Source organism: Salmo trutta, chromosome 11 (assembly GCF_901001165.1).
Source record: "Salmo trutta chromosome 11, fSalTru1.1, whole genome shotgun sequence".
Taxonomy (NCBI): domain Eukaryota; kingdom Metazoa; phylum Chordata; class Actinopteri; order Salmoniformes; family Salmonidae; genus Salmo; species Salmo trutta.
The window spans coordinates 7,482,207-7,543,154 of NC_042967.1; the positions used below are offsets into that span (position 1 = coordinate 7,482,207).

General features: G+C 43.0%; 4 protein-coding genes, 2 long non-coding RNA genes and 1 pseudogene across 9 annotated transcripts in view; 5 read left to right on the top strand and 2 right to left on the bottom strand.

Annotated features, from left to right (window-relative positions):
* The window catches only part of LOC115201898 (ichor-like), a 7,457-nt gene extending 4,203 nt beyond the window's left edge, over window positions 1-3,254 (top strand). The window contains exon 4 of the mRNA XM_029765780.1: window positions 1-3,254. This exon is cut by the window's left edge and continues 954 nt beyond it. The gene's annotated coding sequence lies outside the window, so the exon portion shown is untranslated.
* Window positions 3,255-18,990: 15,736 nt separating this feature from the next.
* On the top strand, window positions 18,991-24,673 carry LOC115201860 (zinc finger protein 329-like). Its single transcript, XM_029765734.1, has 3 exons — window positions 18,991-19,561; window positions 19,958-20,088; window positions 23,058-24,673. The coding sequence occupies exons 1-3, from the start codon at window positions 19,303-19,305 to the stop codon at window positions 24,243-24,245; spliced, it is 1,578 nt and encodes a 525-aa protein (XP_029621594.1). The 5' UTR covers window positions 18,991-19,302; the 3' UTR covers window positions 24,246-24,673.
* Window positions 24,674-31,637: 6,964 nt separating this feature from the next.
* LOC115201918 (zinc finger protein 8-like) lies at window positions 31,638-35,269 on the top strand. 2 transcript variants are annotated; one of them, XM_029765807.1, is made up of 3 exons: window positions 31,638-32,384; window positions 32,619-32,740; window positions 35,230-35,269. In XM_029765807.1, exons 1-3 carry the CDS (start codon window positions 32,291-32,293, stop codon window positions 35,242-35,244), a joined length of 231 nt encoding a protein of 76 aa, XP_029621667.1. In that variant the 5' UTR covers window positions 31,638-32,290; the 3' UTR covers window positions 35,245-35,269. The 2 variants fall into 2 exon arrangements, with proteins under 2 accessions (XP_029621667.1, XP_029621666.1); XM_029765806.1 differs by lacking the exon at window positions 35,230-35,269 and having other exon boundaries at window positions 31,644-32,384; window positions 32,619-34,398.
* LOC115201965 (uncharacterized) lies at window positions 32,455-39,115 on the bottom strand. The gene is made up of 2 exons (XR_003879867.1): window positions 39,050-39,115; window positions 32,455-32,768 (listed from the first exon to the last, which is right to left on the bottom strand). It is a non-coding gene; the product is annotated as an uncharacterized LOC115201965 (long non-coding RNA).
* On the top strand, window positions 38,490-41,734 carry LOC115201876 (zinc finger protein 227-like). 3 transcript variants are annotated; one of them, XM_029765756.1, is made up of 3 exons: window positions 38,490-39,423; window positions 39,650-39,762; window positions 40,171-41,734. In XM_029765756.1, exons 1-3 carry the CDS (start codon window positions 39,144-39,146, stop codon window positions 41,215-41,217), a joined length of 1,440 nt encoding a protein of 479 aa, XP_029621616.1. In that variant the 5' UTR covers window positions 38,490-39,143; the 3' UTR covers window positions 41,218-41,734. The 3 variants fall into 3 exon arrangements, 2 of the variants coding, with proteins under 2 accessions (XP_029621616.1, XP_029621617.1); XM_029765757.1 differs by having other exon boundaries at window positions 39,653-39,762; XR_003879842.1 differs by lacking the exon at window positions 40,171-41,734 and adding an exon at window positions 39,864-39,975 and having other exon boundaries at window positions 39,301-39,762.
* A 6,739-nt stretch (window positions 41,735-48,473) lies between these two features.
* On the bottom strand, window positions 48,474-51,217 carry LOC115201957 (uncharacterized). Its single transcript, XR_003879858.1, has 2 exons — window positions 51,106-51,217; window positions 48,474-50,094 (listed from the first exon to the last, which is right to left on the bottom strand). It is a non-coding gene; the product is annotated as an uncharacterized LOC115201957 (long non-coding RNA).
* LOC115201839 (uncharacterized) lies at window positions 50,187-57,578 on the top strand (annotated as a pseudogene).
* The last annotated feature ends 3,370 nt before the right edge of the window (window positions 57,579-60,948 follow it).

Here is a 60,948-nt window from a genome sequence, read left to right on the forward strand (position 1 = left end):
ATTATAGTTATCATTAAGTGTACTGGGGTCAACGTTTTTGGGGGATTACTGGGTCCTTTAGTTGATCATCTGGGGATGCTCACATGATACAGGCTTGTTGTTTGGTGTGCTGGCATAGCCAAAAAAAACGGACATTACTGAAATTAGCAAAAAACAAATTTGTTTTCATGAATTTTTACAATACCCTACATTTTTTGGACTTTGTACCTGTGGAACCTAGTGGAAACCCTTTAAAGCTCGGTCCTTGCTATCTGGAATCCTTGGGATGTTACACACAACACCCCCCCCTTCTGAATTTGGTTTTGCCTTTTGTTCTATTCATAACAAATGAGTTATAACACCTTTAACACATTATTTGGCATAGTCATAGTTCCTTTATGTACTAAAAAGGTGATAAAATCTGTTAATAAATGAGAAATCATTTCCTTTGGATAAAGTTTACAATTTATTTGCTTGTTTATCATTTAGAATTTAACATGACTTTAGTTTCATTGGCTTCCTTCGGGAGGGGGGGGGATTCATGAAAACTTTGTTTTTTGCTCATTTAAGTTTGGGGGTTAAGATGCATTGTAGAAATAGGGGTTTAGCCATAATTATGACTTTGTGGCTGTGGAAACTAGTGACGACCGCTTTAATGACACTGATCATGAATAGGAGGTTTGATGTGTAGTGTGGGCATTGGGATGGGTGGAAGAAGTGGGGCCTAAAAAGGGTAATTGTGTGTTCAGACTCTGCTACTAGCCTGGTCGTGCTGAGAGAAGGTTAGTCAAAAGGCACGCCCAGACCTGATGACAGCTGTTGATGGCACTTTATAGGGTGGGGCAGAACGGGAGTAAGATACGTTTTCTGTGGGTCCCAGCTCATGTTGAGTTAGGGAGTAATGAGGCAGCAGATAAGGTAGCGAAAGCATCTGTGAAGAAGGAGGCGGTGCATATGCTGGTCCCATTAGGGGGGGATGGAATGTACGAGCATCATAGCAGAGGGGTTGACCCAGGAGTGGCAATGTGAGAGGAGCAGGGAAGGAAGTTTCTCTATCCAGAATTCTGAGAGGGAGGTCGGGTATCTGGGGTGTGAAAGGAGGGGTGAGGTTCTGTTGACAAGGCTGAGGTTGGGTCATTGTGGATTGGCTAGTGGGTTATAGTTAGTGGGGAAACACCCAGATGGGAAGTGTGAGGAATGTGGTGAGGTAGAGATTGAAGTATTTCCTGTTATATTGCTGGTGGTAAGCTGAGGATAGGAGGCCATTTTTCTGCGAGCTGACTGTTGTGTAACCGCATTTTCGCCTGTAACAATTTTGAGCTAGCACTTTGACGTCTGATGTAAAAAGGGCTTTATAAATACATTTGATTGATTGAGCTCAAATGATAGGCAGATCGAAATAACAAGGAAGCTGTTGTCCTTTCTCTATTCTACCGGCTTGCACCTACTGGTGTGAGGCTATTAGATATTTAAATGTGTAATTTGCACTCTGACCTGAGAAATGCAGCGATACAGCGTCTAGTCTGCCGGAAATGCACAAGAAGAAGGTTTGATGTGTAATGGAGCAGTATCATATTTCAAAGAACAGCACACATACCTTTTCATTTACCCACACCCTTTGAGCTATGATTCCAACCAATAAGATCCTTTCTCTTCAGTGTAAACAGAAGTGAGGTTGTGACTCATAGGCGCAAGATGGCGCAAGCAGGAGGAGGTGTGGATCATAAAGAGAGAGGACTCTTCTTTGTATCTGTGTCATTATGGCGTCTGACAGCATGGAAAACAGAGCAAAGCAGAGTTAGGAAAGATAACGTCCAGTTCTGTGTATGTCCCCTCGTCTTATAGGAGAACGTTTGTTGAAGAGGAGCGGAAACAAGTTGCCAAATCAGAGTAATCCATTTGAGATATCCAGACTGGTGGAAAGAGTGATGGTAAAGTGAATGCTGTGTGGATTATGAGAAGTGGACTTGTTCTGATTTCTTGTACTTCAGAGGAACAGAAGGAGCGTGTGTTGTGTTACCCGATTCGAGAAGGTTGCCATGTCATGCGTGGCTATTCGGAGCAGGGCACCCCTCAAGGGGGTAATATCTGGCGTCCACAGGAGGCTGCGGTGGGGATAACCGCTCATAAATGGCTGGAACGGAGCAAATGGAATGGCAAACATGGAAACTGAGTTTGATAGCATTCCACTGATGCCGCTCCAGCCATTACCACAAGCCCGTTCTGCCCAATTAAGGTGCCACCAACCTCCTGTGCTAGAGTCTTGTGGGAAATCGATGTTGCAGAAATAAAAGTTATCCATGGAGTGATTGATGCACGTCGGATGAATCGTGTGGTGAATGGAGTTTCTTTTTTTAAACGAGTCCATCCGTACCCAAGTGCAGTTGGGGAATATGAATTACCATGTCAGAGGGTTTATCCAAAGACCCATGCGATGTAATCACTGTAGAGGTTATGGACATGTGGAAAGTGTCTGCAGAAGGGAAAATTCGAGATGTCCATGTTGTGGAAGAGATCATCTCATGTGTTGTAAAAGTGAGGAGCACGTAAAGTGTTGCAATTGTGGTGGGGATCATGAAGCGACATCTTAAGAATGGCCGACGAGGGTGGAAGAGGATGAGGTGGCTGAAGTCATTTCATATGAAACAGCTGTAAAAAGGATTGAGGGATCTAATGGTCCTGAAGAGCCTATGGTGGTGAATAGGCCTTCTCTGCAGGCGGCAGGGGTCGCCAGACATTTTACATGTCAAGAAGGTGGACTTTGAGGCCTTTATAACTATGGTGGTTAACGGCACTGCCAAAGTGGAGAGGAAGTCCAGGATCATTGTGGATGTGGCAGAGCAGTTCCTGGGACTGGAAGACTTCTCAGCGGAGGAGATGCATGGAGTATTGTCACGAGCCATACCACCCTCTCAGGCCCTAGAGCCTGAGAAGGGAGATATGAAGCTGAAGGATGGAAGTAGTGAGCTTTGTTTTTGTTCATGTATTATTTTTTGTTGTGTGGATTAAGTTAGTTTTCCTACATCACATATGGATTTTGTTTTTTCAAACCCGTCCAGTTGGTGGCAGCAACACCTTACTGGGAAAAAAAACCCATAGAAGAAGTAGTAGTAGTAAACGGAAGTGAAGACTCAATGTAGGAAGATGTCGGAAGCGGATGTTTTGTTTGAAACTGATGGCGTTGGATGAAGTGGTGTCCGTGAGAATAACAAGAATTGGGCTTATTTTGTTTGTGTGTGTCCGGAGCAGACGGCGCGTGCTTTGCAACTCAAAAATATATTATCGGATTGGAATGTGCCGCGTGTGGATCTTCAAAGCAGGGCGCCTATCAAGGGGGTTATCTCTGGGGTGGCACTAGAAGTGAAATCAAAAGAGATCACTGAAGAAGTAAATGGAATGGTTGGTGCACGCCGACTGACCTGCACGGTGGATGGATTGAGGAAGCCCACTCCATCCATTCTATTGTTCTTTGAAGAAGAGTCTCCCTTCTCACATATTTGGGTTATGTAAGAGCCTTTGTGCCCAAACACATGCAGTGTGATAAATGCAAAATATTTGGATGTAAGTGTACACTACCGGTCAAAAGTTTTAGAACACCTACTCATTCAAGGGTTTTTCTTTATTTTTACTATTTTCTACATTGTAGAATAATAGTGAAGACATCAACTATGAAATAACACACATGGAATCATGCAGTAACCAAAAAAAAAAGTGTTAAACAAATCAAAATATACACTACCTTTCAAAAGTTTGGGGTCACTTAGAAATGTGCTTGTTTTTGAAAATCATTTTTTTGTCCATTTAAAATAACAAATTGATCAGAAATACAGTGTAGACATTGTTAATGACTATTGTAGCTGGAAATGGCAGATTTTTAATGGAATATCTACGTAGGCGTACAGAGGCCCATTATCAGCAACCATCACTCCTGTGTTCCAATGCACGTTGTGTTAGCTAATCAAAGTTTATAATTTTAAAAGACTAATTGATGATTAGAAAACCCTTTTGCAATTATGTAAGCACAGCTGAAAACTGTTGTCCTGATTTAAAGAAGCAATAAAACTGGCCTTCTTTAGACTAGTTGAGCATCTGGAGCATCAGAATTTGTGGGTTTGATTACAGGCTCAAAATGGCCAGAAACAAATAACTTTCTTCTGAAACTCGTCAGTCTATTCTTGTTCTGAGAAATGAAGGCTATTCCGTGTGAGAAATTGCCAAGAAACTGAAGATCTCGTACAACTCCCTTCACAGAACAGCGCAAACTGGCTCTAACCAGAATAGAAAGAGTGGGAGGCCCCGGTGCACAACTGAGCAAGAGGACAAGTACATTAGTGTCTAGTTTGAGAAACAGACGCCTCACAAGTCCTCAACTGGCAGCTTCATTAAATAGTACCCGCAAAACACGCCTCAACGTCAACAGTGAAGAGGCGACTCTGGGATGCTGGACTTCTAGACATGATTCCATATGTGTTATTTCATAGTTTTAATGTCTTTACTATTATTCTACAATGTAGAAAATAGTAAAAATAAATAACCCTTGAATGAGTAGGTGTTCTAAAACTTTTGACCGGTAGTGTATGTAGACGGGATGAGTTTCAAAAAATGATATGCCAGATGGTTAAATGCTGCAATTGTGGTGGCGAACATGCGCCCAAATTCTTGAATTGCCCCATTAGGGTGAAGGAGACAGAGGTGGCAAAAATAGGGCTGTCAGGGAGAAGGGAGTAACGTTTTAGAAACAATGGTAGTTCGATTAGAGACACTAGTGAATGTTCCTCGCCAACAGAGAGATCCTTACATGTTAAACGGTGACTTGCAATGGTTATAAACTCCACAGGGCAAACAGAAAGAAAAATCAAAGAAAATAGTAATCATTGAGTGCGGCTCAACGTTTTTTGGGGGACTTACAGCAGAGACATTACAAGTAATCCTGTCAATGAATGTTCCTCTCTCACAGGCCCCTGAGCCTGTGTAGGAATGCGATTTGGACTATGATTGAAGGAGTGGGATGGGGTTTTGATTTATTTCACTTTTTGTATGTCGTCGTCACCCTCCGTCCCATTTGGTGGACGCCAGATGCAGTGAGAGGCTAGAGAGGCTCAGAGATATAGAATCAGTCAGGATGTTTCGTATGCAGAGGATCTAAGACAGATTGGTGTGACTACAGTGCGGAATGTTGGAGCGTCCATGGCTGCTCCTGTACTACCGTAAGTGGACCTTATGTTGGGGTTGGTGTTTCTGCTGGTCCTGGCATGGTTTCTAGACCTGTTCAGAAATCTTGCGCTCATGAATGTGCTCTGTCAAAGGACATTTTGATAGTGACAAAAGTTAACCTTACCAATGAAAGCTATGACATTATCAACACGACTCGGGTTTTGGAAAGCAATAATGCTAGGTTGAAGGTTGTGGCTACAGCAAAATAGTTATTGGGGTTAACAGATACTGTTGAAATGGTTGTAGATATGCTGAATAATCCTACGGGTGGATTGTTTCAGAATGATATACAGTTTAATGGGTTGGGGGCTTGGGAGGGTTAGTAGGGCTTTTTCCCCCAGTCATTTTTTCTTAGTAGCGCATAATTAGGGAGACCGTGATTGATGCACACTCCAGCACAGTAGGTGGCGGCATGCACCTTTAAACGTTTGTTTGCGGACGGCAACGATATCATAGAAGACTAAGTAAGATGAACGGAAGTGAACAGTGACCAAGAACTATTTCCACGTTAAGAGTTTTTATTGTTAATATTTAGATGTGTATTACCACCCTGGAACGCAATATGACTTAACTGCACAGCATCACATACTTAACCCATGTAGTTTTTAATTCGCGTTGGAGACAGGACTTGGTACATATGTTATCTAGGTAACGCTAGCTTGCTAGCTGCTAACAATGGCCGGTAACTCTAACGGTATGGTATTTCACACTCAAATAGCCTCCATCATGGAGGTGTTAGCGAATGCAGCCGTGGCAGAGATCTGTAAACTCGTAGACGACGACTATGCAGTGTTTCGTTTGGAAATAACTCAAAGCCAGAAAGAAAACAGGACATTGCGGAGGAAACTACTGGAACTGAAGGTGACACGGGAGCGCGCAGAGAGGACAACGCGAGAGCGCGCCCTCACCAGTCGTCCCAGTGTCAAGATCCTCGACCGATACAGAGGAATGGCAAGAGGTACATTTTCCAGAAGGCTGCATTCATATATACGGCAGTGCCTTTCGCCCCCTTGCCCTATGCAAATGGATTCAGATGTGTTACCCAGAATTTGGTATTGGTCCGTTTTTGGATTGCACGCAATAATTCCCCACTATCTTGTGCAAAGACACTATCATATTCTAAACAGATTCTTGATTTATTGCATTTCCTATTATTTACTCATTGAAAACAATGTGATACATGGAACATAATACATCAATCAATAAATAGTATATCAAGAAGTTATGTGAAGTGTTACTTTACATCCTTGCCAATTGCAGACTGCCAATGGTGTATAATATACCATTGAGCATTGAGAGTAGCTAACGCCAGGGTTTCCCAAACTCAGTCCTTGGGGTGCACGTTTTGTTTTTTGACCTAATACTACACAACTTATTCAAATTATCAAAGCTTGATGATTAGTTGATTATTTGAATCAGCTGTGTAGTGTTAGGGCAAAACCCAAAATGTGCATCCCTTTGGGGTCCTGAGGATGGAGTTTGGGAAACCCAGAGTTAACCTAACCACCTCTTTTCCCCCAATCACTCTCTCAGGTGAAGGACATGTCACTGGAGGCCACAGGAGCTTTGTGAAGCCAGCGGGACAGAATACATGGAGAGATGACCAACCAATCACTGTTGATGAGGGGAGTGGAACCTCAACCCAGCATGTTATTGTGATAGAGGTTAGTGTAATAGTGTTACATAAAAATGTGTTACTTTATAAATTAAATGCCTGTTTATTTCGGAAAGGCTCCTCTCAGCTATTCACTTGCTTACATGTACATCCTAGTTTATCTGCCGTAGGGGAGCTTGTGAGACTTCCTTACAGCATTTATCAAATTCTACTCATGTACCGGTAATAACCACCTCTCTTCTTGTGTCAGTCTGCAGATGCAGAGGCTGCTGGTCCTGAGGTCAAGCAGGAGAGGTCTGAAGGTGAGGAGGACCCATGGCACAACAGAGACATCCAGACTGTAGCACCCCCTGTAGCCACAGAGGACCCCACCACCACCCCAGTACAGCCCAGGACCAGACGCAGCATCACGGAGGTCAGTGGAACCCCGAACTCCATCCTCAAGTCAGAGACAGACACCAAGACTTTAACTGTACACACAGGATCTGACCACAGGTCAGACCCAGAGAGACTGGGGCTGAGGAGACCGGGCTGTCCTCCTGCTCCCGGCTCAGAGTATTTACCGGTATTTCAACAAATCCAGAAGATGGTTCATTCCCATGGAGATGGTAATGCGTTAGACACTGAAGTTGATGATCTGTCTTGTTCTTACACTACAGAGATGGACCCTGGCAACATATCCTTGGATTTAGAGAGACAGACTGATCAGTCAAAATGGGACTGGAATCAGTACAGTAGTAGTGTATACTCTGAAGGGTGCCTAGATAAGAAAGGGGAGGTTATAGTGGTAGATGAAGTGACTGTGAAAGTGGAGAGGGATGTTCCTCCCACATGGAATGCAGATAGTCACCAAGGAGACGGACACTCACAGGGCAGAGACTTCTTAGATTACAGGGAAAGCTTAGAGACAAATCCAAATGTCATGACTCACTCCCCTTTACACTCGCTCAGGGATTGCGACCTAGTGTCCACATCGATGGGGCATTCCGATTCACACCTTTTCGATCAGGTATTGAACTCAAACGACAGGGCTAGAGCCCAGGCTCAGGGAGGGGGAGCCACATCAGGCAATAGTAAAGAGAAACGGTTCCTCTGCATGTTCTGTAACAAAGGCTTCAGCTGCCTCCAGAAGGTGGAGATCCACCAGAGGGTCCACACAGGGGAGAAACCTTACAGCTGTAACCAGTGTGAGAAGAGGTTCTCCCGTCAGGACCACCTGAAAAGGCACCAGAGGGTCCACACAGGGGAGAAACCCTACAGCTGTACCCAGTGTCACATGCGCTTCGCCCAGGCTGGTCATCTGAAGATGCACCTGAAGGTCCACACGGGAGAAAGGCAGTTTGCTTGTACGCACTGCGGGAAGAGGTTCTTAGAGAGGAGCTACCTCAAGATACACCAGCAGAAAAAACATTCCACTCTATAAAATAGAAAGTAACCATTCCACTTGATAGCTTCTGGCGTTTCGATCAAATCCTGCATTTAAGACAAAGATAAATTTTCATCAGAAATTTGGGATAATGAGAGTAACAAATTTCAGTGTTGAATATTCCTGGGTAGGATATTGCATCCAGACGTGTGAGATATATAAGTTTGTTTCATATTGTTTGTGCTGTGTAGGCTATATGGCGGTCACAAATTTTCCCAAGACACTTAATGAGAAAATATATTCCGTTCATCAAGTTCATACTGATTTTTAGTTGAGACACGTGTATGTGTGGTTTTCATATGGTGTATTCAGCTCTTGTTTGTTTAATAAACACAAAATGGGACTTTTCATTCCAAGACTTTCATTGAGACTCTTTAGACCCACACATTAAAAAGCACCTACTGTACAAGTCAAAATACTTTAGTCAGGTTTGTCTGATGACTTTTGTTTTATAATTTCTGACTTGTTTTTACCCACAACATCATATTTATGTTCTCCATGATGGGTTTAACAACAATTTAAGTAATTCTGTAACTACGGTATAGGACTCAAAGGGAGGAGGTCAGAGACCTGGCAGTGATTGTGGACATGATCGTGGACTACAGGAAAAGGAGGGCCGAGCGCGCCCCCATTCTCATCGACGAGGCTGTAGTGGAGCAGGTTGAGAGCTTCAAGTTCCTTGGTGTCCAAATCACCAACAAACTATCATGGTCCAAACATACAAAGACAGTTGTGAAGAGGGCACGACAATGCCTATTCCCCCTCAAGAGACTGAAAGGATTTGTCATGGCTCCTCAGATCCTCAAAAATGTCTACAGCTGCACCATCGAGAGCATCCTAACTGGTTGCATCACCGCCTGGCATGGCAACTGCTTGGCCTCTGACCGCAAGGCTTTATAGAGGGGATTGCGTACGGCCCAGTACATCACTGGGGCCAAGCTTCCTGCCATGTAGGACCCCTAAACCAGGCTGTGTCAGAGGAATGCCCTAAAAATGGTCAGACTCCAGCCACCCTAGTCGTAGACTGTTCTCTCTGCTGCCGCAGAGCAAGCGGTACCGGAGTGCCAAGTCTAGGTCCAAAAGGCTTCTTAACAGCTTCTACCCCCAAGCCATAAGCCTGCTGAACAGCTAATCAAATGGATACCCGGACACACACTTTTTTTTACGCTGCTGCTAATCGCTGTTTATTATTTATGCATAGTCACTTCACCCCTACCTACATATTACCTCAACTAACCTGAACCCCCGCATGTTGACTCGGTACCGGTACCCCCTGTATATAGCCTCGTTATTTTGTTGCTCTTTTATTTTGAAAATATTTAGCTTAACTGTATTGTTGGTTAAGGTCTTGTAAGTAAGCATCAAATATAATTTGATTTGAAACAATGGGGGGATGGTTAAACACTGTTTTACATTATAGTCCTTTGGCAGACACTCTTATCCAGAGCGATTTACAGTAGTGAGTGCATACATTTTCATACCTTTTTTGTACTGGTCCCCCGCGGGAATCAACCCACAACCCTGGCGTTGCATGCGCCATGCTCTACCAACTGAGCCACACGGGACGCCATGTTGAAAGTGTGTTATCTCTGTACACGTGTGTACATACCTGAGGGCGTGTGTAATCTGTATCAGCTATCTCTTCCAGGAGGAGGGTCTAGAGGTGCTGCTGGTGACGGAGGGGTGTGAGGAGGGTCTGGGGAACCCTGAGGGGACCATGGTCATGGAGGACAACCAGACTACACCTCCTCCTGAACCCACAGAGGAACCAGCTGAGCAGCACAGGACCACACACAGTCTCACTGAGGTGAGCCCACTGTAAACTACTGTCTGAATGGTATTAGGTCAGGGCCTGTATCCACAAAGCCTCTCAGAGTAGGAGTGCGGATCTAGGATCAGTTTAGCCTTTTAGGTCATAATGAATGAGACTTTTGTGAGGGTATTTTGAAGTTAAACCTTACTAATGCTTATGTACTGAAATATGTCTTTAAGCCTAGGCTTTGGGCTTGAGATTGTCAAAGAAACTAACTCATATAAAATAGAAAAGTGTGCGTGCATTAATAAGAGGCCTGTTCTAACTGTGTAGCATGACCCCGTGATATCTGGGTGCTCAGCCAAGAGCTGACAGAAACTAACTGGTTCCTCTTAGCTAAACTGGAGACAGGGAAAAGTGGTATCTTCTGCACACAAGTCATAGAGCTATTGTTCTGTTTGGAGCCTGTTTCTGGGTGAGAGATTCATGTTTTGTGTGTGTGACCAGGTCGACCGTACATCATCTGGGCTGACAGTCAAAGGTCGCTTGCTTGCCCAACTTGGGGGAATTGTTGAGCTACTCTTAGATGGAGTATATCTGGAGTGACTTCCTGTCATTCTGGCTGGTATTGTACTCACTCAGTTGCGACAGACTGAGACAACCTTTTCACCCAGTTGTCTCCCCTCACACACATACATAGGGTCACGTGTTCTGCAGATGCTTGCATGGGGTAGCTTGACTATATAAATGCTCCTGTATACTTTGTACAGAAGGCTCTCACTCCATCTCACCTGCGTGGGTGGTGCGACCAGCCTCCTCATTATAATACGTTTTTAATAAAAGTAATACCTTGATTGATTATTGATTTTGCCTCTCCTCATTATTAGTTAAAGGTAGAATTTCCACCACACTATGTAGACTGGTGGGGACCTGATCCTCAATCAGAACTTCTACACTGAGACGCTTTGTGGATACGGGCCCAGGTCTTGATTCATTTTGTCTTAATTGTGGGACCATGTATTTGAGTTATCAAACCATTAGAGTGTCAAGTAATCAAATCAACTAACACGTTTGCATAGTACTCACAGCAATCCCTCATTGCCCAATCAGAAGATGATCCATAGCAGGATGATCATATCAGATTTCTTGATCCAACATCCTCTCACTCTGTATCTCTTACAGTCAGTAGACATGGAGGATGGGAAGCCTGATCTGCTGCTAGTCAAAGAGGAGACAATAGAAGATGAACCAGAGAGCATTGATCTGCTAAGTGGAGTAAAGATGGGGGAGCAAGGTAAGGGAGAAATACATATAGCCTACATACAGTAATATGTCTTCAATGGGAATAGTGATGGATCTGGCTATTATTTTCTCTTCATTCATAAAATGTAATCAATACAACTTATGTTTACATACTAAAACACACAATTTATGAACTTGACCAGGTAATTGACTCAAATTCCATTGGGCCCGTGGGACGACATCACTGAGCAAGCCAGGACCAAAGGCAACATAGTGGAGGTCAGTGGATGGGACGGCGTCCTCAACTGTTAACCGCAACTAGAAACAGACAGTCGAACACAAAACGACAACCGAACTTAGTCACCATGACAACAGGGTGAAGCATAGATGTGGTCTGTGGGGACGGTATACGGCGGGAGAGAACAGATTTGGCTAGAGATGTTTCGTCCTGCTCCTATAGTTGTGATTCAGAGAGACTGACGGCACCTCAGGTTAACCCCCTAACAGGTGCTGCCTTCAGCATGCCTTCTATAGGATCTATCAACTTGAACATGGATCCTGCAACAACACAGACTCTCCTGGCCTTCGTCCTCCTCACACTCTCCTGTTAAACCAGACCTCAGACAATGCCAGTGCCTCAACACTAAATGGCTACACAAGCCCATTGACAAATGACAGTAGTAGAGATGTTTAACAGTAAAGTTGGCAGCGCCAAAGAGAAGCGCTTCCTGTGTTTGTTCTGTGGGAAAGCCTTCAGTTTCCCCAAACAGGCTGAGATCCACCAGAGGGTCCACACAAGGGAGAAATTGTACAGCTGCCCCCAGTGTAAGAAGAGGTTCTCCCACCAGCACCAGATGCACCTGAAGGTCCATAAGGGAGAAAGGCTGTTTGCCTGTATGCAAAGCATGTAATGACATGTAATATAGTACTAATTAGTTTGTAGTTAATTCTGTTGGTTTTGGATGTAATAGGGAACTGGATGAGGTGAAATGAGGAGAGAAAGAGTATGATGAGGCAGAGTAGATTATATGGTGATGGTTGGTGTGATGGTGTCTGTAAAAATGATGAAGTGACAAACTTTGTCCCTTTACAGACTGGTGTTTTATAGTGAGATAATGATAGTGCCTTAATTCATGTTTACTTGACATGAAGTAGTGAAGCTGTGTGTTATGTAATGTTGAACCTTAAATTATTCTCAAATGTATTTTATCAAAGCGAGAGTACCACATTTACAAAAAAGGAAAAGTGTTACCATAGTGAAGTTATTCTACTTGTCACGTATCGTTTTGTGCAATAAATGTGATTTGCAATGCCGTTTTGTTGAAATGAAATACTAAATTGACTGTGCTGACAGACTTGGTTATTTTTGTTTCATTGTAGAGACCGAGTGTTGGCTCCATATTGTTAAGTAGTTGAATCCCAGTGTTAGAGATGGGCTTGACTGTGGTTAACATGTAATAATATGCCATGTTTCTGTGTAAAGCAAAGAGTTTCTTATATAAACCGTTATGCTTTTCTGTACAATCTTTGTTTGCAGTCTGCAGTCCTTGAAGACCTGCTGATATCCGGTGTTACCAGCGGCAGAGACTGGACCTCTGAGGCGGATGGTCACAAACCTTGGACCAGGACAATGCATCAGGAGCCATTCCCGAGTCAGAACCCAACCGTGAGGGACAGAGACTCCACCACAACCATTACACACAGTGCCTTCATAAAGTATTCACACCCCTTGACTTTTTCCACATTTTGTTGTGTTACAGCCTGAATTGAAAATTGATTAAATGTAGATGATTTGTGTCACTGGTCTACACACAAAACCCCATAATGTCCAAGTGGAATTATGTTTTTCGAAATGTTTACAAATTGATTAAAAATGGAAAGCTGAAATGTCTTGAGTCAATAAGTATTCAAACCATTTGTTCAACAAGTCACATACAGGGAGTCCATGCAACTTGTGCAATAATATAGTGTTTAACATGATTTCTGAACACCTCACCTCTACCCTACACATACTGTAAGGTCACTCAGTCGAGCAATGGATTTCAAACACAAAGACCAGGGAGGTTTTCCAATGCCTCCGACACCTGTTGGTAGATGGGTAAAAAAGCATACATTCAATATCCCTTTGATCATGGTGAAGTTTTTTTAATTACTCTGGATGGTGTATCAATATTTTCTTTATTTAACTAGGCAAGTCAGGGACAAATTCTGATTTACAATGACGGCCTAGGAACAGTGGGTTAACTGCCTTGCCCAGAACGACAGATTCTTACCATGTCAGCTCGGGGATTCGAACTAGCAACCTTTCGGTTACTGGCCCAACACTCTAACCACTAGGCTATCTGCCGCCCCAAATACACCCGGTCGCTACAAAGATGCAGGCGTCCTTCCTAACTCAGTTGCCGGAGAAGAAGGAATCCGCTCAGGGATTTCCCCATGAGGCCAAAAACAGTTACAGAGGTTAATGGCTGTGATAGAAAACTGACGATGGATCAGCAACAGCACCATTGTAGTTACTCTACAATACTAACTTAATTTACAGAGTGAAAAGAAGGCTGTACAGAATAAAAAAATCCTAAACATGCATCCTGTTTGCAACAAAGCACTAAAGTAATACTGCAAAGAAAATGGCAAAGCAATTACGTTTTTGTCCTGAATACAAATTATGTTTGGGGCAAATCCAATAAAACACATCAATGAGTACCACTCTCCATATTTTCAAGCATAGTGGTGGCTGCATCATGTTATGGGTATGCTTGTGTATGGGGAGTTTTTCAGGATAAAATAGAAACGGAATGGAGTTAAGCACAGGCACAATGTGTATTATTGTTATGAATCTCCCATGGCTGTTGCAAACATTGCCATCCAATAATTTACTTTGGCTGTATTTATACGGATGTATGTCACCGCGTCACTGTGTTTATTCTACAGTCCTTGACCTCAAGCTGTTTGCAGTAAATGGCCTATAAGTTACCTTCAGGTGATGACTGAGGTGAAATATTAAACTTGAACTAAATTGAACCTGTAGTTGATATTCCAGACTGTCTGGTCTTTACAAACTGGGTCAAAGTGTACAACATGTTGACTTCTGGGTCATGCCATTTGATTTCAATCACTTTTTGACCACACTCCTTTTGATTCAAACTAAACTTTAAATACATATTTGCCCATGGTAGAAGTGGTCAGAAAGTAACATTTCGGACCTGAGTGCCAGAAAATTCAGGAGAGGGAGGTGCTCAAAGTTGACCCATTTGGCATACCTCATCATACCATGAGATCAATGTCTTCATCACTGGGAAAGATAAGTTGTACAGTTGTATTTAATATAATTTAAAAAGCTTGCATACAGGATTGTCAAACTATTTGATAATTTCCTGAAAAAAAAGTTAATAAAAAACATTTGACCTTTAATGTCAATTATCTGAAAACAAATTAAACATTTATTTTTTGCATATGTTGCAGCTTTTGACCATATTTGACATAATCTGAGATGTTTGTGTTGTGCCCGTCATCGGTTGAGACACAGCATGCTCTTGAAAACATGCTGGGTGTCATGTTTTGGCTGATTAATGTACTAAAATGGGAATAACATTGAAATTTCTACTTTCAAATGGTACCACAAAAAATGGTTGGAGGTCCACATATCAGAGAATGTTGACTTGAATGAAATATCAGTTAAATTACACTGTCAATCTTCCATATGAAACCTATTGATATCATAGGAATATAGATAATAGAATATACATTCCCATTTAAGTTGATATTCAACAGTGGGTGGACCGGCAGCCATCTTTGTAAGTAGTAATTGGAAGTTAAAATATCAATTTCAATATCAATGGTGTACCAGCTAAATTGCAGTGGTCTGAAGGGATAGGCCCATTCTATGAATTATATTTATGATTGAAATAACACCCACCCTGTATTCAAGAGTATGCTGGGTCAACTGATGGCGGACACAACACAACAGGATACACCTTCTGTCTGGTTTTAGACATCATAGCACTGAGACTGCACTTGTGAAGGTGGTAAATGACCTTTTAATGACGTCAGACCGAGGCTCTGCATCTGTCCTCGTGCTCCTAGATCTTAGTGCTGCTTTTGATATCGTCGATCACCACATTCTTTTGGAGAGATTGTAAACCCAAATTGGTCTACATGGACAAGTTCTGGCCTGGTTTAGATCTTATCTATCGGAAAGATATCAGTTTGTCTCTGTGAATGGTTTGTCCTCTGACAAATCAATTGTAAATTTCGGTGTTCCTCAGTGGTCCTAAAACGGAACCTTATTGTTTTCACTATATATTTTACCTCTTGGGGATGTCATTCGAAAACATAATGTTAAATTTCACTGCTATGCGGACGACACACAGCTGTACATTTCAATGAAACATGGTGAAGCCCCAAAACTGCCCTCGCTAGAAGCCTGTGTTTCAGACAAAAAGAAGTGGATGGCTGCAAACTTTCTACTTTCAAACTCGGACAAAACAGAGATGCTTGTTCTAGGTCCCAAGAAACAAAGAGATCTTCTGTTGAATCTGACAATTAATCTGGATGGTTGTACAGTCGTCTCAAATATAACTGTGAAGGACCTTGGCGTTACTCTGGACCCTGATCTCTCTTTTGAAGAACATATCAAGACTGTTTCAAGGACAGCTTTTTTCCATCTACGTAACATTGCAAAAATCAGAAACTTTCTGTCCAAAAACGATGCAGAAAAATTAATCCATGCTTTTGTTACTTCTAGGCTGGACTACTGCAATGCTCTACTTTCCGGCTACCCGGATAAAGCACTAAACAAACTTCAGTTAGTGCTAAATACGGCTGCTAGAATCCTGACTAGAACCAAAAAATGTGATCATATTACTCCAGTGCTAGCCTCCCTACACTGGCTTCCTGTTAAGGCAAGGGCTGATTTCAAGGTTTTACTGCTAACCTACAAAGCATTACATGGGCTTGCTCCTACCTATCTTTCCAATTTGGTCCTGCCGTACATACCTACACGTAAGCTACGGTCACAAGATGCAGGCCTCCTAATTGTCCCTAGAATTTCTAAGCAAACGGCTGGAGGTAGGGCTTTCTCCTATAGAGCTCCATTTTTATGGAATGGTCTGCCTACCCATGTGAGAGACGCAGACTCAGTCTCAACCTTTAAGTCTTTACTGAAGACTTATCTCTTCAGTAGGTCCTATGATTAAGTATAGTCTGGCCCAGGAGTGTGAAGGTGAACGGAAAGGCTGGAGCAACGAACCGCCCTTGCTGTCTCTGCCTTGCCGGTTCCCCTCTCTCCACTGGGATTCTCTGCCTCTAACCCTATTACAGGGGCTGAGTCACTGGCTTACTGGTGTTCTTCCATGCCGTCCATGGGAGGGGTGCGTCACTTGAGTGGGTTGAGTCACTGACGTGGTCTTCCTGTCTGGGTTGGCCCCCCCCCCCCCCCTTGGGTTGTGCCGTGGCGAAGATCTTTGTGGGCTATACTCGGCCTTGTAAGTTGGTGGTTGGAGACATCCCTCTAGTGGTGTGGGGGCTGTGCTTTGGCAAAGTGGGTGGGGTTATATCCTGCCTGTTTGGCCCTGTCCGGGGGTATCATCGGATGGGCCCACAGTGTCTTCTGATCCCTCCTGTCTCAGCCTTCAGTATTTATGCTGCAGTAGTTTATGTGTCGGGGGGCTAGGGTCAGTCTGTTACATCTGGAGTATTTCTCTTGTCTTATCCGGTGTCCTGTGTGAATTTAAATATGCTCTCTCTAATTCTCTCTTTCTTTCTTTCTTTCTCTCGGAGGACCTGAGCCCTAGGACCATGCCTCAGGACTACCTGGCATGATGACTCCTTGCTGTCCCCAGTCCACCTGGCCATGCTGCTGCTCCAGTTTCAACTGTTCTACCTGCGGCTATGGAACCCTGACCTGTTCACCGGACGTGCTTGCTGCACCCTCGACAACTACTATGATTATTATTATTTGACCATGCTGGTCATTTATGAACATTTTAACATCTTGACCATGTTCTGTTATAATATCCACCCGGCACAGCCAGAAGAGGACTGGCCACCCCTCATAGCCTGGTTCCTCTCTAGGTTTCTTCCTAGGTTTTTGGCCTTTCTAGGGAGTTTTTCCTAGGGAGTTTTTCCTAGCCACCGTGCTTCTTTCACATGCATTGCTTACTGTTTGGGGTTTTAGGCTGGGTTTCTGTACAGCACTTTGAGATATCAGCTGATGTACGAAGGGCTATATAAATAAATTTGATCTCAGAGGATGTAAATTAGGGTCTAAACTACAACATATGCGAAAATAAATGAAACAAATGAGTTTATGCGTTTTTAGATACAGTACTTTAGATTTTTTTTAATAAAAAAACATTTATTTCAAGAAATTCTAAATAGTTTGACAACCCTGTTTTTAAGCTTTTAAATGATATCAAACTCAACAATAATATTTTCCAGTGATGAAGATATGGATGTCTCATGGTATGGTAGGGTATGCAAAAAGGGGCAGCTCTATTTCGTGAATGTTTTGGCATTCAGGTCCAAGAATGTCACTTTCTGACCACTTCTACCATGGGCAAATATGTATGGGAAGTTTCATTCAAATCAAAAGGGGTGTGGTCAAAAAGTGATTAAAATCAAATGGAACGCCCTTTCTGTTTAGGAGGGTAATTAACCACAAACCCCTCATTAACTTGTCATTTGAAACAATGTGGCCAATCAGCTTAAATCCAATAGTTTTTTTCATATTGAACATACATATTAAACTGTACACAACCAGTGCAATATGTATGTCCAATATGAAGAAAAAAAAACGATTGGATTTAAGCTGATTGGCCACACTTTAAAGCCACAAAATGAGCAGAAACGCTCCTCCGGGTGTAAACTCCGTAGATTTGGAAACAAGAAGTGCTCCTTAGTAGAACAACCTCCCGCCTTTTACTGCGACACAACGTACAGGCAATTCTGCAATAAATGATAGGAGTACACACACAAAAAAACATTGTTGAGTATTTAGACTTGAAAAAACAGAAATCACATAATATCTCATAGAAATACTTTTAATTATTCTTTGTATGATAACTAGTATAAAATATTGATAATGGTTGCACATTTCCCATCATTTTCAACCCAATTATTAATTCCTTACAAAAAAACATTGCAGTTTCGTAACTGCAGTTTTGGACCCAGTAATTGCAGAATAATTCCAGTTTGCTGTGGTTGAACTGCAGTTTTACTGCACTGTAACTGCAGTTACATTGCAAAATTACTTCATTAAAACATTTTGGATGCATTATAGGCCTATAGTGTATTGCATTGGGACCAATACGTGTTGCTGGCAATAGACCTCAGCCCTCCATGAAATAACGTCATATATAAAACTTTAGTGAGTAATCCCAACCCCACTTTTACTTAGGCACCTAGAAGTTGTCTCTATAAACCAATATGTAATTGAAGGCCTATAGTGTATTGCATTGGGACCAACGGTGTAGGTGGAGTTAAAAGTGTTGCTGGGCATACAGTATAGACCTTAGTCCCCCATGAAATAACACCATACAGCTTCTACAGACACTAGTGAGTAATCCCAACCCCACTTTTACTTCTGCACCTAGAATAGTTATCTCTAAAAGCCAATATGTATATAATGTATAGTGTATTGCATTGGGGGGATTTACTTGACCTTGGAACATGTTTAAAACCCCAATGTAATGAAAATATCACTTAAATATTAACAAATATTAATCATGGTTAATGTTTAGACAATTACGTTTCACATATCAACAAGTACAGGTTATTGATACTTTTCCACTATTACATGGGAAACTTATTTTTGAAATATATCGAAAATCCGTGACCCGGAAGTACTTTTTTTGTGTCGTGACAAGGCGCTGGTGTAAACAGTGACCAATAACGATTTCACCGTTAAGAGTTTTACTTTAGACGTTTATTAACACCCTGGAACTCAAAATATGAATAATTTATCAGTATAACATAATAAACATACCCCATGTAGTGAGTAATTCGCGTTTGAGACGGGACTTGCTTGATAGATGTTATCTAGGTAACGCTAGCTACCTAGCTGCGTAGCTAACAATGGCTAACTGTATGGTTTTTCACACTCAAATAGCCTCCATCATGGAGGTACTAGCGAATGCAGCCGTGGCAGAGATATGTAAAGTAGTAGACGACGACTATGCCGTGTTTCGTTTGGAAATAACTCAAAGCCAGAAAGAAAACAGGGCATTGCGGAGGAAACTACAGCTACTGGAACTGAAGGTGTCACGCGAGCGCGTCCTTGTCAGTCGTCCAAGAAGTGTCAAGATCCTCGACCGATACAGAGGAATGGCGAGAGGTACATTTTGCAGAATGCCGAGGCCTGTCGCCCCGTTCCGCTCTGCGCATGTGTGACTTTAGATTTGTTAACCACATACTATATGGTTAACCAGAATTGGGTGTTGGATAGTATGTAATAATTCCCCAGATTACTTAACTAGATATCTTGCGCAAAGACACAGTATCATAACCAAACCAGATTCTTGATTTACTACATTTCCTGTTATTTACTCATTGAAAACAATGTGATGCATGGAACATAACACATCAATCAATAAATAGTATATCAAGAAGTTATGAGAAATGTTACTTTACATCCTTGCCAATTCTAGACAGTATCAATGGTGTACAATATACTGTTGAGCATTGACAGTAGTTAACCTAACCACTGCTTTCCCCCCAATCACTCTCTCAGGTGAAGGACATCTCACTGGAGGCCACAGGAGCTTTGTGAAGCCAACAGGATACAATACATGGAGAGATGACCAACCAATCACTGTTGATGAGGGGAGTGGAACCTCAACCCAGCACGTTATTGTGATAGAGGTCAGTGTAATAGTGTTGCATTAAAAACAATGAGTTACTTTGTAAATCAAATGTGTCCCGTTTATTTCAGAAAGGCTCCCCTCAGCTTTTCACTTGCTTACATGTACATCCTTATTTATCTGCCATTGGGGAGTTTGTGAGACTTCCCTATGACATTGGTACCTAATTCTTACATGCTGACTACACCGGCCACACGGGTTATTCATTTTAAGATTTAAAGATTGACTTCAGGTGTCCTTGGTGTTGAATTTCCACCACAACACATATGAAACATTCATGGACATTTAGCTAGCTAGCTTGCTGTTGCTAGCTAATTTGTCCTGGGATATATATAAAAAAAAAAATTGGGGGCTGGATCTTTGTAGAATATCGACCCATTTTAAGTCACAGAAAACGATGTGTTCTCTACTCTAACAATTAATCCACAGATACAAGGGGAAACCGAGTTGGTTTCTAGTAATCTCTCCTTGTTCAGTCATCTTCTTCTGTGGATTTTATAGTTGAAGTCGGAAGTTTACATACACCTTAGCCAGATACATTTGAACTCAGTTTTTCACAATTCCTGACATTTAATCCTAGTAAAAATCCCCTGTCTTAGGTCAGTTAGGATCACCACTTTATTTTAAGAATGTGAAATGTCAGAATAATAGTAGAGTAATTTATTTCAGCTTTTATTTATTTCATCACATTCCCAGTGGGTCATAAGTTTACATACACTCAATTTGTATTTGGTAGCATTGGCTTTAATTTTTTTTACTTGGGTCAAACATTTCGGGTAGCCTTCCACAAGCTTCCCACAATAAGTTCAGTGAATTTTGGCCCATTCTTCCTGACAGAGCTGGTGTAACTGAATCAGGTTTGTAGGCCTCTGCTCGCACACGCCTTTTCAGTTCTGCCCACACATTTTCTATGGGATTGAGGTCAGGGCTTTATGATGGCCACTCCAATACCTTGAGTTTGTTGTCCTTAAGCCTTTGCCACACCTTTGGAAGTATGCTTGGGGTCATTGTCCATTTGGAAGACCCAATTGCGACCAAGCTTTAACTTCCTGACTGATGTCTTGAGATGTTACTTCAATATATCCACATAATTTTCTTACGTCATGATGCCATCTATTTTGTGAAGTGCACTAGTCCCTCCTGCAGCAAAGCACCCCCACATCATGATGCTGCCACACCTGTGCTTCACGGTTGGGATGGTGTTCTTTGGCTTGCAAGCCTCCCCCTTTTTCCTCCAAACATAACAATGGTCATTATGGCCAAACAGTTCTATTTTTGTTTCAGCAGACTAGAGGACATTTCTCCAAAAAAGTACTATCTTTGTCCCCATGTGCAGTTGCAAACCGTAGTCTGGCTATTTTATGGCGGTTTTGGAGCAGTGGCTTCTTCCTTGCTGAGCGGCATTTCAGGTTATGTCGATATAGGACTCGTTTTACTGTGGATATTGATACTTTTGTACCCGTTTCCTCCAGCATCTTCACAAGGTCCTTTGCTGTTGTTCTGGGATTGATTTGCACTTTTCGCACCAAAGTACATTTATCTCTAGGAGACAGAAAGCGTCTCCTTCCTGAGCGGTATGACGGCTGCGTTGTCCCATGGTGTTTATACTTGCGTACTATTGTTTGTACAGATGAACGTGGTACCTTCAGGCATTTGGAAATTGCTCCCAAGGAGGAACCAGACTTGTGGAGGTCTCCAATTTTATTTTTAGGTCTTGGCTGATTTCTTTTGATTTTCCCATGATATCGAGCAAAGAGGCACTGAGTTTGATGGTAGGCCTTGAAATACATCCACAGGTACACCTCCAATTGACTCAAATGATGTCAATTAGCCTATCAGAAACTTCTAAAGCCATGACATCATTTTCTGGAATTTTCCAAGCTGTTTATAGGCACAGTCAACTGTAGTATGTATGTAAACTTCCGACCCACTGGAATTGTGATACAGTGAATTAATCTGTCTGTAAACAATTGTTGGAAAAATGAGTTGTCATACACAAAATAGATGTCCTAACCGACTTGCCAAAACTATAGTTTGTTAACAAGAAATTTGCGCAGTGGTTGAAAAGCGAGTTTTAATGACTCCAACCTAAGTGTAGGTAAACTTCCGATTTCAACTGTATGTCTATTATGTATGTACTAGGCACATGATCTGAGCCAAATGGGAGTCTAGGTATGTACCACTATCCGATTAGGGGGGTCAATGTAGCCTATGTTGTTTTGTGTCCCCACTTTGGTTCTGAAATCACAATCACCCACTAATTAATTTGTCATGTTTGCAGGTGAAGTGTTGGAGCTCGTAATGTATCAATATTGATTGTTAAAAAATGATCTATGACATCGCCAATGAATAGAAGCACAACTTTGGATTTCACCCCCATCTCAAAAGCAAATGGTTTTGACCGTTTGGAAGTTGTTAGTGAGCTTCTTTTCTCCTCCCGTTTTGGGCATGCAGTGCGCCAGATTGCTGTCCTCGTTTTGAAATGATGAACTTTACCCTGTATATCTAAAAATTACCATATACACTGATTGTTTGAAGCAAACCTACCAAAACGTATTGCTGATGGTGAACATGAACAATCGAAACTCAAATCTATTGTAAGCCCCCGTTCAGCAGCTTAACTAGGCTACTGATTTTTCCTGGGGTTGTTCGGCATGCAAGCTGACTTGTAGACCAATGACTGTCGACACAGGTACATTCTTAGTTTGACACTGAATAGAGGACGCATTAGTTGTGACAAAAGATGAGGTATGGTAAGGTATAAATAAAAGTAACATATTAGTGAATCAGTGCTTCGTAATGTTTGAATGAACTTTCTGACCGAAGCGTGCTACATTTGGATCGGTTTGGGATACGCAGACCAATGCAGTTGTATCTGAAACATTTCAATTGGGACCGATGCGTTTTGGTTAAATAGTTACATCCCTTCCAATTCTACTCATGAATAATAACCGCCTCTCTTCTTGTTAGTCTGCAGATGCAGAGGCTGCAGGTCCTGGAGGATCATCTCTGGTCAAGCAGGAGAGGACTGAAGGAGAGGAGGACCCACAACACAGCAGAGACATCCAGACTGGAGCAGCGGCTGTAGTGGCACACCCTGTAGCCACAGAGGACCTTGCCACCGCCCCCCAGCCTAGGACCCGATGCAGCATCACGGAGGTCAGTGGAACGCCGAACGCCGTCCTCAAGTCAGAGACAGACATCGAGACTTTAACTGTAACACAAAGGCATTTACACACAGGATCTGACCACAGATCAGACGCAGAGAGACTGGGGCCACTGGGATGTCCTCCTGCTTCCGGCTCAGAGTATTTACTTTACGGTAACCGAAGCCTGCGGATGGTTCATTCCCATCCGGACTCAGGTGACGCGTTAGAGACTGGCAGTGATCCGTCTTGTTCTTACACTACAGAGATGGACCCTGGCAACATATCCTTGGGTTTAGAGACACAGACTGATCAGTCTAGAGGGGACTGGAACCAGTACAGTGGTAGTGTATACTCTGAAGGGTGCCTAGATAAGAAAGGGGAGGGTTTGGTCATAGATGAAGTGACTGTGAAAGTGGAAGGTGACGTTCCTCCCACATGGAATGCAGATAGTCACCTAGGAGACGGACACTCACAGGGCAGAGGTTTCTTAGATTACAGGGAAAGCTTAGAGACAAATCCAAATGTCGTGACCCACTCCCCTTTACACTCGCTCAGGGATCCCGACCCAGTGTCCACATCGATGGGGCCTTCCAATTCACACGGCCGCGTCCTTTTTGATCAGGTATTGAACTCAAACGACAGGGCTATATCAAGCAATAGTAAAGAGAAACAGTTCCTCTGCATGTTCTGTAACAAAGGCTTCAGCTGCCCCCAGACAGTGGAGATCCACCAGAAGAGCCACACAAGGGTGAAACCCTTCAGCTGTACCCAGTGTCACATGCGCTTCACACAGGCTGGTGACCTGAAAAGGCACCACAGGGTCCACACAGGGGAGAAACCCTACAGCTGCCCCCAGTGTCATATCCGCTTCACCCAGGCTAGCAGCCTGAAGAGGCACCTGAAGGTCCACACGGGAGAAAGGCCGTTCGCCTGTACACACTGCGGGAAGAGTTTCTCAGAGAGGAGCTACCTCCGGATACACCAGCAGAAAAACCATTCCACTAAATAAAAAACATTCCTATTCATAGCTTATTAAGTTTAGATCAAGCCCTGCATTAAAGACAAAGATGAATTGTCAGTGTTGTCAGCAGAAAATATCCACAGATGAATTTGGAATACCGAGAGTAACAGATTTCAGTGTTGAATATTCCTGGGTAGAATAGTGCATCCAGACATTGTGTGATACATAAGGCATATATAAGCCTAAAAGGTCTGTTATATATTGTGTTTGTACTGTGTAGGTTATATGATGTTCACAAATGCCTATTTCATTACTTCCATTCAACTACTTAATTTTTTCCCCTGACGCTTTTAATTAGAAAATGTAGGCAGTTTATCAACTTCATGCAGATTTTTTGTTGAGACGTGTATGTGTGGTTTTCATATGGTGTATTTAAAACTTGTTTATATTTAGTAAACACAAAATGGGACTTTTCATTCTGACTTTCATTGAGACTCTCTTTAGTTTACATCTCACCTGATTCTGCATACACCTGACAGCGCTTTATAACCAATTTACACCTAAATATACCTACACATACCAATAGTCTATTATATTAACAAACACCCTGTCGTCTATTACACTAACAAACACCCTAACACAGGGCTGCCCAACCCTCTTCCTGGAGATCTACAGTCTTGAGGGTTTTCAGTCCAACCCTAATTTAACACACCTGATTCTACTTATTAGTTGCTCAACAAGACCTTAACTAGCTGAATCAGACATGTTTAATTAGGGTTGGAATGAAAACCTACAGGACAGAAGATCTCCAGGAAGAGGGTTGGGCAGCCCTGCCCTATAGTCCATTACACTAACAAACACCCTATAGTCTATTACGCTAACAAACACCCTATATAGTCGATTACACTAACAAATACACCATGTAGTCTATTACACTAACAAACACCCTATAGTCTATTACGCTAACAAACACCCTATATAGTCGATTACACTAACAAACACCCTGTAGTCTATTACGCTAACAAACACCCTATAGTCTATTACGCTAACAAACACCTTGTAGTGTATTACGCTAACAAACACCCTGTTGTTTATTACGCTAACAAACACCCTGTAGTGTATTACACTAACAAACACCCTATACAGTCTATTACACAAACAAACACCTTATACAGTCTATTACACTAACAAACACCCTATAGTCTATTACACTAACAAACACCCTGTAGTGTATTACGCCTACAAACACCCTGTCATGTATTACGCTAACAAACACCCTATATAGTCTGTTACACTAACAAACACCCTATATAGTCTGTTACACTAACAAACACCCTGTAGTGTATTACGCCTACAAACACCCTGTCATGTATTACGCTAACAAACACCCTATATAGTCTGTTACACTAACAAACATCCTGTCATCTATTACACTAACAAACACCCTATATAGTCTGTTACACTAACAAACATCCTGTCATCTATTACACTAACAAACACCCTATAGTCTGTTACGCTAACAAACACCCTATATAGTCAATTACGCTAACAAACACCCTGTAGTCTATTACGCTAACAAACACCCTGTAGTGTATTACGCAAACAAACACCCTATAGTCTATTACACTAACAAACACCCTGTAGTGTATTACGCTAACAAACACCCTGTAGTGTATTACGCTAACAAACACCCTGTCATCTATTACGCTAACAAACACCCTGTCGTTTATTACGCTAACAAACACCCTGTAGTGTATTACGCTAACAAACACCCTGTAGTTTATTACGCTAACAAACACCCTGTCATCTATTACGCTAACAAACACCCTGTCGTTTATTACGCTAACAAACACCCTGTAGTGTATTACGCTAACAAACACCCTGTAGTGTATTACGCTAACAAACACCCTGTAGTGTATTACGCTAACAAACACCCTGTAGAGTATTACGCTAACAAACACCCTGTAGTGTATTACGCTAACAAACACCCTGTCATCTATTACGCTAACAAACACCCTGTAGTGTATTACGCTAACAAACACCCTGTAGTGTATTACGCTAACAAACACCCTGTAGTGTATTACGCTAACAAACACCCTGTAGTGTATTACGCTAACAAACACCCTGTAGTGTATTACGCTAACAAACACCCTGTAGTGTATTACGCTAACAAACACCCTGTCATCTATTACGCTAACAAACACCCTGTCGTTTATTACGCTAACAAACACCCTGTAGTGTATTACGCTAACAAACACCCTGTAGTGTATTACGCTAACAAACACCCTGTAGTGTATTACGCTAACAAACACCCTATATAGTCAATTACGCTAACAAACACCCTATATAGTCAATTACGCTAACAAACACCCTGTAGTGTATTACGCTAACAAACACCCTGTAGTCTATTACACTAACAAACACCTACTGATGAAGAATTTTGACTTATCATAGCTGACTTATTTTTACCCACATCATCATATTTATGTCCACCATGATGGGTTTAACAACAATGAAGTCATTCTGTAACTACAGTACAGGACTCAAACGTAGTGGGGATGGATAAACACTCCAGGCCATACTTGCAAAAATTAGAAAAGGTTAAGTTTAAGCGACCACCTGATTAGGTTAGTAAGGTTAGCATAGGGCTAAATTTGCAAGCTTATGTAATGGAAACAGCTGACATGTAGCCTTTGCTCACGTGCCACTATGTCAATGATTTTAATTGGCTGATGCTTAAACTTAACCTTGAACTTAAAACTTTTCTAATGTTTGTATGTATGGCCTCCACATGCTGAAAGTGTGTTTATTGTACGTGTGTGCGACTGTGTGTGTGTACGTACCTGATGGAGTGTATGTCAGTGTAATCTGTAACACCTGTCTCTTCCAGGAGGAGGATCCAGAGGTGCTGCTGGTGAAGGATGAGGGGTGTGAGGAGGGTCTGGGGAACCCTGAGGGGACCATGGTCATGGAGGACAACCAGACTACACCTCCTCCTGAATCCACAGAGGAACCAGCTGAGCAGCACAGGTCCACACACAGTCTCACTGAGGTGAGCCCACTGTGAACTACTGTCTGAATGGTATTAGGTCAGGGCCCGTATACACATAGCTTCTCAGAGTAGGAGTACTGATCTAGGATCAGTTTAGCCTTTTAGATCATAATAATAACACTATGTAGACAGGTGGGGACCAGGGCCCGTAGTTATCTAACTGCCCGAAAATTCTCAGTTATGCAAATGTGGTCCTACTTTTACGCATAGGAGTAAGAGCAGGTTATCATCATTCCTATCTCAAGGTGTATTTAAGAGAGCTCAAGAGGTATCCTAACCAGTTAGGAGTTGCCAGAAGATGGCTGCATTGAGACGATGGCAAGCACACACATTTGGGAGGATTTAAAAAAAATTTTTTTACAAACATATGGTAATGACAATTTAATAAAAAGATACCGGTTAGATAGGGATGGTATACTTTGTGACCGACCTTGTCCGTGATGCTATTTCTCCATCTACGGGATGATCATGTGCTCTCTTGGCAGAGATGAAAGCAATCGCCGCTTTACCCTTCTTGGCAACAGGAAAAATGCAACGGTGTAACAGCGATGATTTGGGTTCATCACAGACTACTATCAACAGAGCAAGATCTGTCAAACCCAGATGGCATTTACAGCGCCTCAAATCATGCAAAGGTTTATTGATTTTCCCCACCACTCAACGCCAGATTATTCAAAAACAAGCTTTCATCCAAATCGCTGGTTTTCTGGGAGTTGTTGGTGTCATTAATTGTACCCACATCAAAACCATTGCCCCATACGGTTGAGGACACATTAAATCAATCGAAAGCGTTACCCAAGTGTTTTTGTTTTTATGCAGACAATATGATTCTTGATGTTGTAACCAACTGGCCTGGGTCTACACATGACTCCAGAATGCTCAGTGAGAGGGGCCTCAACATGCTGTTTGAGTGCAATGTTGTTCCCCCTGGATGTCACCAGCTTGGTGACAGGGGGTACTCCCAGATAAGATGGCTGGTAATCCCTTTTCCTATGACCTCTTTCCCACGCTCAGCTCAATTATAACAGGTGAGGCAATAGGCCAAATTTACTGGGCTACAGTGGACTATCTCAGCATAATTGAAATATTAATCCATATGTAAACATTGTTTTATCTGAAGGGTTTACAATATCACAAGGAGCATGGTAGAAAGAGGAATCGGCCAGGGGAAGAGGCGATTTCATGTTCTCCATGGAGAGGTGCGTCACAGCCCAAGAAAGGATGGTCTGCCGCATAAGAATGACTTCTGGCATATTGCACGACATCCGAACTACGGCTGATCCCTCTACCTCCTGATGATGGAAAATCGTGGCCCAGTGCCATAGGTGGACAGCGAACGCTTTTCCGCCAGCACTTTACCAACCTTCCCTTTAGGTAGGCTCGCATAGCAATCTCCACACTTCGTTTTGGCGCTTTGTCAGCCCAGGAGAATGGTCTCGCAGAACCAAATATCTAGCTACATAACATTAAGCTATTGGAATGGGAGAGCATCATACAGATATGCCATAGTGGGCTAACATTTAGATATAGGTGAACAAATACAATAAAAAAAGCTTAAGAAATAATATGGTGTGTAAGAGTTATATTCCTCCTGCAAATGCAAAACTTGTACTTCCGGGGAGCCGTTGGTGGATGTCCTGCAGCAACAGCGAAGTGGAGGTCCCCTCAGACGATGGCGCTAGAGATGCGCTTCAATAAGAATTGTTTTCAGTTTAGCTTACTTGTCCAATAACATTTTATTTGTTAATCAAAATATGTGAATAAAAGTGTTTGAAATGCAACAGTAAGCTTAAATCCTACTTATTGTGCTGCTCAGTGACCCTCAACAGCGCAACGTCTAAGTCCTCTCCAATGCCGGAGATGGACACATTTGAGCCCTGCAGGTAGTTAAACACATTCAGCTATGGCATTGTTTACGTGGAGGGCCACCTCCTGAATGCAGAGAATACCCATTAGACAACAAAATAGTCTACTTTACATTGTGCATATCATAGCAACTGAATTGAGGCCTACCTGTTTTTTCCATTAACCTTCAGAAGTTGGCAATCTCCAACCTACATTTTGATAGGAATGTGTACCAGCGTTGTTCACATTCGTCAGGAGTTCAAATGGAAAAATGAAGTGTCCTGTTTATTGTTTCGGAGATGGCTTTCGATAATGCTTTTGTATTTCTCAACTTGTTCTGCAAGTAAAATACTTTCTCCTCATCCCGCCAGTTTGGTTTTATTTTTAAATTTCATGATCTTATGTCGCATAATGTCATGTGTTTAAAAAGGCTAGAAAACTTCAAATGGATTGGTAGTTCTGTGTAAAGAGGGTAATGTGAGACAGCTGTTAATAATGTTCTAATCAAACTAATTGGATGAGTTAGATGAGCCTCTTTCTCTCGCCACAGTGCCAACATTTCATGCGCCGGTGTGCCTGGGAGTATTATTTAACCTAAATAGGTCTAATAGCCAATGTTACAATTGGCCAACTGTCACATGTGCTCCCTCTCCGGCCTCGAGGTCACCAGGCTGCTCGTTATGGCGCACACCTGTCACCATCGTTGCGCGTCGTCAGACTCACCTGGACTCCATCACTTCCCTGATTACCTTCCCTATGTATGTCACTCCCTTTGGTTCCTTCCCCAGGCGCCATTGTTTCTGTTTCAGTTTTATGGTTGTGCGTTGTTCGTGAATTGATTCAAACCACTGACTCCCTGAACTTGCTTCCCGACTCAATAATGATTATATTTTATGATTACATTTGAATATAACAATAAAACAATATATCTAATAGCCTACAAAACTAACAATGTTGCTAGCCCTGTAATTGGTTTGATATTGTTGCTTAAATGTATCAGTCTTGTTTTTGGAAATGTGGAATCCACTCAGTGTGCCCTTTTTCTACCCCCCCCCAAAAACCGCCATCACACATTCACTTAACGGCTTTTCTCGTGTGGTAAAAACGCGCTGAGATCAACTCATAAGACTAACTCCTACTCACCGCTGAGAGTTGGGGGGGAGACGCTTAATAACTACCCTTTTAGGTCCTATTCTGAGCAGTGCGTAAATTAGGTCACAGTCGTACTTTCAGCGTGTTTCCTATGAGTAATTCTGAGACGCTTGATAACTACGGGCCCTGATCCTCGATTAGCACTTCTACTCTGAATCTGGGCCCCTATCCACAAAGCGTCTCAAAGGGTCTTAAGAATCCTGTTAACCTGTTTTCAGACAAAAAACTCCCAGCTCAGAGTATGTTTTAGGATGATGTTAAGACAAACTCTGAGCCAGGAGTAAAATAAACTCAAAGTTTCTCAGCTGGTAATCATGACAGTTTGAGGTACTGCAAAGGGAAAATAGGGATGACGCTCAAAGACATTGTCGCAAATTATGGGGAATAACCAACGGTGAAAAGCTATCGCCAGCTGTGAACTTTATAGGATACTTCATACAACCACGGTGAATGTGACTGCACATCAAATGTTGCGATGGTAAAGACGTTTATCATTTTCGCCTGACATGATCACTTCGCCTTCTCTTAATTCTTGCCTAATATGTTGGCATGCATAACCTTTTTTTTTTAAACAATTGACATTTTGAATAATCTGATAGGCATATTATACTGAATCACGCAGTATAATGGTTGTTAAAAGCAGAACTTTGATATTACCATTATATCCACACACTCCCATTTAACTCTAAATTGCTTTGGCACAGTAGGCATCAAGTTACTTGCCAATGTTGCATAAAACATTGAAAGGTCTAATCTTTACCCAACACAAGTAAAAGTTAACATAGCCCCTAGATGCTTTCAATTGCTCAATTTATAGGCATTCCCAATTTAGGCATTTTGTAACAATCTGTTATTCCCCTTGAAATAACACGGAAGTAGGTTCATGAAATAATTGAATGAAAAATACACTGAGTGTCCAAAACATTAACAACAGCTTCCTAATATTGAGTTTTGCCTTCAGAACAGCCTCAATTTGTCAGGGCATGGACTCAACAAGGAATCAAGTGTTCCTCAGGGATACTAGCCCATGTTGACTCCAATGCTTCCATCAGTTGTGTCAAGTTGGCTGGATGTCCTTTTGGTGGTGGACCATACTTGATACACAGGAAACTGTGTATCAAACTGTACCCATTCAAAGGCACTTAAATCTTTTGTCTTGCCCATTCACCCTCTGAATGGCACACATACACAATCCATGTCTCAATTGTCTCAAGGCTTAAAAATATATATATTTTTACCCGTCTCCTCCCCTTCATCTACACTGATTGAAGTGGATTTAACAGGTGACATCAATAAGGGATCATAGCTTTCACCTGGTCAGTCTGTAATGGAAAGAGCAAGTGTTCATAATGTTTTGTACACTCAATATATGATTATTTACTAGCCTAGTGGTTGTTACTAATTAGGCATGTCATGTGAATTAAACCTTGTGAAATCATTGTCAAAAGCGCAGACCTACATGGGAATACTGTTGCATGTAGGTCTAGATTATTTATATATTGATCATCTAGCAATATCAACACATTATTTCAACAACTCTAAAGAAATGTCCTGTCTATGGCACCGGAACCACTGACTCGCTGCCCTTTTCTATTAAGACACCTGCTGATAACTCTGGTTAGGAAACAACTGGTTAGGAAAGCTCATGAGGTCTCCTAAATATCTGTCAACTAGGTGGGACTCATGACTAAAGAGGTTTCAAGCATAGCTTTTATTTTTACCCTTAAGAGTAGGAGTAAAATGTCTCTATTCTCAGCACTTACGACCAATTTTCTACTCTGAGATGCTTTGTGGATACGGCCCCTGGTCTTGATTAATTTTGTCTTAAGTGTGGGATCATGCCTTTGAAGTATCAAACCATTAAAGAGTGTCAGATAGTCAAATCAACTAACACGCTTACAAAGTATCACATCAACTAACATGTTTGCATTGTACTCACAGCAATCCCTCATTGCCCAATCAGAAGATGCTCCATAGCAGGATGCTCATACCAGATTTCTTGATCCAACATCCTCTCACTCTGTATCTCTGACAGTCAGTAGACATGGAGGATGGGAAGCCTGATCTGCTGCTGGTCAAAGAGGAGACAATAGAGGATGGACCAGATCTGCTGAGTGGACTAAAGATGGGGGAGCAAGGTAAGAGAGAAATACATATAGCCTACATACAGTAATAGATCTTCAATGGGAATAGTGATGCACCTGGCTATTATTTTATATTTTTCTTTATTCACGAAATTAAATCAATACAACTTATGTTTACACACAAAAACACACATTGTATGAACTTCTCCAGGTAATTGACCAAAAAAACTGCATATGTAGAATTCTCTGCCATGTTTGTAAAGTCTATTTTGTAACCTCTTCTTGCAGGTGGTTTGCTGGAGGCTAACAGAGGAGACTGGGCGGCCATCTTGGATTCCCAGACTGGTGCAGCCAAGGACCCAGGGGACAACATCACTGAGCAGGCCAGGACCAGAGGTGACATAGTGGAGGTCAGTGGATGGGACAGCGTCCTCAACTCTGGAGTGGGGAACAACACTGTTAACCAGAAACAGACTGTCGAACACAAAACAACAACCAAACTTAGTTGCCATGACAACAGACTGGCTGAGACCAGGGCAAGGCATATATTTGGTCTGCAGGGACGGGGAGGTGTCCGTATGCGGCAGGAGAGGACAGACACAGACTCGGCTAGCGATGCTCCGTCCTGCTCCTATAGTTGTGATTCAGAGAGACTGATGGCACCTCAGGTTAACCCCCTAACAGATGCTGCCTTCAGCCTGCCTTCCATAGGATCTATCAACTGGAACATGGACCCTGCGACAACACAGACACTCCCTGGCCTTCATCCTCCTCACACTCTCCTAATGTTAAACCAGACCTCGGACAATGCCAGTGCCTCAACACCAAATGGCTACACAAGTCCATTGACAAATGACAGTAGTATTAACTCTATCTGCAGATCTGGCACCAAAGAGAAGCGCTTCCCGTGTTCATTCTGTGGGAAAGCCTTCACTTTCCCCAAACAGGTGGAGATCCACCAGAGGATGCACACGGGGGAGAAACCATTCGGCTGTCATCTTTGCCGGACCAGTTTCTCCCAATTGTCCAACCTGAAGAGGCACCAGAGGGTCCACACAGGGGAGAAGCCTTACAGCTGCCCTCAGTGTGAGAAGAGGTTCTCCCACCAGCACCATCTGAAGATACACCTGAAGGTCCACACAGGGGAAAGGCCTGTACGCACTGGGGAAAGAGTTTCTCGGAGAGGAGCTACCTCAGGATACACCAGCAGAAAATGCACACGGACAACGTATAGTGTGTGATACAGAATTTGTCACTTAAAAAAAAAGCCAAAAACAAATAAAGTATGTCTTCTCCTTCAGGGTCCCGTCTAATGCCTGGTGACTGGGTTCATACAAGGCCTGGGCCTGAATCTGGGTCTAGCCTTCCTCATTTACCTCATGGTTACCCCACCAATACAGACAGGGTCAGGATGGGCGTTCACCACAAGAGGTACCTAGCTTATAACACAGCACACAATGCCAACAACACCCAAACAATGACTAGAGGTCAAGGAGGGAGCTCAAAGACTAACCACCTGTCTACCTCCTCTAATGTCATTGGGTCACAACATGGGAGGCCGAGCATTAAGACGGACATCGACAAGCCGTATGCCTGCCTCACGTGTGTGAAGCACTTCGCTGAGGTGAACTATGTGAAGCAGCACCAGACCGTTCTCACCAAGGAGAGGGCCTTCAAGTGCAAACTGTTACAAGAGCTTCTCATTCCTGAGTAACATTATCAGACATGAGTGTCCACAATGGGGAGAAATCGTAGCAGTGTGGTTTGAGATGTACACAGGGAATATCTGGAAACTATTATTTAGCTGACATATTATACTAATGTGAAGTGTCTTGGGGTAAGAGGGTAATTGACCACATAATTCATTAAACCTTTGTTAACTTGTCATTTAAAATAGGCTTGTGTACCTGTTTTTAGAGACTAGGCTAGAATAAAGGACAGTTTAATATTGACCTTACTGAGGTGATGTAGATGGAATAAAGTAATTATTATTTTCTACTCAATTCTTGCTAACACTGTTCTTTCTAAAGAAGTCATTAAAATGCAAATCATTTTATAACATTTTTAACATCCGTTTTTCTGGATGTTTTTGTTGTTATTCTGGTCTCTCACTGTTCAAATAAACCTACCATTAAAATTATAGACTGATCATTTATTTGTCAGTGGGCAAACGTACAAAATCAGCAGGGGATCAAATACTTTTTTCCCCCACTGTATGCCAGACATGGTGAATCCGTTTCCATTTAGTGTGTTTCTGCTGGTCAGAAAAGGCGTGTCTCACCTGAATTTATGAATATAATGTGTCTTGCATTGATGTGCCACCTGTCAAAAGGAGTCATTTTTGGAGTCTTGGAAGAAGTCGACATTGCTCTACTGAGGAATGAATCGTGTGGTAAATGGCACGAAGAAGAGTTTCTCTGTCCTTGTTTTTTTTTATGTGGAGTGTCTCCCAACCCGAGTGCAGCTGGGATATGTGTACTATCCTGTGAGAGCCTTTGTATACAGACTTCTTAATAAACTGATGGAGAAGCTATTTATGTCAAAAGGATAAAAAAATAATAATAATAATTTGAGTCACTTCCTGAATTGCAGTAAAATCAACAGGGAAGCCAATCTAGGGGGGAAATGCCATATTACAACCTATGTGTTGTGATAATTGTGTACTCCTCTAAGAAAACCAATGGTCCAAACCTAATTTCTCTATCGTAATCTGTTGAAAAGTTATTGGAGCTTTTACCCTTGTAAAATGGCCAAGATTAGGTTGACTAAATCAATGGAGGCCAGAGGGGAAAAAAAGCTAAAAAGATCTTGAAAATAGTATTGTGTCAGTTAGGCTGGATGCTGTGTGAGAATTGTGACAAACTGACAGGCTCACCTATTGAATTCATCTTTCTTTTAGAATCCAAAGGACTGAATTCATCTTTCTTTTCAAATCCGAAGGACATAAAACAATATAGAGGTAAGATAGATATCGATTGAGACATTATTTTCAGATTTTAGTATACGCTTTTCATAATAAATTCAGCTTGTGTCATGTTAATTCCTCAAAAGTCACCGCAAGAAGCGGCACTGCTGTCAACAGAGCATGCTGCTTATTATCGGACGTTTTATGTTTCCGAAATGTAATTTTTTTTCTTAATTTCTTCTTTATTTAACCAGGTAGACCAGTTGAGAACAAGTTCTCATTTACAACTGCGACCTGGCCAAGATGAAGTAAAGTAGTGCAACAAAAACAACAACAGAGTTACACATGGGATAAACAAACGTACAGTCAATAACACAATAGAAAAATCTGTATACAGTGTGCGCAAATGAAGTAAGGAGGTAAGGCAATAAATAGGCCAATAGTGGCAAAGTAATTACAATTTAGCAATTTACATTGGAGTGATATGTGCAAGTAGAAATACTGGTGTGCAAAAGAGCAGAAAAACAAATATGGGGATGAGGTAGGTAGTTGGTTGGATGGGCTATTTACAGATGGGCTGTGTACAGCTGCAGCGATCGGTAAGCTGCTCTGACAGCTGACGCTTAAAGTTAGTGAGGGAGATACAGTTGAAGTTTACATACACTTAGGTTGGAGTCATTAAAACTTGTTTTTCAACCACTCCACACATTTCTTGTTAACAAACTATAGTTTTGGCAAGTCGGTTAGGACATCTACTTTGTGCCTGACAAGTAATTTTTCCAACAATTGTTTACAGACAGATTATTTCACTTATAATTCACTTATTAACAATTCCAGTGGGTCAGAAGTTTACATACACTAAAATCACGGTGTCTTTAAATTTTCTGGAAAATTCCAGAAAATGATGTCATGGCTTTAGAAGCTTCTGATAGGCTAATTGACATCATTTGAGTCAATTGGAGGTGTACCTGTGGATGTAATTCAAGGCCTACCTTCAAACTCAGTGTCTCTTTGCTTGACATCATGGGAAAATCAAAAGAAATCAGCCAAGACCACAGAAAAAAATTATAGACCTCCACAAGTCTGGTTCATCCTTGGGAGCAATTTCCAAACGCCTTAAGGTACCACGTTCATCTGTACAAACAATAGTACGCAAGTATAAACACCATGGGACCACGCAGCCGTCATACCGCTCAGGAAGGAGACTCGTTCTGTCTCCTAGACATGAACGTACTTTGGTGCGAAAAGTGCAAATCAATCCCAGAACAACAGCAAAGGACCTTGTGAAGATGCTGGAGGAAACAGTTACAAAAGTATCTATATCCACAGTAAAACGAATCCAATAGACATAACCTGAAAGGCCGCTCAGCAAGGAAGAAGCCACTGCTCCAAAACCGCCATAAAAAAGCCAGACTACGGTTTGCAACTGCACATGGGGACAAAGATCGTACTTTTTGGAGAAATGTCCTCTGGTCTGATGAAACAAAAATAGAACTGTTTGGCCATAATGACCATCGTTATGTTAGGAGGAAAAAGGGGGAGGCTTGCAAGCTGAAGAACACCATCCCAACCGTGAAGCACAGGGGTGGCAGCATCATGTTGTGGGGGTGCTTTGCTGCAGGAGGGACTGGTGCACTTCACAAAATAAATGGCATCATGAGGATGGAAAATGATGTGGATATATTGAAGCAACATCTCAAGACATCAGTCAGGAAGTGAAAGCTTGGTCGCAAATGGGTCTTCCAAATGGACAATGACCCCAAGCATACTTCCAAAGTTATGGCAAAATGGCTTAAGGACAACAAAGTCAAGGTATTGGAGTGGCCATCACAAAGCCCTGAACTCAACCCTATATAAAAGTTGTGGGCAGAACTGAAAAAGCGTGTGCGAGCAAGGAGGCCTACAAACCTGACTCAGTTACACCAGCTCTGTCAGGAGGAATGGGCCAAAATTCACCCAACTTATTGTGGGAAGCTTGTGGAAGGCTACCCAAAAACGTTTGACCCAAGTTAAACAATTTTAAAGGCAATGTTACAAAATACTAATTGAGTGTATGTAAACTTCTGACCCACTGGGAATGTGATGAAATAAATAAAAGCTGAAATAAATCACTCTACTGTTATTCTGACATTTCACATTCTTAAAATAAAGTGGTGATCCAAACCGACCTAAGACAGGAAATTTTACTAGGATTACTAGGATTTTACTAGGAATTGTGAAAAACTGAGTATATATTTGTATATAGTTTGTATTTGGCTAAGGTGTATGTAAACTTCTGACTTCAACTGTATAAGTCTCCAACTTCAGTGATTTTTTGCAATTCGTTCCAGTCATTGGCAGCAGAGAACTGGAAGGAAAGGTGTCCAAAGTAGGTGTTTGGCTTTGGGGATGACCAGTGAAATATACCTGCTGGAGCACGTGCTACGGGTGGGTGTTGCTATGGTGACCAGTGAGCTGAGATAAGGCGGAGCTATACCTAGCAAAGATGTATAGATGACCTGGAGCCAGTGGGTTTGGCGACAAATATGTAGCGAGGACCAGCCAACAAGAGCATACAGGTAGCAGTGGTGGGTAGTATATGGGACTTTGGTGACAAAACGGATGGCACTGTGATAGACTGCATCCAATTTGCTGAGTAGAGTGTTGGAGGCTAATTTGTAAATGACATCGCCAAAGTCAAGGATCGGTAGGATAGTCAGTTTTACGAGGGTAAGTTTGGCAGCATGAGTAAAGGAGGCTTTGTTGCGAAATAGGAAGCCGATTCTAGATTTAATTTTGGATTGGAGATGCTTAATGTGTATCTGGAAGGAGAGTTTACAGTCTAGCCAGACACCTAGGTATTTATAGTTGTTCACATATTCTAATTCAGAACCGTCCAGAGTAGTGATGCTAGTCAGGCGGGCGGGTGCAGGCAGTGATCGGTTGAAGAGCATCCATTTCGTTTTACTAGCATTTAAGAGCAGTTGGAGGCCACGGAAGGAGTGTTGTATGGCGTTGATGCTCGTTTGGAGGTTTGTTAAGACAGTGTCCAAAGAAGAGGTGGATCAAAGAATCACTCGCAGCAAGAGCGACATCATTGATATATACAGAGAAAAGAGTCGGCCCGAGAATTGAACCCTGTGGCACCCCCATAGAGACTGCCAGAGGTCCGGACAACAGGCCCTCCGATTTGACACACTGAACTCTGTCTGAGAAGTAGTTAGTGAACCAGACGAGGCAGTCATTAGAGAAACCAAGGCTGTTGAGTCTGCAGATAAGAATACAGTGATTGACAGAGTCGAAAGCCTTGGCCAGGTCGATGAAGACGGCTGCACAGTACTGTCTTTTACTGAGCGAGTTAGAACATGAAGAATCATATTTGTCTTGGTAAAACGTATTTTATAACATAAGGAAGTGAAATTTCATCACCACACCATAAGGAAGTGAAATTATCACCACAGCGCGTTTAGTGGGTGGACACCCTATAATATGCTAACTCCAGGCTGTAGCCAGATGTACAAAAATGTATTATTGTGGATTCTGTCACCAAGGGCCTTCAGACACAACAAGGAAGCTACGGGTAATTTGACCCAAATATTGATTTAGCATTTACTATCCCTTTAAAACCTCCCAGTTTGACCACACCCAGTAGGTGGCAACAATACACCATTTTTGTGTAGTCCGCCGATAAAACCTCAAAGAAGACGACGTAAACAGAAGTAAGCCGTGACCAAAAACTATTTCCACGTTTGCGTTTTTGTTGTCATTTAGACGTTTATTAACACCCTGCAACTCAAAATATGACTCATTTAACTGCATAGCATCACAAACTTACCCCAGGTATTATTTAATTCGCTTTGGAGACAGGACTTGGTTGATAGATGTTATCTAAGTAACGCTAACTAGCTAGTTGCTAAAGTTACCTAACAATGGCTATGGTTTTTCACACTCAAATAGCCTCCATTATGGAGGTGTTAGCGAATGCTGCGGTGGCAGAGATCTGTAAACTCGTAGACGACGACTATGCAGTGTTTCGTTTGGAAATAACTCAAAGCCAGAAAGAAAACAGGGCATTGCGGAGGAAACTACAGCTACAGGAACTGAAGAAGGTGGCACGGGAGCGCGCAGAAAGGACAATGCGAGAGCGCGTCATCGCCAGTCGTTTCAGTAGTGTCAAGATCCTCGACCGATACAGAGGAATTGCAAGAGGTACATTTTGCATGAGGCTGCGTGGCCTGTCTCCCCGTTACCCTCTACACGTGACTTTGTGTTAACCACATATGGTTAACCAGAATTGGGTCTTGGTTCGTTTTTGGATAGTATGCAATAGCCTAATTCCCCTGATTACTTGCAATATAGTGTTGAGCATTGACAGTAGCTAACCTAATCACCTCTTTTCCCCCAATCACTCTCTTGGGTGAATTACATCTCACTGGAGGCCACGTGAGCTTTGTGAAGCCAGCAGGACACAATACATGGAGAGATGACCAACCAATCACTGTTGATGAGGGGAGTGGAACCTCAACCCAGCAAGTTATCATCATAGAGGTTAGTGTAATAGTATTAAATCAAAATTACAGTACATTTCAGAAAGGCTCCCATCAGCTATTCATTTGCTTACATGTACATCCTCATTTATCTGCCATAAGGGAGCGAGCTTGTGTGACTTCTCTACGACATTGTTACCCAATTCTACTCCCGAGTGGCACAGTGATATAAGGCACTGCATCTCAGTGCAAGAAGCGTCACTACAGTCCCTGGTTCGAATCCAGGCTGAATGACATCCGGCCATGATTGGGAGTCTCATAGGGCGGCGCACAATTGGCCCAGCGTCGCCCGGGTTTGGCCGGGGTAGGCCATCATTGTAAATAAGAATTTGTACTTAACTGACTTGCCTACCTAAATAAAGGTTAAATAACATTTTAAAAATACCGTCAACCCCCCTTCTTGTGTCAGTCTGCAGATGTAGAGTCTGCAGGTCCTGTGGTCAAGCTGGAGAGATCTGAAGGAGAGCACATCCAGACTGGAGTGCCCCTTGTAGCCACAGAGGACCCCACCACCGCCCCAGCGGCGCCAAGGACCCGACGCAGCATCATGAAGGTCGGTGGAACGCTGAATGCCGTCCTCAAGTCAGAGACCGACACCAAGAATTTAATGGGTCAGGGGCGACTGGGCTGTCCTCCTGCTCTCCGCTCAGAATATTTACTTGACGGTAACCCGAGCCCGAGGATGGATCTGTCCCATCAGGACTCAGGTGACACGTTACAGATTGGCAATGATCCGTCTTGTTCATACGCTACAGAGATGATACCTAGTGACATGCCTGTCGGCTTAGATACACAGACTAATCCAATGAGAGGGGACTGGAACCAGTACAGTAGTAGTGTCAACTCTGAAGGGTCCCTAGATAAGAAAGGGGAGGTTATAGTCCTTGATGAGGTGACTGTGAAAGTGGAGGGTGACTCTCCTCTGACATGGAATGCAAACGAGACTCACTTTGGAGAAGGACACACACAGGGCAACACCAATGACTTCTCAGACTACAGAAAAAGCTTAGAGACCAATCTAACTGTCGCAACCCACTCCCCTTTACACACGCTCAGGGATCGCGACCCACTGTCCACGCCGATGGCATCTTCCGATTCACAATACCTTTTCGATCAGGTATTGATCTCAAAGGATCAAAGGGCCAAAGCACGGGGAGGGGGAGCCACATCAGGAAATAGTAAAGAGAAACGGTTCCTTTGCATGTTCTGTAACAAAGGCTTCAGCAGCTCCCAGAAGGTGGAGATCCACCAGAGGGTCCACACAGGGGAGAAACCATTCAGCTGTACCCAGTGTCATATGCGCTTCACCCAGGCTGGTGACCTGAAGAGGCACCAGAGAGTCCACACAGGGGTAAAACCTTTCAGCTGTACCCAGTGTCACATGAGCTTCGCCCAGGCTGGCAACCTGAAGAGGCACCAGAGGGTCCACACAGGGGAGAAAACAGCAACCCCCTAGTGTGAGAAGAGGTTCTCCCACCAACACCAACTGAACATGCACTTATAAGTCCACACGGGAGAAAGGCCGTTCGCCTGTACGCGCTACGAGAAGAGGTTCTCAGAGTATACACCAGCAGAAAAAAAAAACATTCCACGCATTGACCTAGAAATTAACCATTCCACTCGATAGCTTCTGACATTTAGATCAAACCCTGCATTAAAGACGAAGATGAATGTTAATTGGTGTCAGCAGAAAAGATCCACAGATGCATTTGGAATAACGAGAGTAGCAAATTTCAGTGTTGAATATTCCTGGGTTGAATATTGAATCCAGACCTGTGATGTATAAGCCTAAAAGGTCTGTTTCATAGTGTTTGTACTGTGTAGGATATATGATGTTCAAGTACAGAATATTTTTCCCAAGACACTTTTAATGAGTAAATGAATGCAGATTTTTAGTTGAGACGTGCATGTGTGGTTTTCATATGGTGTATTTAAAAAAAAGGTTTGTTTAATAAACACAAAATGGGACTTTTCTTTTATTGAGACTCTTTAGTATACATCACATCTGATCTCACCATATTCTTAAAACATCAGGCAGCGCTTTATAACCAATACACATGTATAAAAAATTTTAAAAAAAGGCCATTCCAGCCAACCGGACGCAATTGAATAGCCGTTTTTACATGGTCCTTCGTATCGCCGGATTCTGACTTGGCTACGGTTAAGATGTTCCATTACCCAAAACAGAATTAAATTCTGTGCCCAAAAGAGAATAAAATTCTGCGCCCAGGAGGCAGATGAGTTATCCTGCCCTGCAAAGCCATATGAGGCTGTTGTCACCACCCACAACACACGGACGAAGCAGTCGAGTCCCAGAAGATGAGCTGTGAGGTCTTACACACCTCTCTCATCACACAGTCAACCATTGGTCAGGTTGTGACCACCCTCACCAGCTGGGAGCTGCTGAGTGACTACGAGGACCTGCCCTGTAAAAGAGAAGAGATCAGGAGAGCATACTCTAAGGTACGGCTGTCAAACATATGGCCCACAGCTATACATTTTTTATATAATTTTCTTGGGGTTGGAGGGAAACAAACTCAATATACATAAAAATGACAAATCGAAACTGTAGAAATGATAATGGACTTACATTTACAGGACATTCAAAGAGTATTCAGATCCCTTGACTTTTTCCGCATTTTGTTACGTTACAGCTTTATTCTAAAATGGATTACATTGAGAGAAAACAATCTACACACAATACCCCATAATGACAAAGCAAAAATGTTGCCAATTTATTGAGAATAAAAAAACTGAAATCACATTTACATATATAAAGTATTCAGACCCTTTACTCAGTACTTTGTTGAAGCACCTTTGGCAGCGATTACAGCCTCGAGTCTTCTTGGGTATGATGCTACAAGCTTGGCACACCTGTTTTGGGGAAGTTTCTCCCATTTTTCTCTGCAGATCCTCTCAACCTCTGTCAGGTTGGATGGGAACGTCACTGCACAGCTATTTTCAGGTCTCACCAGAGATGTTTGATCGGGTTCAAGTCCGGGCTCTGGCTGGGCCACTCAAGGACATTTAGAGACTTGTCCCGAAGCCACTCCTGCGTTGTCTTGGCAGCGTGCTTAGGGTTGTTGTCCTTTTGGAAGGTGAACCTTCACCCCAGTCTGAGGTCCTGATTGCTCTGGAGCAGGTTTTCATCAAGGATCGATCTGTACTTCGCTCCGTTCATCTTTCCCTCGATCATGACTGGTCTCCCAGTCCCTGCCGCTGAAGAAAATACCCACAGCCTGATGCTGCCACCACCATGCATCACCATAGGGATGGTGCAAGATTTCCGCTTGGCATTCAGGCCAAAGAGTTCAATCTTGGTTTCATCAGACCAGAGAATCAGAGTCCTTTAGGTGCTTTTTGACAAACTCCCACTGGGCTATCATGTGCCTTTTTACTGAGGAGTGGCTTCCATCTGGCCACTACCATAACATCCTGATTGGTGGAGTGCCGCAAAGATGGTTGTCCTTCTGGAAGCTTCTCCCATCTCCACAGAGGAACTCTGGAGCTCTGTCAGAGTGACCATCAGGTTCTTGGTCACCTCCCTGACCAAGGCCCTTCTCCCCTGATCAGTTTGTCCGGGCGGCCAGCTCTAGGAAGAGTCTTGGTGGTTCCAAACTTATTCCATTTAAGATTGATGGAGGCCACTGTGTTCTTGGGGACCTTCCAATGCTGCAGACATTTTTGGTACCCTTCCCAGATCTGTGCCTTGACACAATCCTGTCTCTGAGCTCTACGGACAATTTCTTCGACCTCATGGCTTGGTTTTTGCTCTGACATGCACTGTTAACTGTAGGACATTATATTGACATTTACATTTTTACATTTTAGTCATTTAGCAGATGCTCTTATCCAGAGCAACTTACAGTAGTGAATGCATACATTTCTTTTTTTCCCCGGTACTGGTCCCCCGTGGGAATCAAACCCACAACCCTGGTGTTGCAAACACCATGCTCTACCAACTGAGCCACACGGGACCTAGTGACAGGTGTGTGCCTTTCCAAATCATGTCCAATCAATCGAATTTACCACAAGTGGACTCCAATCAAGTTGTAGAAACATCTCAAGGATGATCAATGGAAAAGGATTAACCTGAGCTAAATTTCAAGTCTCATAGGAAAGGGTCAGAATACTTATGTAAATAAGGTATCTGTTTTGTATTTATTTTGTATTTTTTTAATTTGCCAAAAATTCTCTAAACCTGTTTTCGCTTTGCCATTATGGTGTGTGTGTAGATTGAGGGAAACATTTTATTTAATACATTTTAGAATGAGGTTGTAGCAACAAAATGTGGAAAAAGTCAAGGGGTCTGAATACTTTCCGAATGCACTCTATACAGTTTCTTCACTGAAATTAAAGCTAGACATTCAGGGAGTATCGACAATTCTCAAAATGATGGATAGAGTACTATCTTCAGCAAATTTTGATGGCGAAGAAATACATTTTCATTGCGGCCCTAGGACTCGAGTCACGGGAGTCCGCTTCTGCTCCCCAGCAGATCAACAACTCCAGAGTGCACAGTCCACCACACCACGGTCCCCTCCTCAGCCAGATTGTCAACAAGCAATAGTTAAGGAGACTCCTGTTCCAGTCGTGGTGCCACAGCCAGCCGCTGCCATTGAGCCTGTTCTGGCTGCCGTTGTGGAGTTGTCCTCTCCTACCAGAGGTGACCCCGTGCTAGTCGAGACTGACGCTCGGGTGCCCAATGTTCGATTGTCTGCTACCCTGGAACCTTCAGCCACGAAGTCTCTACCTGCTCCTGGCACGGATCCCAAGCCAGTGGTGGATCCCTTGCCTGCACCTAGGCTACAGCCTCAGCCTGTAGCAACTGCTGATGTTAAGTGCAGCCGGACGTTGGGGGCCTCTCCTGCCACCGCTGGTGGGATCAGCCCCGTCCTGTCTTCAAAGTTAACCTCTCTCGGGTATGTGGGAAATCGTCCCACCTAGTCAACAGCCAGTGGAATCGAGTGGCGCGATATTCAAAAAACTTAAAAATGCTATAACTTCAATTTCTCAAACATATGACTATTTTACACCATTTTAAAGACAAGACTCGTTAATCTAACCACATTGTCCGATTTCAAAAAGGCTTTACAACGAAAGCAAAACATTAGATTATGTCAGGAGAGTACCCAGCCAGAAATAATCACACACCCATTTTTCAAGCTAGCATATAATGTCACAAAAACCAAAACCACAGCTAAATGCAGCACTAACCTTTGATGATCTTCATCAGATGACACTCCTAGGACATTATGTTATACAATACATGCATGTTTTGTTCAATCAAGTTCATTTTTATATCAAAAAACAGCTTTTTACATTAGCATGTGACGTTCAGAACTAGCAAACATACCGAAAACTTCCGGTGAATTTACTAAATTACTCACGATAAACGTTCAAAAAACCTAAATTATTTTAAGAATTATAGATACAGAACTCCTTTATGCAATCGCGGTGTCAGATTTTAAAATAGCTTTTCGGCAAAAGCACATTTTGCAATATTCTGAGTAGATAGCCCGGCCATCACGGGCTAGCTAATTTGACACCCACCAAGTTTGGCGTTCACTAAACTCAGAATTACTATAAGAAAAATTGGATTACCTTTGCTGTTCTTCGTCAGAATGCACTCCCAGGACTTCTACGTCAACCACAAATGTTGTTTTGGTTCAAAATAATCCATAGTTATGTTCAAATATCCTCTGTTTTGTCCGTGCGTTCAGGTCCCTATCCGAACGGTGACCTGCGGACGCATGTCGGGACAAAAAAATTCAAAATATTCCATTACCGTACTTCGAAGCATGTCAAACGCTGTTTAAAATCAATTTTTATGCGATTTTTCTCGTAAAATAGCGATAATATTCCAACCGGGAGACGTTGTTTTCGTTCAAAGACTGAAAGAAGAAAATGGACTCTTCACGTGTACCCGTCTCATTGTTCTCAGATCGACCACTATCCAAATGCGCTACTGTTTTTCAGCCAGGGACTGCAGAGTCATCATTCCCCATTCTGGCGCCTTCTGAGAGCCTATGGGAGCCTTAGAAAATGTCACGTTACAGCAGAGATCCTCTGTTTTCGATAAAGAGGCTATAGAAGGCCAAGAAATGGTCAGACAGGGCACTTCCTGTATAGAATCTTCTCAGGTTTTGGCCTGCCATATGAGTTATGTTATACTCACAGACACCATTCAAACAGTTTTAGAAACTTGAGGGTGTTTTCTATCCAAATCAAACAATTATATGCATATTCTAGTTTCTGGGCAGGAGTAATAACCAGATTAAATCGGGTACGTTTTATCCGGACGTGAAAATACTGCCCCCTACCCAAGAGAGGTTAAGCCAGCTGCCGTCAAGGTCCGAACCTCAGCCACAAGGACTCAGCCCACTCCTGTGGGCCCGCCCTTGCAGTCACAGCCTGGTGGGAGCTGCAGGTCCTATGCCCGGGGTCCCTCCTGATAGCACCCTGGTAGCTCCAGTCTGAGGGTTCTGCAACCTCCAGATCTTCCAGACCTGGACTCAGAGGCCTCTCCAGTCCTTTAGGATCAGAGTTCCCCTCCTTCCTGGTAGGGTTGGGTTTAGAGTTCCCTGCCTCCCCAGTAGGGTTTATGTCTGCCTCATAAGTGTAGAGTTCCGTGCCTTCCTGTTAGGTCCAGTCTATCCTGCCCCCTTGGTAGGCTCTCAGTTTCCGGCCGTACCCAGTCTTCAGTTTTTGGCCCTAGTTGCAGGTTCACACTGTTCTGACTTAGGTTCCTGGACTCCTGCCTTAGTGCTAGGCCCCCAGTTATCTGCTGTTCTAGGTCCACAGCCACCTGCACTAGTAGCCCCTAAGTTTGCTGCTCTGTCAGGCCCTAGGCACCCTACCCTGCTAAGCCCAACGTTTGCTTTGCAGTCAGGTTTTCAGTCTCCTTCACAGATCTCAGCCCCCTGCCTTATTAGGTATGCAGCGTCCTATCCCGCCAGGCTTAGAGCCCCCTGCCATGCTAGGCCCTAAGTTAACTGCCCCATTGCAGGTCTGCAGTCGCCTTCCCTGCTTAGATTGCAGCCACCTGCCTGAGTTGGTAGACAGTTGCCTAGCCCACCAGGCTGAAGGTGTTCGCATGCTTCCCAGCCGAAACAGTTCGGTAGAGTTTGTGAATATATTTTGATGACATTTGGTGATGTTTTTGTTAGTTTTGGACATCAGTGAGTGTTTTTTCGGCTGTTCGGGCACACATTTTTTCTGGAGGCAATCAGAAGTTCGGAGCCGAAGTCTACGCACCTTCATCAGTGATTGGCCAACAGTAGGGATTCTTCAATAAAGTCTGTTGTCGTTCAACGAGAGACGACTCGTTTTCGTCAAAAAATACTGCACCAAACATCTTAGACGTAAAACTGCGCGACTAAGATCTATTCGGTAAAAACGTCAAAATTAATGACCAATGTCTTGAGTTATCTTGGATTAATTCGGACTATTTTAAGGAACTGTATTCTGGCTACAGCATCTCAAAATGGACAAAAAGTACTATTGCTGCTTATTTCTCATTTTTCAAGCGAATGTCTTTTAAAGGGAATATGCGAGCAGTTCAATTCGATATCCGAGTACGCCTAGGCGTCAGCCTAACTGAAGCATGCAGACACCTTTAGAGCCCCCTGTTATGCTATGCTATGCTCGCTGCCCCATTGGTGTTTTTAGTTGTAGACAGACGACAAGTTAGGCGGGTGACCAAGTTTTCAGAGTTTTTTCTAGAAGTGTTGTGCGTTCATCCGAAATAAACCACAATATCACTTCTGGTGTAAATGTATGTGCAACTGTGTGGTGGTGACCAAGGGCCAGATTCAGACTTATGAAATGTACACCTTTCCTAGCATTTCTCAGTAGCTGGTAGACGTACCTTATGCATGCATGTGAGTAACAGGCTTTGCAGGCGTGGTTCCCTTGCACGGGCTGAATCCATTTAATTCAACCGCTGAAATCCCTCCAACTGGCTGGCCAACAGATTTTCTTGTGGAGTTCTCTTTCAATAGGGTTTTCAGGACATTTATCTAAAGCCATCCCTTTAAATTAGGTGTACCTTTAATTATTTGAATTTTCTCGACAGACTCACTAGAATATATGGAGAATGGTTCAGAATATTAGGGATCAATGAAAAGAAGGCCATGTAAATACATGCATATTCGTCTCTTTTTCAGCACCAATTGTTAGATTTAAAAATACTCTGATCTTGTAGATTATTTAGGGTTAGTAAAGTATTTATGAATCATACATAAACAGGTTTGGAGAGCCTATTACGCACAAAATATATTGGTGAATCAAAAATACTGGTTTGATTCGTTATGAAAATTGCCAAATTAAATTGTTTATTCCATGAAATATTGGAAGGTGAGACAAGTGTACAACAGGAGTTCAACAATAGTCCTATAAATCTTCCCTAATCACGGAACTGTGACGACAACGGTCCACTCGTCGTGATCCGTGCTCCAGATTTAAACTGCTCTGTATGATCTGCGTTCCATAATGATTCAAATAGGCTACATGTCCCAAATTATTGCACAACTTGTAATACGTTAGCCTAACACAATCCACTATTGCTAGCGACCCCCAGGAACAACCACACAGACATGGCAGAGGAATGAAAGCTAAACTAACAATGTAATTAAATTATGCCTACAAAAATCAAGCCATAGGCCTACAATTAAAATTCAGAATAATGACACAGCGATTTATACTTTTTTCACTTGGAAGCGGAAGATGTGCTCGACCTAATTCATGGTTTCCTCGTGCATAAAGGTGGCGGAATTATGCGGGAATCAAGTCAAGGTCAGAATATGGCATCTGCTGACACACCTTCATTTATTTGAAACGAATAGCATGGATATGGATAGATCTGCCTGGTTCTTGCCTGACCGCCTGGGGTCAGACCTAAGTAAAGTCGGCACTAAGTCACTAGAGGAAGAGGGCTCAGACGGCGCCAGCTACCCGTTTTTACAATACTTACTGAATATACCGACACACACAAACACCTACTGTACACGTCAAACTAGTTTAGTCAGGTTTGTCCAATAATGACATTTGACTTATCATAACTGACATGTTTTTACCCACATGATATTTATGTCCACCATGATGGGTTTAACAACAATGAAGTCATTCTGTAACTACAGTACAGGACTCGTAGTGGGGATGGATAAACACTCCATGTTGAAAGTGTGTTTATTATCGGTGCCTACCTACCTGAGGGAGTGGTATGTCTGTGTAATCTGTATCACATGTCTCTTCCAGGAGGAGGAGGTGCTGCTGGTGAAGGAGGAGGGGTGAGAGGAGGGTCTGGGGAAAATGCACAGGCCCATGTATAGAGTATAGTGACATGTAATATAGTACTAGGTAGTTTATAGTTCCTTCTGTTGGTTTTGGATGTAGTAGGGAACTGGATGAGTTGAACTGAGGAAAGAATGAGTATGATGAGACAGAGTAGATGAAATAGTGATGGTTGGTGTGATTGTGTCTGTAAAAATGCTTCACTGATGAAAAGTGACAACTTTGTCCTGTTTGATACTGGTGTTTTATAGTGAGATAATGATAGTATCTTAATTCATGTTTACTTGACATGAAGTAGAGAAGCTGTGTGTAATGTAATAAACATTTTCCAAAGTATTTTAACATTAATTTGACCAAAGGGAGGGTACCAGATTTACAGAAAAAGTAGTGTTAACCTAATGAGAAAAGTTATTCTACTTGTCACATATTGTTTTGTGCAATAAATGATTTGTTTTAATTAAATATGAAATTGACTCTGTCCTGACTGACTTGGTTATTTTTGTAGGGACGGAGTTTGGACATAAAAAAATCATTCCAATGGCTCCATATTGTTAGGTACTTCAATCAGTTTTAGAGATGGGCTTGACTGTGGTTAACATTTTATAATATAATGTCATGTTTCTGTGTACAGTAAAGAGTTTCTTAAATAAACCTTTATGCCTTTCTGTACCAACTTTTTTTTACAGTCTGCTGTCCTTGAAGACCTGCTGATATCCAGTGTTACTGGTGGGAGAGACTGGACCTCTGAGATGGCTGGTCACAAACCCTGGCTCCGTCTCAGAACCCTGGATCAGGAGCCATCGTTCTTCCTTCCCGAGTTATTACCAGGACCCAACCGCGAGGGACAGAGTCTCCATCACAACCACTACACAGAACACAACCAGTGGACAGGAGGACTGAACAACCTTAGTCCTGGTGGTCATCAGATAGACAGAGGCTCCAGTCAGGGATCCAGTCTGCAGCCCAGACTCTTCTCTTCACAGTCTCAGTGCAGGGATGAAGCAGGGCCTGGGGCTGATAGAGATAGACCCTCCTGTTCCTATGATACAAACACCACAGTATCCATGATGAACAGATCAGGTCGCCCTGGGCTTTAGCCTTCACAGAGAGTGGCGGGACACCCCTCTGGTGGTAGTCTTCTCTTTCAAGGTCCCGTCTAATGCCTACTGAAAGGGTTCATAGAAGGGACCTGGGTCTAACCTTCCTCAGCTGCCTCAAGGAGAGTCCCTTCATGTGCAAACTATGTTACAAGAGCTTCTCCTTCCTGAGTAACCTTATCAGACATAGGAGTGTCCACAACGGGGAGAAATCGTAGCAGTGTGGCTTGAGATATACACAGGGGATATCTGGGAACCATTCTTTAGCTGATATATTATAGTTATCATGTTAAGTGTATTGGGGTAACGCTTTGTTAACTTGTCATTTGTAAATAACTGTTTTTAGAGAGATGGTAAACATAGGCTATAACAAGTAAGCACAAACCTTAGCTCATCTCCTTTTTCTGTAGTGTGAGTCAGCTTGACGTACAAGTACACCCCCTGGACAAGACGCTAGTCTATTGCAGAGCCTTAGCTTTAATCTAGTTCCTTACCACGGAGTGCCAATCCTAGACGCATCAGGGCCCATTTTTACAGTCTTTGGTATGACTAGGCCAGGGATTAAACTCAACCTTCCAATCTCAGGGCAGACACTAACCACAAGGCCACGAATATGTACCTTACTGAGGTAAAGTCATGTTATTTTCTACTCTATTCTTGCTAACACACTACTCTTTATAAACGTCAGCTCAAAAAATACTGACCATAGGATATTTGATGTGTAATGTAATAAGCAGTACCGTATTTCAAAGAACAGCACGCATACCTTTTTAATTTAATTATACCCTTCCAGCTATGACGCAAACCAATAAGATCCTTTCTCTTAAGTAAACGCAAGGTAACAAGGACCAAGAACGATTTCGATGTTAGCGCTTTTATTGTTATCTACACGTTTATTAACACCCTGAAACTCAAAATGTGATTCATTTAACTGCACAGCATCACGAACTTACCTCAGGTAGTCTTTAATTCGCGCTGGAGACAGGACTTGGTTGATATATGTTATCTAGGTAACGCTAGCTTGCTGCTAACAATGGCTAACTGTATGGTTTTTCACACTCAAATTGCCTCCATCATGGAGGAGCTAGCAAATACAGCCGTGGGAGAGATCTGTAAACTCGTAGACGACGACTATGCAGTGTTTCGTTTGGAAATAACTCAAAGCCAGAAAGAAAACAGAGGGCTGCGGAAGAAACTACAACTACTGGAACTGAAGGTGGCGCGGGAGCGCGCAGAGAGGACAACAAGAGAGCGCGTTCTCGCCAGTCGATCTAGCAGTGTCAACATCCTGGACCGATACAGAGGAATGACAAGAGGTACATTCTGTGTTACAGAATTGGGTCTTTGGCAGTTTTTGGATAGTATCCCATACTTCCCCTGATTACTTGGCTATCTTGCACATATATAATTTTTTTAACAAGCAAAGTCAATTAAGAACAAATTCTTCTTGCAAAAACATTCTTTACCGAATTTCCTATTGTCATACTCAATTTTTAAAAAAGTGACGCATGGAACATAGTCAATCAATAAATGGTGTATCAACAAGTTATGAGAAGTGTTACTTTACATCCAGGGCCAGATTACCGAATAGGCACTCAATAGTTCTATTTTCATTTCATCTGACCAAAGCACCGGTTCCAATCCAAGTGCCAATGCCATTTAGCAAACTCCAGGCGTTTACATTTGTTGGTAGTCAGATTAATCAGTCTGCAATACACAATTAACTGGTATATACAGTCTGAAACTAATAGGGATGGGCATTGACATTTTGACTGTTGGAGTACTCGCATGCTTTTTTTCAGAGTATTCCAATGGGGGGGAGAATGTTTATAGAACAAGGCCCGCACTGGAAAAAATATGTGCATTTATCTATATGCCAACAGATTGCAACAATGCCTAATTTATCATAACCGTTACAGATAAAATCCTAATTGCTAAATTGCCCTGTATATATTCAGTCATTTAAAAAGAGCCAATTAAGATTAATTTATTGAAATCGTAATATCAACTGGTAGTAACTGGATTGTTCACAATCCTCCCCTGATTCAGAATATACCATTTTCATTGTCCTGGTGTAACCGATGTGAAATGGCTAGTAGTTAGCGGTGGTGCGCGCTAATAGCGTTTCAATCGGTGACGTCACTCGCTCTGAGACCTGAAGTGGTTGTTCCCCTTGCGGCTTTTGTGGCGCGATGGGTAACGATGCTTCGTGGGTGTCAGTTGTTGGCGTCAGGATGCAGCTGTCTCCAATTAGCTGGAGAAGGAGTTGTTAATTGGAGACAGCTGCATCCTGACGAGGAGGCGGGGTCAGCTCTCCAATCAGTAATGGGGCCGACCAATCAGCTGCTTGGAGAAGTTCAGGAAGCCATTACCTGAAACACACTCACAAATACACAAACTACAACACAGAAACAAGGGAACGTAACACCAAAAAAAACAATTTTTTACCTCGGTGCCGAACTGAACCATATACCCACCAGCTCTCTGAAAAGTTGGGTAAATAATACTTTCCTGTCTGTATTTTGTCTCAAAATTCACAGCTGCCAGAGTAAGTTTAAATGTATAGTATGTACATTTACACAATTTTACATTTGGAGGCATTAGTTTCAGGCTGTATATACCAATTCATTGTGTATTACAGCCTTATTAATCAGAATCATTTGTTGGATAACATGAAATAGAGCTCTATGGCCACGCACACCAGTGATGTGTTTTGTCTTTGAAATGAGAATACATGAGCAGAAAATAACCTCATACCTTACTGTAAAATATAGTGGTGGATCTTTGGTCCTGGGGCCTTTAAGGTCAACTGCATCATGAACTTTACCCAGTTGCAGGCAGTGTCAATAGTGTACAATATACCGTTGAGCATTGACAGTACCTCACCACCTCTTTTCCCCCAATCACTCTCTCAGGACATCTTACTGGAGGCCACAGGAGCTTTGTGAAGCCAGCGGGACACAACGCGTGGAGAGATGATCAACCAATCACTGTTGATGAGGGGAGTGGAACCTCAACCCAGCATGTTATTGTGATAGAGGTTAGTGTAACATGAAAAATGACAGTACATAAAATGTGGCCCATTAATTAATATCAGTCTGTGTCAGTCTGCAGAGGCTAGAGGTCCTGAGGTCAAGCAGGAGAGGTCTGAAGGAGAGGACCCACTACACAGAAGAGACATTGAGATTGGGACGCCCCCTGTAGCCACAGAGAACCGCACTGCCACGCCCCAACCCAGGACCTGCCGCAGCATCATGGAGGTCAGTAGAATGCAGAACACTGTCTTCAAGTCAGAGACAGACACAGAGACTTTAACACAAAGGCTCTTACACACAGGATCTGACCACAGATCAGACCCAGAGAGACTGGAGCTGGGGCCACTGGACTGTCCTCCTGCTCCCGACTCAGAGTAACCTGAGCATGAGGACGATTCAATCTCATTGGGACCCTGGCAACATATCCTTGGGTTTAGAGACACAGACTGATCTGTCTAGAGAGGACTGGAACCAGTACAGTAGTAGTGTATAGGATCCAAACAGGGATGAAATCCTTCAGCTGTACCCAGTGTCATATGCGCTTTACCCAAGCTGGACACAAGAAGAGGCACCAGGTGGTCTACACAGGGGAGAAATCCTACAGCTGCCCCTAGTGTGAGAAGAGGTTCTCCCACCAGCACCATCTGAAAATATACCTCTAGGTCCACACAGGAGAAATGCCGTTCGCCTGTACGCACTGTGGGAAGAGGTTCTCAGAGAGGAGCTACCTCAGCATACACCAGCAGAAAAACCATTCCACTCTATAACATGAACCACGTTTCCATTCACAGATTTTATGCAAGTAAAGTCATACCGAGAGAGAAAAATAATAATCATGGCAGCTGTGATGGAAACAGGAAGTTTCGGTACAATTTTCTAAATGCATACAGAATTTGTTTGTTCGACATGGATCTTTTTGCGTCTGTAAAATTAATTATGAGAGAAAGGGCGGTGGAAATGCCTTAATGCGCAAATGTTGATATAAAAGACATCATATCGAAGTAAACTTGGAAATCACGCGATGACATGGTGTGTGATCCTCCCACTACGACTCGGGAAAGCCATGTAGTTTATTAGGCTACAGAGGGTGGTGAAAGTGCACGGTGATCTTGATGCTCATTTTCAAAGAAATATCAATGCTTGACTTTCTTGGTCTTTTCCATAATAATATTATGTAGACTAGCCTACCCGCACTGTATTTGCGAGCTGTTGGCTAGAGTGCACGTGCCAAGACCAGAGTGGGCACATTTGCTATTTTTAAACGCAACAGTTTGTGTGACAAAACTATCGGTAGAGTTTAAAATGCGATGGAAACACATTGAACGTAATATTCTTATTCTGTACATGAAAACGTAAGCGAAAAAGTACATTTCGTGTGCGCTACATCATCACGCACTGATTTTTTTTTTTTATCTGCATCAAGTCAGTTTGGTGGAAACACCTATGGTGGGAAAATGCGCACATTTTCTTTCAAATCTGTCGTCAATTGAATGGATACCGAGCTATAGAAAGTAACCATTCCACTCGATAGCTTCTAACGTTTAGAACAAACCTAGCATCAAAGACTATGATGAATGTTCATTGTCAGCAGAAAAAATCCAGATGCATTTGGAATAACGAGAGTAACAGATTTCAGTGTTGAATAGTCCTTGGTAGAATATTGCATCCAGACATGATGTGATATACTAAGCCTAAAAAGTCAGTTACATAGTGTTTCCACTGTGTATGATATATAATGTTTCATTATTTCCATTCAACTACTTAATTATATATACTGTATATAAGGCATATTCAATGGGGTCCTAAATTATGGACACACTTGATAAAGATGAACATTCATTTTTTGTTCAGTATAGTATTTTCCCTGATCTTTATCAGGGGTGCCAACAATTTTGCAGTTACATTTGCATGCACAGGAATTTGACTCTGTGAAATCGTATAGGACTCAAACATAGTGGGGATGGGTAAACACCATGTTGAAAGTGTGTTTATTATCTGTGTGTATGTCTGTGTAATCTGTATCATCTGTCTCTTCCAGGAGGGTCCTGAGGTGCTTCTGGTGAAGGATGAGGGGTGTGAGGAGGGTCTGGGGAACACTGAGGGGACCATGGTCATGAAGGACAACCAGACTACACCTCCTGAACCCACAGAGGAACCAGCTGAGCAGCACAGGACCACACAATGTCTCACTGAGGTGAGCCCACCGTAAACTACTGTCTGAATGATATTAGGTCAGGGTCCGTATCCACAAAGTCTCTCAGAGTAGGACTGGTGATCTAAGATATAATTTTATTCATTATGATCTAAAAGGCAAAACTGATCCTAGATCAGCACTCCTACTCTGAGACTCTTTGTGGATACAGGCCCAGGTCTTGATTCGTTGTCTTAAGTGTGGGACCATGCCTTTTGAATGATCAAACCATTAAAGAGTGTCAAGTAATCAAATCGACTAACACGTTTGCATAGTACTCAGCAATCCCTCATTGCCCAATCAGAAGATGCTCCATATCAGATATCTTGATCCAACATTCTCTCACTCTGTATCTCTTAGTCAGTAGACATGGAGGATGGGAAGCCTGATCTGCTGCTGGTCAAAGAGGAGACAGTAGAAGACGGACCAGAGAGCATTGATCTGCTGAGTGGAGTAAAGATGGGGGAGCAAGGTAAGGGAGAAATACATATAGCCTACATACAGTAATAGATCTTCAATGGGAATAGTGATGCACCTGGTTATTATTCTTTCTTAATTTTCTTAATTCATGAAATCAATACAACTTATGTTTAGTTACCAAATCACACATTATAATGTATGAACTTCACCAGGTAATTGACTCAAAACTAGATATGGAGTTTTTTTCACTGCCATGTTTGTAGTCTTTTTTGCAGGTGGTTGGCTGGAGGCTAACAGAGGAGACTGGGCATCCATCTTAGATTTCCAGACCCAGGCCGGTGCAGCCAAAGGCCCAGGGGATGACATCACTGAGCAGGACAGGACTAGAGGCAACATAGTGGAGGTCAGTGGATGGGACAGTGTCTTCAACTCTGGGCTGGGGAACAACACTGTTAACCACAACCAGAAACAGACTGTCGAACACAAAACAACAAGCAAACTTAGTCTCCATGACAACAGACTGGCTGAGACCAGGGCGAGGCGTAGATTTGGACTGCAGGGACGGGGAGGTATGTGACGGGAGAGAACAGACACAGACTTGTTTAGCGATGCTCCGTCCTGCTCCTATAGTTGTGATTCAGAGAGACTGATGGGGCCTCAGGTTAACCCCCTAACAGGTGCTGCCTTCAGCCTGCCTTCTATAGGATCTATCAACTGGAACATGGACCCTGCGACAACACAGACACTCCCTGGCCTTCATCCTCCTCACACTCTCCTAATGTTAAACCAGACAGACAATGCCAATGCCTCAACACTAAATGGCTACACAAGCCCATTGACAAATGACAGTAGTAGAGACGTAATCAGTAAAGGTGGCAGGGCCAAAGAGAAGTGCTTCCCGTGTTCGTTCTGTGGGAAAGCCTTCAGTTTCCCCAAACAGGTGGAGATCCACCAGAGGATGCACACGGGGGAGAAACCATTCAGCTGCCACCTGTGCCGGGCTAGTTTTTCCGACTCTTCCAACCTGAAGAGTCACCAGAGAATGCACACGGGGGAGAAACCGTTCAGCTGCCACCTGTGCCAGGCAAGTTTCTCACACTCGTTCAACCTGAAAAGGCACCAGAGGGTCCACACAGGGGAGAAATCCTACAGCTTCCCCAGTGTGAGAAAAGGTTCTCATACCAGCACCAGCTGAAGATGTACTTGAAGGTCCACACGGGAGAGAGACCGTTCGCCTGCACACACTGCGGGAAGAGGTTCTCAGAGAGGAGCAACCTCAAAATACACCAGCAGAAAATGCAGACGGCCCATGTATAGTATAGTGACATGTAGTAGTACTAGTTTGTTTGTTTGTAGTTAATTCTGTTGTTTTGGGGTGTAGTAGGGAACTGGATGAGGTGAACTGAGGAAAGAATGAGTATGATGAGGCAGAGTAGATGATATGGTGATGGTTGGTGTGATGGTGTCTGTAAAAATGCTTAATTGATGGGTCCAACCCTAACTGCTTGTCCCTTTAGGTTGATACTGGTATTTTATAGTGAGATAATGAGTGCCTTAATTCACATTTACTTGACATAAAATAGTGAAGATGTGTGTAATGTTGAACCTTTTCCAAAGTATTCAAACATGTATTTTATTAAAGTGAGGGTACCAGATTTACATTAAAGGTAAAGTGTTAGTGAAAAGTATCATGTATCATTTTGTGCAATAAAAGTACTGTACTTCACGTTATGTGAGTATATGACCATTTTGTTGAAATTAAATACAAAATTGACTCTGTGCTGATTGACTTGGTTATTTTTGTATCATTGCAAAGACTCCAATAGATCCATATTGTTAGGTACTTGAATCACAGTGTTAGAGATAGGTGTGACCGTTGTTAACATTTTATAATATCATGTCATGTTTCTGTGTGTACAGCAAAGGGTTTCTAACATACCCCAACCAAAAACCAGGGATAGATGGCCGTATTTGCGCAAAACTTTGGAACCGTGAACCACCGCATTCAACCATGGTAAGGTGACCCGGAACATGGATGAGTACAAACAGACCAGCTACAAACTCCGTAAGGCAATCAAAGAATCAAAAAGTCAGTACAGGGACAAATTGGAGTTGCAATTCAACGGCTCAGACACAAAGACGCATGTGGCAGGGACTGTTAACTCTTAAATGGCTGCCAGCCCGGACGGCATCCCATGGCGTGCTCAGAGCATGCGCAGACCAGCTGGCTGGAGTTTTTACGGACATATTCAATCTCTCTCTATTCTAGTCTGCCATCCCCACATGCTTCAAGATGTCCACCATTGTTCCTGTACCCAAGCAATCTAAGGTAACTGAACTAAATGTCAATATCGCCCCATAGCACTCGCTCCTGTCACCATGAAGTGCTTAGAGAGGCTAGCCAAGGACCACATCACCTCCATCTTACCGCCCCAACAGATCCACAGACGACGCAATCGCCATCGCGCTAGAAAAATCACCCTATCCCACCTGAACAAGAGGAATAGCGACTATAGCTGAGCTTACAACACCCTAGTGCCCTCAAAGCTCGTTACCTTGGAACTCATCCTTGTGCAACTGGGTCCTGAACTTCCTAAAAGGCTGACCCCAGTTGGTGAGGGTAGGCAACAACACCTTTGCCACGCTGACCTTTAATACGGGGGCCCCCCAGGAATGTGTGCTCAGCCCCTTCCTGTACTCCCCTTCCTGTACTCCCTGTTCACCCACGACTCCAACACAATCATCAAGTTTGCTGACGACATGACAGTGGTAGGCCTGATTACCAACAATGACGAGACAGCTTACAGTGAAGAGGTTGGAGCCCTGGCAGAGTGGTGCCAGGACAATAACCTCTCTCTCAAAGTCAACAACAACAAGGAGCTGATTGTGGAGTACAGGAGACAGAAGGGAGAGCACGCCCCCATGCACATAGACTGCCGGCCCGCCACAGTGTGGAGGGTCAAAAGGTTCAAGTTCCTCTGTGTGCACATCACCGAGGACCTGGTATGGTCACATCACATCAGCGCCATGGTGAAGAAGTTTGGCATTGCCCTTACGACCCTCACAAACTTCTACAGATGCATCATTGAGCGCTTTCTGTCGGGCTGCATCACCGCCTGGTACAGTAACTGCACCACCCTCAACGAGTGCACGCTGCCGGCCCTCCAGGTCATTTACACCACTCTGTGTCGATGGAAGGCCAAGAAGATCATTAGGGACCTCAACCAACCGAGCCACGGACTGTTCACTCTACTACCGTCTGGCAGACGGTACAGGAGCATCAGAGCTGGAACAAACAGGCTCTGTGACGGCTTCTAACATCCGACCATCAGGCTGTTGAACAGCCATCACTGGCTGTCTGCCTGCCTGTCCTGCACCTTAGAGACTTTTTTTGAACACATACTCCCACACACTCACAAAATACCCACACAAGCTCTCTCGCTCTCACACACACGCAGACTTTGCACTCATATATACACTCACACACATGCATACAACCATACTCACAAACACATTCAACACTGCTGTCCCATGCATAGAGACATTGGACACTTCACTTTTTTTTTTTTATACTGTTTATACACACTGTATTTATATACTGTATTCTCGACATAGCTCACTGTAATATATCTACTGCTGTACATATCATTCATACTGTGTATATACGCACAGATTGCTATTTGGATTATTGATAGTGTTATTTGGATTGATCCGTTCTGTTATTTCTTATGTCATTCATCAGACGCTTTTATCCAAAGCAACTTCTTAATTTGAATTTTTCATTAATTGTTTGACATTGTACTGCACTGTTAGGAGCTGGTAACATTTAGCTAGTAACTAACATCCAATAAACTGTGTACGCCACCAATAAACTTTGATTTGATTATATAAACCTTTATATGCTCTTCTTTATAATTTGTGTTAATGGACAGCAGTTGATGAGGAACTGCTGATATCCAGTGTTGCTGGGACTGAACACCTCCCTGAACACCTCCCTGTGCAATTGGATCCTGGACTTTGACGGGCCGCCCCCAGGTGGTAAGGGTAGGTAACATCTGCTACACTGACCCTCAACACAGGGCCGCTCAGGGGTGTGTGCTTAGTCCCCTCCTGTACTCCCTGTTCAACCACGACTGTGGACGCGCACGACTCCAGTGCCATCATCGAGTTTGCTGACGACATGACGGTGGTAGGCTTGATCACCGACGACATGACGGTGGTAGGCTTGATCACCGACGACAATGAGAGAGCCTACAGGGAGGAGGTCAGAGACCTGGCAGTGTGGTGCCAGGACATCAACCTCTCCCTCAACATCAGCAAGACAAAGGATCATGGACTACAGGAGAAGGAGAGGCGAGCATGCCCCATCCACAGGGCTTTAGTGGAGCATGTCGAGAGCTTCAAGTTCCTCTGGGTCCACATCACCAAGCACCTCTTCCCCTTCAGGAGGTTAAAAAGATTTGGCATGGCCCTTCAGATCCTCAGCTGCACCATTGAGAGCATTTTGTCTGGCTGCATCAACGCTTGGTATGGCAACTGCACCGCCCTCGATCGCAAGGCACTACAGAGGGTGGTGTAGATGGCCCAGTACATCACTGGGGCCGAGCTCCCTGCCATCCAGGACCTCTATACCAGGCGGTGTCAGAGGAAGCGCCGGAAAATTGTCAAAGACTCCAGCCACAGACTGTTCACTCTGCTATCGCACAGCAAGCGGTACCGGAGCGTCAATTCTGGGACCAAAAGGCACCTGAACAACTTCTACCCCCAAATCATAAGACTGCTAAATAGCTAATCAAATGGCAACCCAGACTATTGCATTGACCCTTTATTGCACCGACTCTTACACTGACTATGCACTCGCTGGACGCTACCCACACACATACTTACACAGACACTCGCAACACACACACTACATATGCTCACACACATTGCTGCTACTCTGTTTATTATCTATCCTGATTGCCTAGTCACTTTTACCCCTACCTACATGTACATATTACCTCAACTATAGTGAACAAAAATATAAGCGCAACAAGCAACAATTTCATAGATTTTACTGAGTTACAGTTCACATAAGTCAGTCAATTTGAATAAATGAATTAGGCCCTAATCTATGGATTTCACATGACTGGACAGGGGCACAGCCATGG

Coding starts and splice junctions, on each gene's coding strand:
- LOC115201860 (XM_029765734.1), top strand. CDS start 19,303: ATGGCTAACTGTATGGTTTTTCACACTCAAATAGCCTCCATCATGGAG. Junction 19,562..19,957: donor ATACAGAGGAATGGCGAGAG/GTACATTTTGCA, acceptor TCACTCTCTCAG/GTGAAGGACATCTCACTGGA. Junction 20,089..23,057: donor AGCACGTTATTGTGATAGAG/GTCAGTGTAATA, acceptor TCTTCTTGTTAG/TCTGCAGATGCAGAGGCTGC.
- LOC115201876 (XM_029765756.1), top strand. CDS start 39,144: ATGGCTATGGTTTTTCACACTCAAATAGCCTCCATTATGGAGGTGTTA. Junction 39,424..39,649: donor ATACAGAGGAATTGCAAGAG/GTACATTTTGCA, acceptor TACATCTCACTG/GAGGCCACGTGAGCTTTGTG. Junction 39,763..40,170: donor AGCAAGTTATCATCATAGAG/GTTAGTGTAATA, acceptor TTCTTGTGTCAG/TCTGCAGATGTAGAGTCTGC.
- LOC115201918 (XM_029765806.1), top strand. CDS start 32,291: ATGGAGGATGGGAAGCCTGATCTGCTGCTGGTCAAAGAGGAGACAATA. Junction 32,385..32,618: donor ACTAAAGATGGGGGAGCAAG/GTAAGAGAGAAA, acceptor CTCTTCTTGCAG/GTGGTTTGCTGGAGGCTAAC.